Consider the following 66,587-nt stretch of genomic DNA (forward strand, 5'->3'; position numbering starts at 1 on the left):
TTGGCTTCTGCTGCTGGACTCAGCTCGAATTGGCTTAACTAATAGGGAAATTTTCAAGTTGGATACTGTAATATCCAAATATACAATATAGGTGGTCATTATACTATTTCTCCATATTTTTGTTGTCATTTTTGTAATGTTTTTTAAAAACTGTGGTAAAATACACAACATAAAATTTAACACCTTAACCATTTTAAGTGTACAGTTCACTATTAAGTATATTCACATTGTTGTGCAATCTCTGTTCCATATTTTTGATCATCTGAAATATTAGAAACAAAAAGAAAACGCTAACAAGAAGTCCAGAGATAGGGCAGACTTCAGGGTTGATTTAATTCAGTGGTTCTGGATTTCTTTACCCTGCAGTTCTCCCTGCCAAGCCTCCTCCAGGCTGCTTTGGAGGCAAAATGGCACACAACCACCTTCGTAGGAAGGCAGAGAATCTCACAGGAGAGAAAGAAGAGTTTTCCCAGAAATGCTGGCGAATCTTTTCTCAGTTCTTAACTGGCAAAGAAATTTTAAGCCTCATCAGATTATTGCCTTAGAAAGGTCACTTTGGTATCAGTATGGAGAACAGTTAGAGGGGACAAGACTGGAGACAGAGAGATCAGGAGGGAACCTGTTGCAATCATTTAGGTAAGAAATAACAGTAACCTGGAACAAGGTAGTGACTGGTGGTCCTGGAGATGGAGAGCCTGGAGAAGACTCCAAAGATGTTTATGTGGTAGATTAACGTGATTAAGATCTTAACTCATTTTCTTCTGTTGAAAGGATAAAAATACTTTTCCCTCCACCCTCCCTCAAGAGAGCAGTTAAAAGCTTTGTGTCCTGTATTTTCCTTGCCTCCCAGGAAATTAATAAGCCTTTGCTTTTAACAACCAAGAAATAATAAACCAACCAACCAACCAACCAGCCTACCACCACCACCAACAGCATAACTGACAAACAAACCTAGCTCACAGGGGCTGGGGAGCTCCGTTGAGGTATTGGGGGGTGAGGAATGGAAGTGTACCTTCAAAATCCCCTTTTGTTCTTCTTGGACCTGGACATTCAGCTCCTGCCCTGAACTGAATTGGCAGCCTTGGCCTCCTGCTCTGTGTATCCTGGCTTCCCTTTCGTTCCTTCAACACTTGCTAGCAGCTGGTAAGATCTTCACACGCTGATTCTTCAATTTTCTGCCTGGTGACACTCAGTAGTAGGGTGGACAGTCCGTACCAGGACACCCTGGAGTGTGCTCCCTCTTGGCTGCAGGCAGGCCCTAATTCACTGTCCCTTTGGAGTTGAGGTGTCTTTCTTTTTTCAGTTCTTATATTCTAAGCATTAGTACAAATAAACATTTTTACACAGGAAAAAAAAGTAAATTTCATGAGGTCAGAGACTATTTTGTATACAACATATCCCCAGGGTTTAAGACAGGAGGCTAGTAGTTTGATTCCTGAAGCCCGTGTTGATGGAGGGATTGCTCCGAGATGTAGGTCCAAGAAGCAGGGAACTTCAGCTCCCATGTAGCATTCCTAGATGGGGCAGGACCTCTGATGGGGATAGCACATGCCTATCGGGGACTGATCCCTGAGGCTACAGTCTTGGGGGGGCAAGTTGGTCATGAGGAAGATGGACGTCATGAGCAGAAAGCAGCTTGCTCTGCAGTGAGCTCAGGCCATGACCATGCCAGCAATGACCGCAGTGGACTGGAGGCCCCTTTCCAGGGCACAGGGACTCTTCCCTGAGTCTAAGGAGTGGGAAGGACGCTCAATAATGACTGACACTGAACATCTCATCAGCTTTGCTGAGTGGAAGCTTGGAGTTAGTTTTAATTTAGCAATATCTATTACTATAATTATTCACATAAATTATAATACAGTTGAGAATAAATATAACATACACCCATGCCCCAGGACCCTGCTTTGTAATGGCTGAATCCTCTGCCTGTGGTGCTCACTCTCCAGATCTCCACATGCCTTGTTTCCTCATCATCTTCAGGTGTTACTTAAATTTGGCCATCTCATTGAGTGTTTCCTGATTTCCCTTAAAAAAAATTCAAACTCTTCTCCTCCCAAAATTCTTATTATCCTTCCTTGTTTTATTTTTCTTCATGGAACTGACCACCAAATATTGTACCATGTTTTACTTTTTTATTTGTTTACTGTCTATCTATCTACATAGAATGTAAATTTCATGAGGTCAGAGAATGTTTAGTATATATCACATATCTGCGGGACTTACACAGTGGCCCCCACACAGAAGACCAGCAATAAATATTTGTTGAACTAAGTGACTTAATCAATAAATTGTGGAGCAAACTCATAACTACCATATCTTAGTAGGGTAGGGGCTCAGAAAGGATTGCTGAGAATCCTTACTCAAAATACTTTCTATGCCACTTAATTTCAACCCTAATAGCTGTAGCCAAATGATTCTTTTGAGGCAATAGAAAAACTTGGTTCATAATTATTGTGTAGATATAGATATAGACTTTCAAAAGGTCATTGCTGATTTGGGGAAAGTCAATGGACTTTAATGAGATTAAACTTGGAAGAATCTTGTAGTTGGCAGAAAGTGCTGGCATTAGAATTTATTGAAGAGATAAATTTCTTCTTATTTCCAGGAGAATACCAAGAAAGGGAGGAGCATGGAAGGTAAATTTTAAAGTCCCCGTGTTTCCAAAAATTGAAACCTCTTCTTGGAGGAGGAGGGACCATAGGAGCCAATGTCATCAGAGTCCTACCATTTAGAACACTCCTACTGCTCCAAGTCTTGAGGTGTCACTGAAGACCTGGGCTAACTTGTTGGGACACATTGTAGGGAAAATGGGGCTGCCCAAGATAAAAGCAATTAATTATCAAAAGCTGAGTATGTTTCTTGAGAAAAGGCATTTGAGATCTGGTTAGGACATACAAATCAACTGCTTCAGAGGCTGAGTTTCTGGGTACTGCTGACCTGTTTTATTCTCCTACTGATTCTGATAATGTTCGTGTGGTACTACCCATGTGGTCCCACCTGTTCTACCTATTGACATACTGCCTGGAAGGGACTGGGGAAAGGTTATGCTTATGCTCTTTGTGCCCTGAGTAAGCTGGCCTGTAAATAGCACTGTTATACAAGTATTTCCTGGGATCACCTCTCCAAAGGATACTTGCAGCAGATGCTCTTGGTGCCCTGCCCAGGTCCCCTTGATGGACTGCTGAGCATCTTGACTGTTAACAGCTCATAGGTGCACCCATCCCAGGATTGCCCTTGGCTAGCTAGCTAGCCCAGCGGTTTCTAAGAGGTTCCATTCTGTTTCTTCCAGGAAATAAAACAATTCCTCAAGGAGCCTGATCCCTTATAATGAAGGATGATATTTACAAACCACGTCCGGGTACTGGGAATGCTCATTTCTCCTGGAGAGTGACTGCTTCTGGACTCTCTCGGTGGACAGAGCTGGGAAATGTATGTAGGGATAGTACTCACGCATACATAGACATATACTTACATACCTCTATTCATGTCTGACTCTGTCTTTATACATATTTTAAAAAACACCCAGGAGTTTTATCATTAACTCCAACTCTGATCCAGCACCACAGGGTTCATTCCCACCTTTACCTCCCTTCCTTTTTGTAACTTCTTTCTCAGACAGTGAGAAACATTGCTCTTGTTCTCTACAGTATGATTACTTATTTCTTCAACCTTAGTATACATATAAAGTAGTTTCAGAATTGCTAATCCATACCCCTCTGAGAAATGAATTTACCAACCAGAGTACAGTGTTTGTGGACAGTTCTTTTTGTCTTTAGCTTTCAGTTTCTATCAAAACACTGCTTTCCAGAGTTATTTCTGTTGGCTCCTTACTTTCTCAATCCCTTCAGTGTGGTTATGTAAGTTATTTGTAACACAGTTAGATTCCTTTGTCATAGTCTGCATTCTGGTCTTGGTGCTCTGGCCGGGTGTCAAGCCTGAGCCTCTGAGGTGGGAGAGCTGAGTTCAGGACATTGGTCGACCAGAGGCCTCCCGGGCCCACGTAAGATCAAACGGTGAAAGCTCTCCCAGAGATCTCCATCTCAATGCTAAGACCCACCTCCACTCAACGACAGGCAAGCTACAGTGCTAGACACCCTATGCCAAACAATTAGCAAGACAGGAACACAACCCCACCCATTAGCAGAGAGGCTGCCTAAAATCATAATAAGTTCACAGACACCGCAAAACACACCATCGGACGTGGTCCTGCCCACCAGAAAGACAAGATCCAGCCTCATCCACCAGAACACAGGCACCAGTCCCCTCCACCAGGAAGCCTACACAACGCACTGAACAACCTTACCCACTGGGAGCAGACACCAAAAACAATGGGAACTACGAACCCACAGCCTGCAAAAAGGAGACCCCAAACACAGTAAGTTAAGCAAAATGAGAAGACAGAGAAATACACAGCAGATGAAGGAGCAAGGTAAAAACCCACCAGACCAAAGAAATGAAGAGGAAATAGGCAGTCTATCTGAAAAAGAATTCAGAGTAATGATAGGAAAGATGATCCAAAATCTTGGAAATAGAATGGAGAAAATACAAGAAACGTTTAACAGGGACATAAAAGAACTAAAGAGCAACCAAACAATGATGAACAACACGATAAATGAAATTAAAAATTCTCTAGAAGGAATCAATAGCAGAATAACTGAGGTGGAAGAACAGATAAGTGACCTGGAAGATAAAATAGTGGCAATAACTACCGCTGAGCAGAATAAAGAAAAAAGAATGAAAAGAGTTGAGGACAATCTCAGAGAGCTCTGGGACAACATTAAATGCACCAACATTCGAATTATAGGGGTCCCACAAGAAGAAGAGGGAAAAAAAGGGACTGAGAAAGTATTTGAAGATACTATGGCTGAAAACTTCCCTGATATGAGTAAGAAAATAGTCAGTCAAGTCCAGGAAGTGCAGAGAGTCCCATACAGGATAAATCCAAGGAGAAACACGCCAAGACACATACTTATCAAACTATCAAAAATTAAACACAAAGAAAAAATATTAAGAGCGGCAAGGGAAAAGCAACAAATAAAATACAAGGGAATCCCCATAAGATTAAGAGCTGACCTTTCAGCAGAAACTCTGCAACCTAGAAGGGAGTGGCAGGACATATTAAAAGTGATGAAAGGGAAAAACCTACAACCAAGATTACTCTGCCCAGCAAGGATCTCATTCAGATTTGAAGGGGAAATTAAAACCTTTACAGACAAGCAAAAGCCAAGAGAATTCAGCACCACCAAACCAGCTTTATGACAAATGCTAAAGGAACTTCTCTTGGCAGGAAACACAAGAGAAGGAAAATATTACAATAACAAACCCAAAACAATTAAGAAAATGGTAATAGGAACATACATATTGATAACTACCTTAAATGTAAATGGATTAAATGCTCCAACCAAAAGACATAGACGGGCTGAGTGGATACAAAAACAAACCCATATATATGCTGCCTACAAGAGACCCACTTCAGACCTAGGGACACATACAGACTGAAAGTAGGGGGGATGGAAAAACATATTCCATGCAAATGGAAATCAAAAGAAAGCTGTAATAGCAATTCTCATATCAGACAAAATAGACTTTAAAACAAAGACTATTACAAGAGACAAAGAAGGACACTAGATAATGATCAAGTGGTCAATCCAAGAAGAAGCTCTAACAATTGTAAATATTTATGCACCCAACATAGGAGCACCTCAATAAGGCAAATGCTAACAGCCATAAAAGGGGAAATCGACAGTAACACAATCATAGTAGGGGAATTTAACACCCCACTTTCACCAATGGACAGATCATCCAAAATGAAAATAAATAAGGAAACACAAGCTTTAAATGATACAGTCAACAAGATGGACTTAATTGATATTTATAGGACATTCCACCGAAAAACAGCAGATTACACATTCTTCTCAAGTGCTCATGGAACATTCTCCAGGATAGATCATATCTTGGGTCACAAGTCAAGCCTTGGTAAATTTAAGAAAATTGAAATTATATCAAGTATCTTTTCTGACCACAATGCTATGAGACTAGATATCAATGACAGGAAAAAATCTGTAAAAAATACAAATGCATGGAGGCTAAGCAATACACTAGTAAATAACCAAGAGATTGCTGAAGAAATCAGAAAAGAAATAAAAAAATACCTAGAAACAAATGACAATGAAAACACGACAACCCCAAACCTATGGGATGCAGCAAAAGCAGTTCTTAGAGGGAAGTTTATAGCAATATAATCCTACCTCAAGAAACAAGAAACATCTCAAATAAACAACCTAACCTTACACCTAAAGCAATTAGAGAAAGAAGAACAAAAAAACCCCAAAGTTAGTAGAAGGAAAGAAATCATAAAGATCAGATCAGAAATAAATGAAAAAGAAATGAAGGAATCGATAGAAAAGATCAATAAAACTAAAAGCTGGTTCTTTGAGAAGATAAACAAAATTGTTAAACCATTAGCCAGATTCATCAAGAAAAAAAGGGAGAAGACTCAGATCAATAGAATTAGAAATGAAAAAGGAGAAGTAACAACTGACACTGCAGAAATACAAAGGATCATGAGAGATTACTACAAGCAACTATATGCCAATAAATTGGACAACCTGGAAGAAATGGACAAATTCTTAGAAATGCACAACCTTCCGAGACTAAAATAGAAAATATGAACAGACCAATCACAAGCACTGAAATTGAAACTGTGATTAAAAATCTTCCAACAAACCAAAGCCCAGGACAGATGGCTTCACAGGCGAATTCTATCAAACTTTAGAGAAGAGCTAACACCTATCCTTCTCAAACTCTTCCAAAATATAGCAGAGGGAGGAACAGTCCCAAACTCATTCTACGAGGTCACCGTCACTGTGATACCAAAACCAGACAAAGATGTCACAGAGAAAGAAAACTACAGGCCAATATCACTGATGAACATAGATGCAAGAATCCTCAACAAAATACTAGCAAACAGAATCCAACAGCACGTTAAAAGGATGAAGGGGTTTATCCCAGGAATGCAAGGATTCTTCGATATACGCGAATCAATCAGTGTGATGCACCATATTAACAAACTGAAGGAGAAAAACCATATGATCATCTCAATAGATGCAGAGAAAGCTTTCGACAAAATTCAACACCGATTTATGATAAAAATCCTCCAGAAAGTAAGCATAGAGGGAACTTAGCTCAACATTAAAAAGGCCATACATGACAAACCCACAGCCAACATCATTCTCAATGGTGAAAAACTGAAACCATGTCCACTAAGATCAGGAACAAGACAAGGTTTCCCACTCTCACCACTATTATTCAACATAGGTTTGGAAGTTTTAGCCACAGCAATGAGAGACGAAAAAGAAATAAAAGGAATCCAAACCAGAAAAGAAGAAGGAAAACTGTCACTGTTTGCAGGTGACATGATAGTATACATAAAGAATCCTAAAGATGTTACCAGAAAACTACTAGAGCTAATCAATGAATTTGGTAAAGTAGCAGGATACAAAATTAATACACAGAAATCACTTGCAGTCCTATACACTAATGATGAAAAATCTGAAAGAGGAATTAAGAAAACACTCCCATTTACTACTGCAACAAAAAGAATAAAATACCTAGGAATAAACCTACCTAAGGAGACAAAAGACCTGTATGCAGAAAAGTATAAGACATTGATGAAAGAAATTAAAGATGATACAAACAAGTGGAGAGATATACCATGTTCTTGGATTGGAAGAACCAACATTGTGAAAATGACTATACTATCCAAAGCAATCTACAGATTCAATGCAATTCCTATCAAACTACCAATGGCATTTTTCACAGAACTAGAACCCCAAATTTCGCAATTTGTATGGAAACACAAAAGACCCCGAATAGCCAAAGCAATCTTGAGAAAGAAAAACGGAGCTGGAGAAATCAGACTCCCTGACTTCAGTCTATACTAGAAAGCTACAATAATCAAGACAGTATGGTACTGGCACAAAAACAGAAATATAGATCAATGGAATAGGATAGAAAGCCCAGAGATAAACCCATGCACATATGGTCACCTTATCTTTGATAAAGGAGGCAAGAATACACAATGGAGAAAAGACAGTCTCTTCAATAAGTGGTGCTGGGAAAACTGGCCAGTTACATGCCAAAAATGAAATTAGAACACTCCCTAACACCATACATAAAAATAAACTCAAAATGGATTAAAGACCTATATGTAAGGCCTGACACTATAAAACTCTTAGAGGAGAACATAGGCAGAACACTCTATGACATCAATCAAAGCAAGATCCTTTTTGACCCACCTCCTAGAGAAATGGAAATAAAAACAAAAATAAACAAATGGGACCTAATGGAACTTAAAAGCTTTTGCACAGCAAAGGAAACCATAAACAAGACGAAAAGACAACCCTCAGAATGGGAGAAAGTATTTGCAAATGAAGCAACTGACAAAGCATTAATCTCCAAAATTTATAAGCAGTTCAATATCAAAAAAACAAACAACCCAATCCAAAAATGGGCAGAAGACCTAAACAGACATTTCTCCAAAGAAGATATACAGACTGCCAACAAACACATGAAAGAATGCTCAACATCACTAATCATTAGAGAAATGCAAATCAAAACTACAATGAGGTATCATCTCACACAAGTCAGAATGGCCATCATCAAAAAATCTAGAAACAATAAATGCTGGAGAGGGTGTGGAGAAAAGGGAAACCTCTTGCACTGTTGGTGGGAATGTAAATTGATACAGCCACTGTGGAGAACAGTATGGAGGTTCCTTAAAAAACTACAAATAGAACTACCATATGACCCAGCAATCCCACTACTGGGCATTTACCCTGAGAAAACCATAATTCAAAAAGAGTCATGTACCATAATGTTCATTGCAACTCTGTTTACAATAGCCAGGACATGGAAGCAACCTAAGTGTCCATCGACAGATGAATGGATAAAGAAGATGTGACACATATATACAATGGAATATTACTCAGCCATAAAAAGAAACGAATTGAGTTACTTGTAGTGAGGTGGATGGACCTAGAGTCTGTCATACAGAGTGAAGTAAGTCAGAAAGAGAAAAACAAATATCATGTGCTAACACATATATATGGAATCTAAAAAAAAAGGTTCTGAAGAACCTAGGGGCAGGACAGGAATAAAGAAGCAGATGTAGAGAATGAACTTGAGGACACGGGGAGGGGGAAGTGTAAGCTGGGATAAAGTGAGGGAGTGGCATGCCCGTATATACACTACCAAATGTAAAATAGATAGCTAGTGGGAAGCAGCCGCATAGCACAGGGAGACCAGCTTGGTGCTCTGTGTCCACCTAAAGGGGTGGGATAGGGAGGGTAGGAGGGAGATGCAAGAGGAGATATGAGGATATATGTATATGTATAGCTGATTCACTTTGTTATACAGCAGAAACTAATACACCATTGTAAAGCAATTATACTCCAATAAAGATGTTAAAAAAAAAAGTAAGGTTGTTGGTCTGATGATTACTGAGTTGTAAAAATTCTTTGTTTTTCTGGATATAAGCCCTGTGTTTTGCAAATACTTTTATCAGATATGTGTTTTGCAAATACTTTTTTTTTCCAATCTGGTTCTTTGTGTGTGTGTGTGTGTGTGTGTGTAAATGTTTTGCTTTTATAAGTGTCCATTTTTCCAAAGCAGCTGTATCATTTTGTACTCCTACTAGTAATTTCATGAGTCCCAGTTTATCTATCTATCTATCTATCTATCTATATAACGTATTCTTTATCCATTAATCTGTTTTGGACATTTAGGCTGCTTCCATGTCTTGGCTATTGTAAATAGTGCTGCTGTGGACATTGGAGTGCATGTACCTTTTTGAATTAGAGTTTTCATTTTTTCTGGATATATACCCAGGAGTTGGAGTGCTGGATCATATGGTAACTCTATTTTTAACTTTTAAAGGAACTTCCATCCTCTTTTCCATATGGTTGCACCAATTTACGTTCCCACCAACAGTGTAGGAGGGTTGCCTTTTCCCCACACTCTCTCCAGCATTTGTTATTTGTGGATTTTTAAATAATGGCCATCCTGACTGGTGTGAGGTGATACTTCATTGTAGTTTTGATTTGCATTTCTCTAATAATTAGCGATGTTGAGCATCTTTTTAGGTACCTATTGGCCATCCATATGCCTTCTCTGGAGAAATGTCTATTTAGGTTTTCTGCCCATTTTTTTTATTGCGTTGTTTGCTTTTTTGATATTTAGTTATATGGGCTGTTTGTATATTTTGGAAATTAAGCCCTTGTCGGTCACATCATTTGCAAATATTTTCTCCCAGTCTGTAGGTTTTCTTTTCATTTTGTTTATGGTTTCATTTGCTGTGCAAAACTTATAAGTTTGATTAGGTTCAATTTGTTTAATTTTGCTTTTATTTCTAGATAAGGATAGTTTTACTTCTTCCTGTCAAATTATGCTTTTCATTTTTTTTTTTTTTTTTGCCTTATTTCACTGGACAGACCTTCAAGTATAAAGTCAAATAGAAGTTGTGATAACAAATATTCTTCTTGATTTCCAATCTTTGGGAAAGTGTTCAATATTTTATCACCAAGTATGAAGCTAGCTGTTTTTATGTGGATATATGTTTTCAATTCTCCATGTAAATACCGAAGAGTGGAAGTTCTGCATCATATGGTATCTTTATGTTTAACATGTTGAGGAAATTCCACTGCAGCTTTCCAAAGCAGCTGCACCATTTTATATTCCCACCAGCAGTGTATGAGGGTCCCAATTTCTTCATATTGTTGCCAACACCTTTTATTATCTGTCTTTTTATTATAACCATCTTAGTGGGGTGAAATTTGCACTTTGTGGTTTTGATTTGCACTTCTTTTATGATCAATGATGTTGAACATCTTTCCATGTGCTCATTGGCCATTTGTATATCTTCTATGGAGAAATGTATACTCAGATCTTTGCCCATTTGTTTACTTGAGTTGTGTATCTTTTAATACATATGATTTGTAGGAGTTATGTGTATATTCCAGATACAGGTCTCTTGTCAGATATATGGTTTGAAAATATGTTCTCTCATTTTGTAAGTTGTATTTTCACTTTCTTGATATTGTCCTTTGAAGTGCAGAAGTTTTGAATTTTGATGGCATCCAACTTACTTTTCCTTTAGTTGCTTGTATTTTTGGCGTTGTATTTAAGAAGGCTTTGTAGAAGTCATTCTAACAGGTATGAGGTGATATCTCATTGTGATTTTGATTTGCATTTCCCTGATAATAACTGACGTTGAGCATCATGTACCTGTTGGCCTCTGTATGTCTTCTCTAGAAATGTCTATTCAAATCTTCTGCCCATTTTTAAGTTGGATTGTGTGTTAGGGAAGAATTTTTTTATTAACAATTCAATCTGATATAGCTCTTCTTAGATTTTTTATTTATCCTTTAGTGAGATTTAGTTTTTGTTTTTCTAGGAATTTGTCCATTTCATTGAAACTGTTTAATTTACAGACATATAATTTTTCATAGCACTCCCTTATTATCCTTTTTATTTCTGTAAGGTCAGTAGTAATGTTCGTTACTTTATTCTTGAATTTAGGAATTGTTATGTCTGCTTGATGGAGTGACACTTTTTTTTTTTTTTTTGCGGTACACAGGTCTCTCACTGTTGTGGCCTCTCCCATTGCGGAGCACTGGCTCCGGGTGCACAGGCTCAGCGGCCATGGCTCACGGGCCTAGCCGCTCCACGGCATGTGGGATCTTCCAGGACCGGGGCACGAACCCGTGTCCCCAGTATCGGAAGGCAGACTCTCAACCACTGCGCCACCAGGGAAGCCCCGATGGAGTGACACTTTTATCATTGTAAAATGTCCTTTGTCTCTATAACAATGTTTGTCTTAAAGTTTACTTTGCCTAATATTATTAGTCGAACCATTCTAGCTCTCTTTTGGTTACTGCTTGCATGGTATATCTTCTCCTATCAACTTACTTTCAACCTATTTGCGTCTTTGAATCTGAAGTGTCTATTAGTGATAGCATACGATTGGATCATGTATTTCCAAATCATTATGCCAGTCTCTGCCCTTTGATCAGTGTTTTTAATCCATTCACATTTAATATAGCTACAGACAAGGTAGAATGTACATATGCCATTTTGCTATTTGTTTTCTATACGTATTCTGTCATTTTGTTTTCTGTTCCTCTATTACAGCCTTATTTTATGTTAGATATTTTCTAATGTACCCTTATCATTTCCCTTTCTTTCTTTCTCTCTCTCTCTCTCTCTTTCTTTTTTTCTTTCGAGTTATTTTCTTAGTGGTTGCCCTAAGGATTACAATTAACATATTAAAATCTTAACAATTAACAACTTAAATTAATCTAGTTCATATTAATTCCAGCTTAATTTCAAGAGACTGGCTCCTATATAGCTCTTTTCTCTGCCCCCTCTTTTATACTATTAGTCATATAAATTGCATCTTTAGTTATTATAAGATCATTAACACAGTTTTAAATTCTCACTTTTAACAATTGTCATTTAAATCATATATGAGAAAAAAAGACTTACAAAAAATTACGCTTTCTTATATTTGTCTATGTGGTTACCTTTACCAACTGAAGTCTGCTTAGTTGGTTAACTTGTTGGTCTTGTGTCCTTTTCTTTCAACATGAAGGTCTCCCTTTTAGGGAAGATCTGTTAGTGACATAGTCTCTCAGTTTTTGGGTTTTTTTGGAGTATGCCTTAATTTATGTTTTTTTTTTTTTTTTTTTGGTGGTACACGGACCTTTCACTGTTGTGGCCTCTCCCGTTATGGAGCACAGCCTCTGGACGTGCAGGCTCAGCGGCCATGGCTCACGGGTCCAGCTGCTTCACGGCATGTGGGATCTTCCTGGACCAGGGCACGAACCCGCGTCCCCTGCATTGGCAGGCCAACTCTCAACCACTGCGCCACCAGGGAAGCCCTATCTGTCATTTTTAAAGGATGGTTTTGCTGGTATAGAATTTTTGGTTGACAATCTTTTTCTTTCAGCACGTGAAATATGTCATACTACTGCCTTCTAGTCTCCATATTTTCTGATGAGAAATCAGCTGTTAATCTTATTGAGAATTCTTTGTACATGAAAATTGTTTCTCTTATGCTGCTTTCCAGATTCTCATTTGAGCTTATACTACTTGGAGTTCATTAAGCTCTTTGGGAATGTAGATTAATAGTTTTTACATCAAATTTGGGAAAATTTCAGCCATTATTTCTTCAAATATTTTTTCTAATCCTTTCTCTCTCTCCCCTCCTTTTGGGATTCCCCTTATTTAACTGTTGGTATAATTGATTGTGTCCTATAGGTCTGTGAGGCTCTGTTCATTTTTGTTCAATCTATTTTTCTCTCTGTTCCTCAGAATGAATTATTTAAATCAGACTGTCTTCAAGTTTACTGATTTTTTCTTCTGCCAGTGTTCATGTGCTGTTGAGCCTCTCTAGTGAATTTTTCATTTCATTTATTAATCTTTCCAACTCCAGAATTTATATTTGTTTCTTGTTCAAAAATGTTATATTTCTTTACTGATATTCTATACTTGGTGCAACATCATTCTCATATGATCTTTTAGTTCTTTAGATATGGTTTCTTTGAGTTCTTTGGACATATTTATATAAAAACTACTAGATGCACATAAATATTCCAACTATCTGTGCTCTTTCAGAGACTATTTCTATGGACTGCTTTTCTTCCTGTGTAGGGACAATACTTTCCTTGTCTTGTAAGTTTTAGTTGAAAACTGGACATTTAAAATAATATAAAGTGACAACTCCCTCCCTCCTTTCCAGGGCTTCTTGTTGCTCTTTGTTGGTGGTGATGCTGCTGCTTATTTGTTTAATGACTTTTCTGAACTAATTCTGTAAAGTCTGTATTCTTTGTCATGTGTGCCAACTGAAGTCTGCTTAGTTGGTTAACTTGTTGGTCAGCTAATGATTGGATAGAGATTTCCTTAAATCCCCTAAACCAATAAGTCTCTCAGCCTTTGTCTAAGGCTCTCTGAACATGTTGAGGTACACTGTCAATTTTTTGGCAGACACTTTATAACTCTGTCTTAGCCTTCACATCATGATTGTCAGAGCCTCAAGATCAGCCAGAGATGAGAGATTCAGTCATCTCGTATCTTTCCTGGGCATACACACCTCCCTGCACATGTGCATGACCTAGATTCACAAGAATATATTAGAACTTTTGAAAATTCCCATAAACTTATCATTCCCCAGTTTTTCAAGTCTTTTTTTGATAGTTTCTTGTTTATCTCAGGTATTATCATCACCTGAAGCAGCTGCAATATTAAACAATTGCCGCTCATTCCTTTTGACATTACCCTCAGGGGAAAAGGCTAGTCACAATGAGTTTATGCTGGGGAGAGGAGAGAAGGAATAGGACAGCTAAAATGCCACAAAGCTCACTGTTCTTACTGAAATTTGACTCTCTTTATTCGATAGATGTTCCTTGGATTGTTTCAAGGATTTGTAGAGTTTTGAAAAAGTTGGGTTTGATAATTTTTGCCAGGGTTCTCATTGCTTTATGGAAGAGTGAATTTTTAAAAGCCCTTCCTTCACCACTCCAGAAGTGGCTTTTTTAGAAATGTTTTTTTATGTTTTTGTCTTTGGGCTTTTTTGGCGGTGCCACATGGCATGCAGGATCCCAGTTCCCTAGCCAGGGATCGAACCTGTGCCCCCCTGCTGTGGAAGCACAGAGTCCTAACCACTGGACCACCAGGGAAGTCCTGGTTTTTATGTTTTTTAATTGTATTTCATAAATTTATGCTTTTATGTTTATTATTTTCCCCCTACTTCTTACTTAGTTTTGATTTTCTCCTCATAGTTTATTAAAATTGAAATTTAGATAACTGATTTGAGAGCTTTTTTTCTTACAGAAGCACTTCATGCTATAAATTTCCCTCCAAGCACTGCTTTAGCTGCATACCCAACATTTTGATATATCATGTTTTCTTTTTCACTCAACTCATTTTCTAATTTCCATTATGATTTCTCTCTTGAAAAATGGATTATTTAGAAGTATGTTGTTATAAACCAAATACTTGGGAATTTTCCAGACACCTTTCTGTTTTTGATTTCTAGTTTAATTCTGTTGTGTTCTGGGAATTTATTTCATATGATTTCAGTCCTTTTATATTTATTAGAATTTGTTTTATAGCCCAGAAATCATCTATCTTAGTATTCCTTGTGCACTTATAAAGAATATGCTTTCTGCTGTAGAGAATGTCTGTTGACATTCTACAAATGTCAATTTGGTCAAATTTGTTGATAATGTTGTTCAAGTCTATATACTTACTGATTTTCTGTCCATGTGTTTCATCATGTACTAAGAAAAAGTGTTGAGAAAGAGGGCTCAAGACGGCAGAGTAGGAAGAGCTGGAGCCCACCTCCTCCCACAGTCACACCAAAACTACAACTACATGTAGAACAACAAGCAAATTAACACTACATTATAGCAGTACCAAAAGGAGAGGAGCAAGAGAGAGAAGGGGGCAGGAAATGTATTTGATGAAATAATGGCTGTAAATTTCCTTAACTTGGAAACAGATAATTATTTCCAGTAATCATAGAGAGTCTCACACAAGATGAACCCAAAGAGATACACACCAAGACATATCATAATTACAATACCAAAAGTTAAAGATAAGAGAGAATTTTAAAGGCAGAAAGAGAAAAACAAAGAGTCACATTCAAGGGAACCCTCTTAGGGGTATCAACTGATTTTTCAGTGAAAAGTTTGCAGGTCAGAAGGGAGTGGCATGATATATTTAAAGTGCTGAAAGGAAAAAACCTACAACCAAGGGTACTCTACCCAGCAAGGTTATTATTCAGAATTGAAGGAGAGGTAGTTTCCCAGACAAGCAAAAACTAAAGAGTTCATCTACAAAACTGGCCTTAAAAGAAATGTTAAAGTGCCTTCTTTAAGTGAAAAAGAAAAGACAATAACAAGAAATAAGAAAATACACGAAGAAAAAAAAATCTCACTGGTAAAGGGAAATATATGTAAAGGAAGTGGATTAACCACCTAAAAACCTAGGATGAAGATTAAAACACAAAAGTCATAAAATCAACTATTACTACAATAAGTAGTTAAGGGATACAAAAAATGTAAAATATGACATCAAAACATAAAACGTAGAGGGTGGAATAAAAAATATAGATCTTTTAGAATGTGTTCAAATTTAAACAACTATCAACTAAAACAGATACATGTAGAAGTCAATATACATGAAACTCATGGTAACCAGAAACCAAAAACTTTCAATAAATGCCAAAGAAACTCCAACAACAACAAAGAGAAAGGAGCCCGAACATAACACTAAAAAAAAAAAAAATCATCAAATCACAAGAGAAGAGACTAAAAGAAGAAAAAAACAGAGAACTACAAAAACAACCAGAAAACAAGTAACAAAATAGCAATAAGTACATACCTATCACTAATCACTCTAAGCGTAAATGGACTAAATACCCCAATCAAAAGACAGAGTGGCTGAATGGGTTAAAAAAAAAATAAAAGCAAGACTCATCTATATGCTGCCTATAAGAGACTCACTTCAGAGCTAAAGACACACACAGACTGAAAGAGAAGGGATGGGAAAAAGACGTTCCATGCAAATAGAAATGAAAGAAAACCCCAAAAAACCTGGGGTAGCAATATTCATATCAGACAAAGTAAACTTTAAAACAAAGACTATAAGAAAATACAAAGAGGTGCATTACATACTGAATAAGGTGTCAATAGAAGAAGACGATATAACATTTGTAAACATATATACACATAGGGGCATCTAAATATATTAAGCAAATATTAACAGGTATAAAGGGAGACGTTGACAGTAATACAATAATAATAGAGAACTTTAATGCCCTATTTACATCAATGGATGTATCATGCAGACAGAAAATCAATAAAGAAACATTCGCCTTGGGACTTCCCTGGTGGCACAGTGGTTAAGAATCTGCCTGCCAATGCAGGAAACGTGAGTTGGATTTCTGGTCAGGGAAGATCCCACATGCCATGGAGCAACTAAGCCCGGGAGCCACAACTAGTGAGCCTGTGTGCCACAACTACTGAAGCCCGCAAGCCTAGAGCCTGTGCTCTGCAACAAGAGAAGCCACTGCAATGAGAAGCCTGCACACCGCAATGAAGAGTAGTCCCCACTCACCACAAGAAGAGAAAGCCTGCACACAGCAACAAAGACCCAACACAGCCATAAATAAATAAATAAATAAATAAAATTTAAAAGAAACATTGGCCTTAAACAATAAATTAAACCAGATGGACTTAATAGACATTGATAGAACATTCCATCCACAAAGAGCAGACTACACATTCTTTTCAAGTGCACATGAAACATTCTCCAGGATAGATCACGTGCTAGGTCACAAAACAAGTCTCAATATATTTAAGAAGATTGGAATCGTATCAGTCATATTTTCCAACCACAATGGTATGAAACTAGAAATCAATTACAGGAAGAAAACTGGAAAAAATACAGACACATGGAAACTAAACCATATGCTACTAAAAAGCCAATGGATCACTGAAGAAATTAAAGATGAAATTTTAAAAATTCTGTGAGATGAATGAAAATAGAAACAAAACTTTCCAAAATCTATGGGACACAGCAAAAGCAGTTCTAAGAAGGAAGTTCATTGCAATTCAGGCCTACCTCAAGAAACAAGAAAAATTTCAAATAAAGAACCCAACTTTATACCTAAAGGAATTAGAAAAAGAACAAACAAAGCCCAAAGTTAGTAGAATGAAAGAAATAATAGAGATCAGAGCAGAAATAAATGAAAGAGACTGAAAAAACAAAACAATAGAAAAATTCAGCAAATCTAAGAGCTCTGTTTTGAAAAGATAAACAAAATTGATAAACTTTAGCCAGACTCATTGAGAAAAATAGAGAGCCCAAGTAAAATCAGAAATGAAGAGAAAGAAGTTATAATCAATAACACAGAAAAACAATCATAAGACAATATTATGAACAACTATATGCCAACAAATTGGACAACCTAGAAGAAATGGATAAATTTCTGGAAACATATAATCTTCCAAGAAGAGGGAATGCTTTCAAATGCATTCTATGAAGCCAGCATTACACTGATATCAAAACCAAAGACACTACCAAAAAAAAAAATTATGGGCCAATATCCCTGATGACCACAGTCACAAAAATTCTCAACAAAGTATTAGCAAACCAAATTCAATGATACATTAAAAGAACCATACATCATGATCAAGTGAAATTTATTCCAGGGACAATAGGATGGTTCAATATCCACAAATCAATCAATGGGGAAAAGATAGTCTCTCCAATAAGTGGTGTTGGGAAAACTGAACAGCTACATGTAAAAGAATGAAACTAGACCATTTTCTCACACCATATACAAAAATAAGCTCAAAATGGATTAAAGACATAAATATAAGACCTGAAACCATAAAACTCCCATGAAAACATAGGCAGTACATTCTTTGACATTGGTCTCAACAATATTTTTTTGGATGTGATTCCTCAGGCCAGGGCAACAAAAGTAAAAATAAACAAATGAGACCACATCGAAATGAAAACCTTTTGCACAGTGAAAGAAATCATCAACAAAATGAAAAGACAGCATATTGAATGGGAGAATATATTTGCAAATGATATGTCTAAAAAGAGGTTAACAGTAAATATCCAAAATATATAAAGAATTCATACAACTCAATATATTAAAAAAAATCTGATTTAAAAGTGGGCAAAGGACCTGAATTGGCAGTTTTCCAAAGAAAACATGCAGATGGTCAACAGACACATGAAAAGATACTTAACAGGGCTTCCCTGGTGCCGCAGTGGTTGAGAGTCCGCCTGCCGATGCAGAGGACACGGGTTCGTGCTCCGGTCCGGGAAGATCCCACATGCTGTGGAGCGGCTGGGCCGTGAGCCATGGCCGCTGGGCCTGCGCATCCGGAGCCTGTGCTCCGCACCGAGAGAGGCCACAACAGTGAGAGGCCCGCGTACCACAAAAAAAAAAAAAAAAAAAAAGATACTTAACATTACTAATCATCAGGGAAATGCAAATCAAAACCACAATGAAACATCACCTCACACCTTTCAGACTGGCTATTATCAAAAAGAGAACAAATAACAAGTGTTGGTGAGGATGTGGTAAAAAGGGAACCCTAATGCACTTTTGGTGGGAATGTAAATTGGTATAGCTGGTGTGGAAAACAATATGGAGGGTCCTCAAAAACTTAAATATAGAACTACCATATGATTCAGCAATTCCACTCCTGAGTATTTATCTGAAGAAAATGAAAACACTAATTCAAAAAGGTATATGCACTGCAATGTTCATTGCAGCATTATTTACAATAGCCAAGGTATGGAAGCAACCTAAGAGTTCATTGATAGATGAATGGATAAAGAAGATGTGGAATATTATACACAATGGAATATTAGCCATAAAAAGAATGAAATCTTGCCATATGCAACAGCATGCATGGGCTTACAGGGTATTATGCTAAGTGACATAAGTTAGAGAAAGTCAAATACTGAACATTTTCACTTATATGTGAGACTTAAAAAAGAAAAAAGTATAATAAAACATAAAAAAACAGAAACAGACTCACAGATACAGAGAACGAACTTGTGGCTGCCAGAAGGGAGGAGCGTGCAGGGATGGGCAAAATAGGTGAAGGGGATTAAGAGGTACAAACTACCGCTTAAAAACTAAAAGTCACAGGGATAAATGTCCAGCACAAGTAGTATGGTCAATTATATTGTAATAACTTTGTATGGTGTATAATCTATAAAAATATTGAGTCACTATGCTGTACACCTGAAATTAATATAATATTGTAATATTTTTTAAAAAGAAAATAAATAAATGCTTGTATTACAAACAAAAAGAAAAAAGTGTTGATATCTCCAACTATAATTGTGGATTTCTTTCATTTCTACCAATTTTTGCTTCATGTATTTTGAAGCTCTGTTATTAACTGCATAAATATTTAGGTTTCTTATGTCCTCTTGATGAATCGATGCATTTATCATTACAAAATATACCTCTTTATTCTTGATCATATCCCTTGTTTTGAAGTCTATTTTGTCTGTTATTAATATAGCCACTCTAGCTTTCTTTTGATCAGTGTTTGTTTGGTATATCTTTTTCCATCCTTTAACTTTTAAAAACATTTTTTTCTTTTCCTACTTTTGTTTTCTCCCAGTTTTATTGAGATATAATTGACATACGGCACTGTGTAAATTTAAAGTGTATAGCATAATGATTTGACTTATATATGTCATGAAATGATTATCACAGTAAGTTTAGTAGACATCCATAATCTCATACAAAATTACAGAATACAAAAATACACATACGAAATTAAAGAAATAGAAAAAAATATTTTTCCTTGCAATGAGGATGCTTAGGATTTACCTTCTTAACAACTTTCACGTGTAACATACAGCAGTGTTAATTATATTTATCATGTTGTACCTTACATACCTAGTACTTATTTTGATTATAACTGGAAATTTGCACCTTTTGACTGTCTTCATCCAATTCCCTCTCCCTCCACCCCCCACATCTGGTAACCACAAATCTGATCTTTCTTCTATGAGTTTGTTTGTTTTTGGAGTATAACTGACCTACAACATTATGTTATACAACATAGTGATGTGATATTTCTATACATTTCAAAATGATCACCATGGTAAGTCTAGTTTTGATCTGTCACCATACAAGGATATTACAAAATTATTTTCTATATTCTCCACAAAGTACATTTCATACCCATGACATTTATTTTGCAACTAGAAGTTTGTACTTCTTAATCTCCCTCATCTATTTCTTTCCTCTCCCCACCTCCCTCCCCTCTGGCAACCTCCTATTTGTTCTCTGTATCTATATCTCTGTTTCATTGTTTGTTCACTTGTTTTAGTTTTTAGATTCCACATATAAATGAAATCATGAAGTAATTTTCTGTCTCTGCCTTTTTTCACTTAGCAAAATACCCTCTGTGTCCATCCTGTTGTCACAAATGGCAAGATTTCATTCATTTTTTTAACTTTTAAAGTATCAATGTCTTTATATTTAAAGTGAGCTTCTTGTGGACAGCATATAGTTGGATCTTGCTTTTTATCCAATCTGACAATTTCTGCTTTATGGTGTGTTTATGGCCCCGTCCTCCATCTTCAAAGTCAGGGAGAAAGAGAGAAAAGCAAGAGTCAAGTCTGTTACTCCTCATAAGATTGTTCCATTTCAGTAGGATCTCTTCTCCGGACCAAGGTGAGTTCAAGGGATAGTAATTAGGCATAAAGCATGGACACTGTGGGACCCAGAAGAATTTTTGAAGAACTGCTTTCCTAAAGTCTTGTAGTGGGGAGAGCCCAAGTAAGTTATAAAGTACCAACTGGAGAGGGGAAAGAGAGAGCAATTGGGCTGTTATGATATAGCTCAGATGTGGCTGGTTTAAGAAAGAAAAAATGGGGGTTGGGGGTGGGAGTAGATGTAAGGAGGCAGCACAGTTCAAAGGAGAGTCTATAGGTTTGAGTCAAAACATCCTGAACATAAGTCCAGGCTCTATACTTCTTGGTCATAAGACTGAGTAGTACAATTAATGTCTTGGTTTATAAATATGTGAAATGGAGGCAATATCTACCCTTTGTGATGGTTTGTGTAAGTGTTTTCTAGCCAAAAAAACAAAAAACAAAAAACCTCCAAATAATGGTTCCATTTTAGGGAGAACACATTAAATGTCAACTCTGAACCTTCCTGACTGGGGATGGGGGAGGAAGGGTTGCTGGGGGTGGTACAAGGGATTTTGGCCTTTATGCTATATAATCCAAACTTTTGATGTTTAAGAAGATGTCAGTATATAAATGTAGTGGGGATCAGGCTACTCTTGATATCAGGGTACAAACTCCTTCCAGAATCTGATAAAAGCCATGGACTCTTTCCAGAAAATGGCCCCCACAAAAATCTAGGGAGGTTTTTTTTAATTGACATAGAGTTGAGTTAGAACATATTAGTTCAGGTGTACAACATAGGGATTCAATATTTTTTATAGATACTCCAGTTAAAGTTATTACAAAATAATGCTATATTTCCCTGTGCTGTAAAGTATATCTCTGCTGCTTATTTATTTTATACATAGTACTTTGTATCTCTTAATCTCATACTGGTACCCCCTACTGGTAAGGGAAAGAGTCAATAGACCCCTTGAACTCTCCTCATGGATCCCAATTTTAAGAATCCTGATTTATACCAGTAAATAAGGAGAATAAAAATCTAGTTTACCTGTATAAAAATAATTCAACTATGGTTAGACAAATAACTTATATTTCCATACCATGTGGTACAGTACCTATTTTGTCTATGTCAGATTGACTTTGCTATAAGTTTGATTTGGTATAAAACTAAACTGTTGGTCCTGGCTCCACCTTTATCATTTGCTGTTCATGTGGCACAGTGTTGCCTATGCACAACTTTAAAAGAAAAAATTAGAGTGGCTTTTCTCTTAAAAGCTAATATTCTGCCTCCATGGTTTCACCTGTCGAAATAATTATTTCCCAGATTGGCAACTGTGTGCTCTTATAGAATAAATTGGTAGGTGAGAGGTCGTGAAGCAGAGTGGAAGGTGTTCAGGCTTCAAAAGACAGACCTGGCCTGGAATCTCAGCTCCTTCACCACTTACTAGAGTTCAGCCTTCAAGCGCTGGCCTTCAATAACTTCATTGATTAAATGAGAATAACAAATACCTACTTAAGGGGTTTCTAGGAGGATTGGGGACAATACAAACAAAGCACCCAGGCTGTATCAGATCTTAAATAAATAGGGCTATTGTTACGGTGAGTCCTTAGTGTTACACAACAGCACCTTTGTTGCTTAGGGCTCCCAATGCCATATAATGAAACTGGCATGAGATTCTTGAGTTCAGGGGACAATTGCCTACTCTGTTGAGGAAGCAGCAAATGTCAAAGGCTGAAAATTGTTGACATCCCCAAGGTGTCAGGGAGCTAGACTGAAGGTTATGGTGTGTCCTGCCTTTGGCAGTCCAGTGAAGCACGTCTTCATAATGGCATTTTGTTGACTTTTCCCAAGGCCAGTGAGGTATCTAACTAAGGTGGCTTAAAAATCCGGAAATAACACACGCAGGGGAAAACCCAGTGCAATAATGACATCTTTTCCTTCCTTACTGTTAGCTTCCTTGTTTCTTCTTTCTCTGGTTCAGTGAATGCCAACACAAGGATTAATAAATCTTGACACTTTTTTGCCTTCTTCCAAGAATATATTTTCATGTCTGGGTAACCGTCATCACCTCCCCTGACTCCTTTGGGAAGAATGGGTGCATTCTGTGAGTCACCTCCACCGATTAGGAGGCCAAAGTTTCCCAGGATTCAGTGGAAGGCTGTGTCGTGTGGTGGAAAAAGTAGTAGTTGAGAACTCAGGACGCTTGGGTTTGGTGTCCATCACCATTTCTGTCTGAATCTGTATAAAAGCGGCCTCCAGCGCTGCTTTAGTTTCCTCATTTGTAAAGTGCATCAAGTCTGGCCTTGGGTATGAGCGAGCTTCGTTCCCACTCAGGATCAGCGGCAAGCCCGCACGAGCCCCAGCCGAAGCGTGCGCTGGCACCAACTGGCCTGCGCCTGCAACGGGCGGGGCTCTGCCGCGCCGCGTAGGGAACCGGGCTCCCGCCTCCCTAACCCAGCGTTTCCGTTGCCAGGGGAACTGGGGCGGCGCGCTTTCCGGCGCAGTCGCGCGCAGCGCAGCTGTCATGGCGGAGACCGTCTGGAGCACTGACACCGGAGAGGCCGTGTATCGCTCTTGGGACCCCGTGCGCAACCTCCGCCTCCGGTAGTCGCATCACCCCAGAGCCCCGTGCTTTTATGCTGTCAGATAATTAGAGCCTGAACTTCGCTTCTTGTTTGCTGGGACCCTCACTTGGGTTTGCAGTCCTGACCGCGGTCACCTCGTCTCCCCGCGTCTCCCTCACTACCCGGCACCCTCTTCACTCACAACTTCCAGACCCACCCTTTAAGGACCCTGCCCCTCCCAAGTTTCTCGAGGCCCTGTGTCTCCAGTACACTCTCCCATCGTCTTCTCCTTAGGTCCCCGTGCCCCACTCACATCCCCTCTGTCGCCTACACCCCGCCACATTCTTGGTAGCCGTACCCTCTTCTGAGTTTTGTTTCTCCATCTTTGCTCTGCGCTCATCTCCTGGTTGAGTGTTTTGTAACGAGAATTTTGGGCTTCTCTTTTCCTGGCAGAGTCCACCTGCAAAGAATCACATCAAGCAGCTACCTCCATTGCCAGCCTGCTGCCCAGCCTGGGAAGGACCTCATAGACTTGGCCACTTTTAGGCCTCACCCATCCACCAGTGGGTGAATGGTGGTGATGTGGCCGCGTGGGGATCTGGGGAAGGGCCTAGGGTGGAGGTTACCTCTTAAGACAGAGTAGACCCAGGTCTATAGTCTGAGAAAAGGTATAGAGAGGATGGGTTTATTGTCCAAGGTCACAGGGCTGGTAAATGTTGAAGCCAGGATTTGATCCCAGGCAATTTTAACTACTACATTACGTTGTGTAAAATTGAATAAGGCTTGATTCCTGCCGTCAAGATGCTGATCCGAATTGTGGTCAAATGTAGGGAAATAGCAAATACCATACTTTAGATACGTTATAAATTTGCCTGTCAACGTAAATACCATTTGTGGCATTTTTTTCCTAAGAGAAAATATCACTCCAAGCTTGAAACATACAACTAAACACTTTTTAAAACAGCTTAAAAATTGGGGTCTGCTTGGAAAATGTACATATTAACACCGTCTGTGTTCTAGCAGTTTTCCTTATCTGGGAAGCCAGAAAAGTGAGGAAGAGAGGACAGTGTGTTTGCGTTAGGTCACTGGTCTCTCTGCTTTTGTTGTTTCTGTTCAAAAATATTCCTGGGCAAGAGTGTGAGCTGGCAGGTTGTGAAGCATGTGTCTTTGGAAAAGGCACACTCAGCTAGGAGCGTGTGTATTAGATTTGGTTCTTTAAAAAAAAAAATCAGTTGTATGTCTTTCCTTTTCTCTCCTGATACTTGGTCTCTTAAGGTTATAGTGTTAGTGATTCTAGATATACGGCTTCAGGAATAGTGAAGATAAAAATGCCACAGTTCCTGTCTAGCAAATGTAGGCAGTTGGGATTGAGGAAGAGCTATTTAGCCTGTATCTAATAAATGTCAGCTCTTGATACTGAATTAGATCAAATAATTCCTGGAAGGCATGACTTCCTTTTTTTCAAATCAGAGTAGTGATTAAGACTTCTTGGGTCCTAATCTTGGCTTCTACACATATCCACAGCCTCTATAGAGTAAGTCTAGAGTGAGTACTTCATAGATCAGTGAACTCCAACTGATTTTGTGGCAAATATAAGAGCAGGGACTTTGGTTATAACCAACCACAGAGTGAGAAGTGGTGCTAGTTTGGCTCAAACATTTGACTCACTCTGTTGTCTTTGGAGGTGGACACCGCCCGGAGGTAGATGAAGAGGAGGAGGTCGTGATTGGGTGGCAAGAGAAGCTCTTCAGCCAGGTGAGCCAGTGTCCCTTGTCTGCTCAGTCTGCCTCCCCCTGGTCCACCTCCACCTGACTAGTCACAGGGAAGGATTCTTGATACATATGGCTAAACTGATTTCCAGAAAGCTTGTAACAGTTTATACTTTCCACTGTTGTGCTTATGGGGTCAATGGAATATAGTGCCTGCCACTACCCAGTTTTATAATCCTGGGTAAGACACTTTTCATCTCTGGGCCACATACCAAAACAGCAGAATTACTGTTTTGGTATGTCAATTCTGTAATAGCAGAATTGAATTAGACTATCACTGTGGTTCCTTTTAGCTCTAACATTCGTTGGCTCTCCTGTCCTCCATTAGTTTAGATAAATGACAGTTGGCTATGAGAACATGTCAAGTTGCATCAGCTCTATAGAACTAATTTGACCAAACTGTTACAGGAGCAAAATTTGACATATTCTCAGTAGAACTTTGTTTCTTTGTGACCTCAGTTCGAAGTAGATCTGTACCAAAATGAAGCAGCCTGTCAGAGCCCTTTGGATCATCAGTACCGCCAAGAGATTCTGAAGCTGGAGGATCTGGATGGCAGGAAGAACCGACGAATCTTTACCTACACTGACTCTGATAGATACACCAATTTGGAGGAGGTAGCATTCTTCCCCAAGCACCGTAGCTCCCTTCACCTTTGTCTGCCCTAGCTTTCCGGCCTCTCTGTATGTTAACTCGGAAGCCTGTTAAGGGGATACAGACCTTCTGGCAGCCAAGCTGGAGTAGGTGGGCACAGTCTGCGGGTGGTGAGGCTGCTGCTCCCGGCTCCATCTGCTGGAGGGCCTGGGGGAGCCGGCAGTGTCTCTAATCACAGGCTTGCAGCCTACAGACTGGGAGAAGCAACCACTGGGTTTGGCTTCCTCTGTGCATCATGAGATCAGACAGGTGGTTGGAGTCTAGAGCCATTTAGATAAAATTCATCACGGATTCAGCCGAAACTGAATATATGGGTTTGAAGAAGGATTCAGTACTGCGTGGGGAATGGCTTATATCCTCAGTTTGCCTATGACAGCTATACCCTCATGGACTTGTTTTACATTTTCTTCTGGATATTCTAACCATCACTAACCATCACTCTCCTGAGGGAGGGGAGTGCCTATATTATCTGATTTTTGTCTGTGACCTTGTAGATCTCTGCAAGGAGCCAGGTGTTAAGTGAATGTTTTTGAAAGATTGATGCTTATATCAGGAAAGCTGTGGGTTGGTAGCATATAAAATTTGGGTTGTCTGTTTTGGTAAACAAAAGAAAATTACAGATAGTCTTCAGTTACCCATGGGAGGGTTTTCCACAGGATACCAGGCAGACTCACCAAACCTTTTGTTGGTATGTGTTTAGAGATTGCAGGCTCATTTTAAGATGAGCATAAATAAACTCATTTCTCAAGGGTAATGTGCTGCTCTAACCTTCGGGCAAACCAAGGCTTGGTTGGGCTCTTCCTTGGGCTGTTTGTGCCACTGTGCCCGCCGTCAGTGTGATTGTGAGGTGGCCGTGCGCTGAGGTTCAGGTTCTGTGTGAAGTTTCAGAAGGAAGACTTCCCTCCAGGTCCTTGGTCCCACACGGCCCTGAGCAGGCTTACACTGGGCTGCTCTGTTTTCCCAGCACTGTCAGAAAATGACCACCGCAGCCAGCGAAATGCCGTCATTCTTGGTCGAGCGAATGGCAAATGTCAGGCGGCGACGGCAGGACAGGCGAGGGATGTGAGTGCAAGTGTGTACAGGGCCGTGGCGGCCTCTGTGGTCCGTCCATGCCTGTGTTCCCCGTATGCCCACCAACTCGAGCGTCCCATCCTGCAGCGGGCCTCCACCTTCGTGTGCTCCCCAGAGCTACTCCTTCAGGCTGTTCGGGGGGTGCCAGGGAAGTGACCCTTCCTGTGGTGTCTCCCAGGGAGGGTGGCATCCTTAAGTCACGAATCGTCACCTGGGAACCCTCAGAAGAGTTCATCCGGAACAGCCATGTCATCAACACCCCTCTTCAGACAATGTACATCATGGCAGACCTGGGTCCCTATGGAAAGTGAGTGAAGCTTCTTACTGCCCAGCTCAGACCTTCATTCTCTTCTCCTGTCACTAACCATCACTCTCCTGTTATAGTCATCCCAGGTATATGGGAGGGAGGGATGTTTTCCTTCTACTTTTTCTTTGGAAGAGAGTATTTTACCATGACAATTCTCACTCCAGCCTCTGTCCTCTCCCCTGATATGTCCTGAACACCTCTTCCTCTTTCCCTGGAGGTGGGGCAGCAGTCTTGAACCCTGGTGTTAATTCCCTGGTTTCTAGGCTTGGCTATAAGAAGTATGAACATGTCCTCTGTACTCTGAAGGTGGACAGTAATGGTGTGATCACAGTAAAACCTGACTTCACTGGCTCCAGAGGACCCTACAGGTGAGAAGAGGAAGAAAGGGATGGCGGAGACTGGCATTGCTTTCCTTGGCTTCACTTCTTGCCCCAAGTTGAGGAGATTCTCTGAAAGCCCTTCATGTGTTCTAACTTTTAAATTCCGAGCCAGTGGTTCATATTCTGTTCCAGGTCATAGACCCTTAGGACACTGGGCAACCTTTTCTCAGAAAATATGCACCTACCCGGATTTGAAAGTGATACCTTCATCAGTGTCGTCAAGTGAAAATAATTCTCTGTGCTGCTGCGTGTAGGGACTAATCAAAACTGAGAGAGATGAACTAGCCAGGTCTTCTCCTCTGGCCTGACTGTTCCTCATCTTACGTCTTAGAATAACAGAACTGTAAATCGGCTCCTCCCTGGGCTGGGTCTGGAGGGCCCCACCTCCTGTTTGCTGAGTTAGTCCCTTTGTGGCTTTGACCTTACAGAATCGAGACAGACGGGGAGAAGCAGGAGCTGTGGAAGTATACGATTGACAGCGTGTCCTCCCTTGCACAGCCTGAGGAGGAAGAGCGGGAGCAGCGTGCGCTCGGGGACGTAAGTGCTGGTTCAGTCTGGGAACCAGAGAGCTGGGAGCCGAGGCCGCGGCCGAGGTTGGGTCAGCAGCTGCAAGGCCTTGCTCTTAGAGGCCTTGCCTGACTTGGGAAGCGCTGCTGACATGTCAGATGTAAGGTTTCGATCCTATTATAAGATCATCACAATAATGACCATTTATTTGAGCATTTGCCATGCTCTGTGCTAGGCCCTTCACATACTTTATTTCATTTAGGCTGTACCACAAGCCTTTAGGTGAATATTTTTATTATTACCACTTTATAAATGAGGAAATGGAGATCAAGAAGCTAAGCAGTCTGCCCGAGGTCACGTAAGTGCGAGAGCCAGGTTGGTCCCAGACCGGTGGACTCCAGAGCCTCTGTGCTTCACGGTCAGATGTCAGTGTCTGGGATGCTTAGGCCCAGCTTTCTGTGGCACGTCCCACTCCTGCTGCTTTTCTCCCTCCCATGCAGATCTGGACCCTGGCCTGGCTGGGGTCGCACCTTGAGTTTCAGTGTGGTTTGTTTCCTCAGCTCTATGGCCGGCACAAGGAGTATCTCAACAGCCTCGTGGGCACTGACTTTGAGACGGTGAGTAGCTGGGTTTCCTGCAGCTCCGCCAGCTGGGTTTCTGTAGCCAGAGCGTTCTGACTGCGGCTCAGTGACAGTTCTCTCTTCAGGGTCCCAAAGACATACTCCTCAGTGGAAAAAAGTAAAAAACAACATTTAGAGTATAGTCCTTGTTATGTTTTAGAAGCATTGCATATTGATATAGAACTGTTAATGCATAGGAAAAGGTCTCAAAGGGCACACACCCTATGGGTGGCTTTCTCTGGGGAGGGGGTGGGATTGGGAAATGGTAGATGGCTATTGGGTGGTGAGAGGGACATGTCAGGAATGTTTACTTTTTATTCTCTAAACTTAGGTGGTTTTGAATTTTTATCAGTGGGAGTGCATTCATGTATTACTTTGTAATTCATTTTATAAATAAATATAAAGATGAAAAGTGTCTTCCTTGCTCTTCATGTAGATATTTTTCCTAATGCCCCATAGAGAGGGAGGGGTGTCATTTCTGTTTGTCAAATAGTTTGGCTCTTAAAACAAAACAAAAGAGTTTAAGTCCGTAATCCTGTGGTCCTATTCTTTGTCTTCTCTTATTCCAGGAGTTCCATTTCTAGATCTGGAAACAAGGAGAGAGTTACCTGGTGGTCTCCCTCTCTCTCTCTAAAAAATTAACTTTCACTATTTTTGTGTTGTATTAGCAACAGATTTTCGGTGTTAAAAAGTGAGATAAGATAGATACACAAATAATTTAACAAGGAAACTTCCTGGTCTCTTGACCTCCCTCTAGAGGGAGCCGGGGTCTCTAGCCTTTCGCCGTACGGCGGCAGGCAGCTGTGTCTGCTTCTCTTGGCCGTTCTTGTAAATACCCCACACTTTGTTGCCTTCCCCACCATGTAAATTAGGTGCTTTTTCCATTACATTACATTAGAAATGAAGGAAACAGATTTATGGAGAAGTGGCAGGTGGGGAGGAAGCGGGATTAGTCACACAGCTGGATCTGGCGTCCAGCGTCAGGCCCTCTGGGGATTTACGGGCAGGCTGGAGGAGAGGTGTCGCTTCCCTCAGACCTCCTGATCTGTCCCCACTTCTCTCTACCTCAGACGGTACCAGGTGCCCTCCGGCTCTTTGTAAATGGAGAAGTAGGTAAGTGTCTCACCAGACAGAAGCCCCTTGATGCTGGCAAGTGTCAGATTTAGCTGTGGAGTAATCCTCCCCGCCCCAGTAGAGCCCTTGGGTTGTCCGCAGCACTCGGGAGACTCAGGCATGTGTCTTTCCTGGAAGCACAGGGAGTTCCTGGCCCTTGAGGGACTCGCTTCCACCCACGGTAGGCCCTTTAGGACTGGGGCGGGTGTTAAGGGTGATAGGAGGATAATCTGAAACAGTTTCCTGTTTTCTTAGTTTCAGCCCAAGGCTATGAGTTTGACAATCTTTACGTCCACTTCTTCGTGGAATTGCCAACTACTAGTAAGTAATATTCATAAGTCTCTCTTTTTACCCATTCTGACAGTTTTCCGGAGGCATTCGGTCAGACTTCCTTCCCCACTCCTCCACTGAAATTGTTACTGTTCCTTTCAAGGTCATAGGTCACTTCCAAGATGTGAAACCCTGTGGTGACATCTCTGCCTTGACCCTACTTGGCCTGTCAGCAGCATTCACCACAGCTCACTTTCCTCGCTGAGACTGTCCTCTTGGCTTCTGGCTCTGTGCTCCTCTCGTCTCTCTCATTGGGGGCTCAGCGGCCTTCTTGGCTGTTCCCTCATCTTCTGTTGACCTAAAACTATTAGAGTATCCAAGGCTGGGCCTGGCCTTCTGTTACTCTCTCTCCACGGTCTTTCTAGGTGGCCTCATACATCCTGTGGCTTCAGTACTGTTTGTATGTCTCAGACTCCCGGATGTCCCTCTCTAGCCTTAGCCTCTCCCCTGAACTCCAGAGTCATGTCCACTTACCTCTTGTCGTTCCTGTTTAACGTGACCAAAAGCTTCTTGATTCCCCCTCTTGCCTCACACCTGCCCTCATGGTCTTGCCCATCTTAGCAGAATGGCAATGTCATCTACTTAGTTTCTGATACCAGAAACCTAAGAGACATCCTTGACTCCTCACTTTCTCTAGCTCCCTACCGCCATTCATTCTATCAGCAGTTCTTGGCAGTTCTGTCTCCAGAAGATGTCTTGAATCCTCTGTTCTCTCGAGGACCCTGGGCCAAGCCACCATCATCCCTTGCTTAGGCCGAAGCATTAGGTTTCTAATTTATCCTCTCACTTCCTGTCTTGCTCCCTCTTACGTTTCGTTTGCCACGTGCACCACAGCCTAACTGAGCCTTTAAAATGTAAACCAGTTGTGTATCTTTTGAACTTAAAGCCCCAACAGCTTCCCTTCCCACTTAGAGCCAAATCCAGACTCCATTCTCTGAACGAGCTGGCCCCTGCCTATCCCTCCCTTACAGCATTGCAGTTGTAATTTCTGTTCTTGAGCAGGCCAAGTTCATTCCCACCTGAGGGCCTTTTCAGGGCCATTTCTTGTCTGAAAGCTTTTGTGTCCAATCTTTGCACGACTGGTTCTGCTTTAGTTTAGGTTTCAGCCTAAGTGTCGCCTCTGAGTGGTGTTCCCTCACCACCCCGTCTAAATGAGCCTCAAGCCACTCAGTCCCTTCACCCTGTTTTATTTTTACTTTAGCATTTGTTACTACTTGATAGTCTATTTGTTGGTTGGTTTGTTGTCTGTTCCCCCCTCCCACCCCCAACTGGAATGGTAGCCCCATGAGAGACAGGAAGCTTTTTTATCTGGTCACCAAGATGTCCCCAGTGATCGGTCATAGCACATAGCAGACACACAGTGAATGTGAAATGAACGAGTGAGTGAATGGAGACAGGAACTTTGTCTTTTTCTCAACTGCTTGCCTTCCTCCCCGTTGGCTTACTATATGTGGTCTTTGGTTTTCAGGCTGGTCAAGCCCAGCATTCCAGCAGCTCTCAGGAATAACACAGACCTGTGCCACCAAGTCCCTGGGAACGGTAGGGCAGCGAGAGGGGGCACCTAGGAGGGGGAAGGCATCTGAAGATTATCACGCTCACGGCCTGGGGAAGATTCCAGGGCTGGGTCCGGCCCTTCGCTGTGGGCTCTGCAGGGATGCCTGGTCCAAGGGTTCTCTCTGCCTTTTTGAGAGTGGTAGCAGCTCGGGTTTGGGTGTCCCTTCACCTGTCAGCCTTTTATTTCCTACCTGGGGTGATAGTTTTTCTTTTTCCCTTGGGATGGTGACCTTGTCATTGGCTACAGGGAAAACAAATTCCAAGTGAGCCCTCGTCCACCCCATGACACTGAGTATAAAATAACATTCCTCTTTTTTAGGATAATGTGGCTTACTTCTCCTACCCGTTCACGTTTGAGGCCTCCTTCCTCCACGAGGATGAATCTGCCGGTGAGTGGCCCGGCAGGTGCTCGGCCTTGGGGCCCCTCAGACAGGCCCTCTCCTGGTGAAGGCCTCCCATGACCTGGCCGCTTCTCCCCCTTGCTGCAGGTGCTCTCCCGGCATGGCCTGTGCTCTACTGCGAGGTCCTTTCGCTGGACTTCTGGCAGAGGTATCGCGTGGAAGGCTACGGGGCTGTGGTGCTGCCTGCCACCCCAGGTGACCGCTCATCCCTGCCCTTCATGTGGCCCATGTGCCCTAGCTCCTAGAAATAAGGCTAACACTTCAGAAGATTCGACCACTTCCTGTGAGGAGTAGGGATGACTGGGAATTAGAAGCACTTAACTTGCAAGATTTCCTTGCTCCTCTTGAGGAAATTTTCCCCCTCTGTTAGAGACAACTGGGTGAAATGACAGCTAACTGGGAAGCTGAGCAGCTCTGGGCTCTGCCTCCGGCTCCTCTGATCTGACTCGTGGCCTCGAGGGAGCAGCCGCGTGGCAAGATGGGCTCTCGGCGGACGTGTATTGAGTGGGTCAGCTCCTTTTGAAATAATAGCCGCTGTCTTCTGTTGTGCGCCAGGCAGTGTGCTAAGTGCTTCTCATTTAATTCTCCCCACCACTCTGTGAGGCATAGGTGTTGTTATTAGGTGAGGAGAATGGGGTTCAGAGAGGTTGAGAAACTTGTCCTGGTGCCCGGGTAATAACTGGCAGAGCTGAGATCTGAATTTCCATCTGATTGATTTTCAAGTGGGTACCCTAAACCACTCTGATGACCTTCACCAGAGGTCAGGCCATTACCAGACCAGGTGTTTTGGTGGTGGCGAGGCCCGTGTCATTGCTGGGAAGGCAGCAAGGGAGCACGTGCCATTTCCGGCCCCGTTCTCCGCTTCCTGCACAGGCTCGCACACCCTGACGGTCCCTACGTGGAGGCCGCTGGAGCTGGGCCCGGCGGCCGAGCTCAGGAGGTTTTTCATTGGCGGCTCTCTGGAGCTGGAGGACCTCTCCTACGTGCGGATACCAGGAACCTTCAAGGTGACTTTTGTCTTTGGGGAGACTTCATGCTGGGAACTTATGTCCCTATCTCTTCTGGAGTAAGGTGGAATCTGGGTTAAGGACTCTTAATTGTTCATTGCTTCATTATTGCTTAGTCCCTTCCCTCCTGTCTCGGCCACATCTTGCACCAGGTACAAAGATCACTGCTATCCTAGGAGAGCTCTGGAAAATAGTACACTTAGAGGTTTCCCCTGGTCCCTGTCGGAATAACTGGCCCCTCCTTCCAGCCCATCCCTGAGTCCTCAGGAACCAGAGGATTGGCAGGCAGCTTATAAGACTGCTGATTCTCGAACGAGGTCGGAATGTTCCTTGATTTACAGTTGGGAGGTGGTGGAATCTGGGTGTTGGGATGAAGTTTCCCCAACAGAACTGTTCTCCCCAAGAAGGGGAATAAGAATGGGAGTGAGGCCACTGTGGTGCCTGGGGTCTAGGAACCAACAGAAACCTGACGTTAACCGGGTGCCGCAGGGGGAGCGTCTGAGCCGCTTTGGACTCCGCACAGAGACCACAGGCAGTGTCACCTTCCGCCTGCACTGTCTGCAGCAGTCCAGGTGAGTGGCCATCGCCCTCCGCCTTGGGGCTTCTGACCCTGAGGGCTGCAAGAGCAGCCATGGCCACGTGGCGGGCTCCCCTGCAGGGCCTTCATGGAGTCAAGTTCTCTCCGGAAGAGGATGAGGAGCGTGTTGGACCGTCTGGAGGGATTCAGCCAGCAAAGTTCCATTCACAACGTGCTAGGTAGGCTTCCCCCCACCCAATTCCAGCTACACCCCCCTCCAGCATCCCCGTGGGCCCCATTTCCCCCACACCATGGCAGCTGACTCCTGTGTCTGCTTCCCTCACAGAAGCCTTCCGTCGAGCCCGGCGCCGCATGCAGGAGGCCCGAGAAAGCCTTCCCCAGGACCTCGTGAGCCCCTCGGGAACCATGGTCTCCTAGCTCACTGCAGTCCTGGCCCACCGTGCACGAGGACAAGACGGGTGATATCCAAGGCCTGGGCCCTCTTCGTCTTTCTGATTAGAGACCCCGCTGACCTGCTGAGAACCGGAAGAGCTGAGAATCCTGGGCTGGACCCCTGCCTGGTCTTCAGCTGCTGGGTGGCAACAAAGCCAAACACCCTGTGGCCCCCATATGCTCCCTGTCTTCATATGTCAGCCACTGCAAGTGACCATCGCAACAAGACAGGCTTTTTGGTTTGAGACCAGTTTTGGGGGGAAGCCCAAAGTTAGTTCTGTCCTCGACACAGCCTCCTTTCCGGCCTGTCTCATGGTCTCAGTGGCAGAGGGCAGCAGTACCACCTGCTCCACACCTGCTTTACACATGGAGGCCCGAGAAAGAAGGCGAGAGAGATCTTACACTCCTGGCCTGGGAACCCAGCCTCCTCTTCCCAGGGTAGCCTCCCTTTCCTGCTGGGGGCTTGTTTCTATAGTAAATGAAGGCTGAAGGCAGTGCCCAGTCCTTTCTGCTAGCTAGCTGTCATCTTTTATTGTGCTTTTTGTACATAAAAACTTTCTATACTGACTGACGTTCTGTCGGCTGGTTTTCTGCTTGGGTCGCTTTCACGGCCAAGCTATTCTCCTTGATGTCGGGGCCCCTAACGCTGCTGCCCTTCCCTGCCTTTTCCTACTCCACAGTGTTTCTTTTGATGCTCTAAACTCAGCCTCCAGGGGAGGCTTTAAGGTTAGTGCCAGCTGTGTCTTAGCAGCACTCCTCTTAAACATCTGGAGCAAATCATGGGACTGAGGTCCAGCCCGCGCCCCCCCTGAGCCCAATGCAGAAACCAGCTTCTGCCCTCAGGGGTGCTTTATTGGTAGAAGCAGAGGGTGCTGTGCAGCCTGCAGGCTCCAGAGAAAGACCATGGGGTGGCTGGAGGCTGGGACTCTGTGGCCTCCCAGTCATAGGCAGGGGTCAGGGACAGGGTGGGAAATAGATGAAAGTGGCTGGAGATGAAGATGACTCCTCTTGCCTGGGCCTCAGGACCCCCTTGCTTGGCTCACAAGCCCTTGCACCTGGAGCTGACATGTGACCTATTACATAAGAGGCTCGCATGGCAGGAGGGTTCATTGCTGCTGGGAACCCTGGCCGTCACTCCCAGCCAGAGAACCAGCTCTGAGCTATAGCCAGCAAAAGCATCAGCAGGAAGCAGTTGCTCCAGGGGAGGAGGTAGCCTTGTGGTCTTCCCCAGGTTTCCTTGTCTCCAAGCTCTCCAAGGTCGGAGGCTTGGGATGGACTCCTGTGGAAGCAGCACAAGTGGCCAAGTGAGGAGCTTGCTGGATGTCCAGAGATTGAGCTGTTCTTAGGGTGTTGGTGACCAAGCTGAGGCTACTTGGATACTTCCTAATTGCGCCTCAAAGTCCTGGGCCCTGGGGTTACCTATCAACCCAGAGGCTAGCACACTGGGAAGCCACTGTGCAAGCGTGATCTGTTGCTAGAGACAAGTTCTGTTGTTTCTGCTTAGGGGCCTGAGAGGACTCAGCTGTCCTGTCCAGGGAAGGATGTGAGGGCCTGACCCAGCCCAGGGCTGTTGGAGGAGGTCCCCCTTACCTGCAGAAGCCTCATCTGCGTCTCCAAGCTGACAGATTCAGGCTGGGGATGCGGGTGCAGGGCACAAAGCCCCGGGGGTCGGTGTTGGCCCTGAAGATGTCCCTCGGAACGGTGGTGATACCAGTGTTGTCACACACAATTCGAGACAAGGAAATGTGCCTCAGGGCCCTGCGCTGTCTCTTGGTGAAAACACCCCGTTTCTGCCACCAGAACCTACCAAGACAGCGGAGAGATGTGGGTGAAGTTTGGCAGGGATGAACAGGAATGAGGACCTGCTGTGTGTGAAGTACTTTACATACATTATTTCATTCGATTCTCCAAAATCCCTGCAAAATAGGTATGATCCCCATTTTATAAAGGAAGAAACAAGTTCAGCAGTCTAGTAAATTGCCCAGTATTAATTGCACAGTAATTTAAGTAGCCAGGACTGGACTTGAACCCAGGTAAATGCCAAATCCAAATAAGAAGTCAAGTCTTAAACCACAAGCTTATTGGAGGGAAACCAGATTTAGCTTTTGTGCCCATGTTTTCTGGGATCCTTAAGCCTGGAACAGTGAGGCTGAGAAGTCTCTCTCCTGAGTTAAAGGTGCCTCCAACTCAGGCAGGTGCTCTCTCTGCCTCTTACCAAGCTCTCCAGGGAGGAGCTCCTGGTCTCAGATCCTGTGTACTTGGAAGAGATGAAGCTAAAAAGAGTGCTTTCTCTCATTGCTGAGTCTTGAAATTCTAGTGCTTTTCTGCCCTGCCTCTGGGGCTGGTCCCTTTAGGGTAGGGGCACTTACCTGTCTCCATTTCGGGCTCTTCTGAACTGGTTCTCAAAAAGACAAGCCAGGAGAGGCCCCACTCGGGCCCCTGGCAAAAGAGGCTCTGCGATGGCCCCGATCCAGATGTCAATGTTGTCAGGTGTTCCATAGAGATCCAGGAACTTCCTTGCCAAACCCTGGTTTTTCAGAACCTGGCTGAGCTGTGCCAGATTCCGGGGCTGGGAGAGCCGGCAGAAGCGCCTCCAAGCATTGTACCCTGTAGGGAGAGAGGACAGGAGCAGTTCGGTCTTACCCCTGCGGATTCCCATTAGCTTCTGCTCGCCGCGATTTCTCCCGGGGGAGCTCTGTGGTCAGGCAATATTGGGCAGAAGAAAACCCCTGCTGGCAGAAGAGGCCTTGAACCTTCCAAAGACCAAACCACTGCCCTCTTAATTTGCAGTGCGAGCAGACAACCATGCTTTGCGCACACGCTGAGGAGTGTGTCCTAATGTAAGAAGCTGTCGTAACCCAACACTCACAATCACAATGATACTATCGTGGCATTAATCAGGCACAAGTAAGACATTATCTAGAACAGGAAAGACTCTCAGATTTGTAGAATGCCCGAATGAATAAATGAGTGAATGAACCAAGAAATGAAGAACATGGAAAAAATTTATCTACTCAGAAGAGGACCACATGCTATATGATTCCATTTATATGAAAGGTCTAGAATAGGCAAATATGTAGAGATAGAAGATTGGTAATGGTCAGGGGCTGGAGTGGGGGTGGGGAGTGACTATTATTACTAGGTTTCTTTTGTGAGTAATGAAAATGTTCTGATATTAGATATGATGCACAACTCTAAATATACTAAAATCATTGAATTATATGCTTTACATTGGTAAATTTTGTGATATGTTAATTATGTCTCAATATAATTTAAAATTAAAAATTTTAACTAAAATTAAAATTTTTTTTTCACCTACTCAGAAACTAACAAAGACCATACTGATTTCTCAGCCATCAGGATCCCACACCATGACAAGTCACATGATATGATGGGGACCATTAAGATAGGAGGAAGATAGCTTTGCCGTGACTCAAAGAAACACCAGCCCAACGTTGTCCATTGAACTACAACTCCCAAACCCCAGCCCCCAAGCTGAACAAAGGAAAACCACATAAGGTTTCACCATTACCGAGCACTGCTGTGCGGCTATCTCTCAGGATCCTCACATTTTTGTGAGGTACTTTGTAATCCCGGTGTTATCAATGGATATTCGCTGAGCTTGAGCAACTGTGACTTTTCCAAGGTCACCCCACCATTAAGTGGAGTTCAGACCAGGCCTTCCAATTCCAAATTTGGGAAGGGATTGGAGGAGACTGCAAGAGCTGCGATCAGTACACTATTTGTGGGACAGTTTAGAGGGTACAGAAACCGTGTGGCAGCTTGGGCAGCTAGCAATATCAGACCTCCAGCAGGGGGCGCCCACAACACTAGCTGTCAGGAGCACCCAAGCGTAGGGAAGGAAAGAAACTCAGGTTCTTGAGCGCCTGCTGTGTGCTAGCCAGGGGCTGTGTTAGGTGCAGTAGAAACTGCCCACCCTTTATTATTCACGGCCAAAAATTAGCAGAGGCAGATGGGGCTTCGGGTTGTGTTTAGACAGGGAAGTAGGAGATGGGGAGAGGGAGAGATGAGTGAGGCTGTGGCCAAAGCCTTCCCCTAACATCGTGGATTGAACAGGGGGATGGAAGGAGAAATTTTGAAACTGATTCGAATTTTACTACTTCCTAGTTATGTGGGCTTGGGCCAATTACTAGATGTCTCTGAGTTTATTTTCTCATTTATAAAAATGTCTGTCACAGCTGCTTTTCAAGGTCATTGGGAGGACTAAAAGAGTTAATATCCATTAAAGATCCTAGCAAAGTGCCTAATTTTTCTTATTTCCTGAGATGAAGTCTTTCTGTGGCCTCACCAAACAACCAAGGCCGTTACTTTTACTCCACCTGTTCCCTGCCTCTCAGGCTCTTTGCCCAATTAGAGCCAAGAGCCAGTTTCTATATCCCTGGAACTGCCTCCCTGGATCTTGCCAGGGTGGTGGGGCATGGAGCAGCTCTTCCCTGCCTTTTTTTTTTTTTGCGGTACGCGGGCCTCTCACTCCTGTGGCCTCTCCCGTTGCGGAGCACAGGCTCCGACGCACAGGCTCAGCGGCCATGGCTCACGGGCCCAGCCGCTCCGCGGCACGTGGGATCTTCCCGGACCGGGGCACGAACCCGTGTCCCCTGCATCGGCAGGCGGACTCTCAACCACTGCGCCACCAGGGAAGCCCTTCCCTGCTTTTTAAAGCCACTGTTTTTCTCTACGTGGAAAGTCCTGATCTCCTTTGTTCAGCTCCTGCGTCCAAGTCCTGGTCCTGTTGTGACCCTAAAGCTAGAGACCCTATGGAGGATGGAGAAGATGTGGCAGAACAGCAACAAGGAGGCCTCAGGGATGCTTTGTGGCATCAGCCTCAGCGCATCCTGTAGACAGTCCCAGTCAGAAAGGAGGCGCCAAGGGTCTTCTCTGAACCCTCCCCCCAACCAACCATCACCAGCAACCCTGCTCTGGGGAAGCCTGGGAAGGGGCGGGCAGCCCCCTCACCTGGGAGGCCATGGTCCCGGCTGCGTTGCATGTTGAGAGCTGCCAGGTCCAGCCCGATCCTTCTCACTTGCCGAAACAGCCGGTCTCGGAGCTCATCCACTAACATGGAATTTTGACAGTTCAGCTTGGCAGGGGTGGCCATGAGGCCTCGGAGGATGGGGTCGATGCCACCTGGTGGCGGGGAATATGAGCAACACAGATTAGACCAGCCTTTTGGAAGCCCCGAGGGTCATCACATGATGCCAAGCTAGCTCAGAGCTGGACAAGCCAGTCACTTACATTCTATAATGTTTGTATCCAGAAACGGTGGCCTGGGTGGACGTGAAGGGAGCTGGAGCCGGCAAGAAAAGCAATCACCCCCACTTCTCCGAGAAGGCAAGCTCCTTTCAGGACCACAACCACCAGTCTCCTCCCCTTTTAGAAATCCCCTAATCCCGGAGGGGACGGGAGGCCCGTGACTGAGGGTCTTGGTGGCGCCTGCCTTGTTTTCACTCACTTGGGGAGATGCTTAGCAGTAGCCTGGCCTCCGACACTAAGCTGGGCCCCACTCCCTCGCCCTGCCTGCCTCTGGAAAACCTGGTCACCTTCGTGCACGATTCGCCAGCTGGCGAAGAAGGTGGAGCTGAGTGGGACCCGCGAGTTGGGTGCTGAGGCCTGGTACTGGCTGTCCAGGCGGAACATGAAGGGCTGGATCATGGTGTGGCCGAAGCGGAAGGCCAGCGTGAAGACGTTGGCCACGCGGGGGTCTACCTTGCGGTAGTACCCCCGGTAGGACCCCAGGGTTTTCCTGGCCCTGGCCTTGCCCAGAACCAAGGGCAGAAAGTCCCGGTAGGTGATGATCTGGAAGAAAAGATGGAGGAGGAACGTTACCTCAGTGGCCACCCACCCCACTCCCCTGCCTTTGGACAGACCTTTTGCTTTTCGAAGCGCTGCTCAGACATATTGATTCTTTATTGGCAGTATGTCAAATGTGGTGATGTTAATCTCCCATTGTCTGATGGAGATACTGAGGCCCAGAGAGGCTGGGTGACATGAACGGGGCCACAGAGAGAGCTAGCGGCAGTATTGGGGATACAGGTCAGATCTCAGGAACACTCTCAATCACCCAGACCTAGCTGACTTGAGGCACATCCCCCAGGATGGCTTCTCACGCCAGATTGCCTTCTAAGGGATGCTGAGACCCAGGGCCCCCTACCTGGACCATGGCCCCCACGATCTTCCGAGCCTCCTGGTACAGCTTGTCACTGGTCCACCGAGGATTCAGGTTTCTCAGCTCAGTTGCCAGCCGGTTGTGCTCTCGCATAAAGAGGGTGTGCATGGCTGCCAGTTTCGGGGTTTCAGTTGACCGGCTGTCACCTTGAAAACCCCAAGTTCAGAGTCACCATAGTCCTTCCCAGAGCAATGTCTTTCTGCTAAGGCAGACAGAGCTCTGGGGACTAGAAAGAGGTGGTGGGATTTTGTGACCTGGGCCAAATTCCTGGCCCTCACTGGACCTCCATCTCCTCAGCTGTGCTGTGAGGCTCCACTGACAAACACAATGGGCCACGAGTGGGAGGACAGTGGAGTCTCGGGTCCCTAAGTTACGGGAATGAGTCTGCGCGAGGTGGCACAGGGCAGCTGCTGGTCTTGGGCAGGAACCCTTTTGCCTAATGATTCTGCTCTGCAGGATTACCAGATCCACAGCTGGTGGAGGGTCCTGGGCGACTCTAGGAACCTGTCCTGTGGGTTGTATCCTTCTGCACGTTCTCTCCCGGGGGCTGGACCTCTCCCCAGCTTGGGCTTGGTGTCATGCTGCTCTCCCCAGGGAGCCCCATGGAAGGAGGAAGAAGGAAGGTTGGGCAGAGCCTGTTCCCGTAGCCAGACCTTCTCCTAGAGGCCGGGAAGGAAAGTACGTTCCTAAAGGTTGGCCTTACACACAGTCATTTGCTGGCTTTGAACTAAGCCCTTGTAATGTGGTCTTATTCAATCTACTCTTAAGTAAACCTCTGGTGAAGGCGCATGCCGCTCTTGCCAGGAGCAAAGAAACATACAGTCCTTAGAAAAGGGGCTGGAGCTGACTCCCTGCAAAGGAGGTGGTGGAGCAGAGTGGAAAGAGCCCAGACCTGGCCACTACCCTGACTTGAGTCCTCACTGTGGACTCTGCCATCTGACACTCTGCTCTGGAGCACGTTAGTTATCTTCCCTGATGAGTGTCTCATCTGCAGAACGAGGGTGCTCATAGTGCTCTCCTTTCAGGGCTGCTGTAAGGATCAGAGACGGCACATTTAAATATAGTAAGTAACCAGAAGCGATGACCATCATTATGATAACCAGCAAGGCGGGCAGGGGCAAAGACCCCCAGGAGAGTTCAGATTATGCCTCCAGAAGAAGGGACCAGGTGACAGTGTCTAGCAAGAGCAGGGGGGAAACTGAAGATTCTAAGGGAATTTAGCCCAGAGGAGAAAAAAAAGGTAGGCGAAAGTGAAAGCTACTTTCAGGTTATTAAAGAGGCTATTACTGTGTGAAAGATAGAGCTTTTTCTCCGAGGTTCTAGAAGCATGATGAAGAGCAACAGATGGGCATTGGATCAAAATGGGGGGGGGGGAGGGGCTGTCTGCAGTCAGCACCGCACCAGATGAACAGCAGAGGGGGTGAGCCCCTTGTCACCGAAGAGAGTCAAGTGGCGATCTCCGGCCACACACCGGGTTCACAAAGGGACTCCTTCCAACTTACTGATTCTGGGATGACTATGCACAGATCTGTGTGCCTAATATTGAGGTCTGAAGCCACGCGCCCCCATCGAGTCCCACGAGGCTTTCCCAACCCGGAGCCCAGGGACTGGCTGTTTCGTCCTTCCGTCCCCCCAGTCTGACCTGCCAGGAAGCAGGGGATGTTCGCGGTGCGGTTGGTGAGCAGGCACGGGTCTTCGTGCTGGTTGTCAAAGGGCAGCAGGGCCCGGCCGTTGTCATGGAAGCGGGTGTTGACGGCCAGCAGCCCCAGCTGGTTGGTCAGGTTGCGCAGCCTCATGGCCAAGGGGTCCTCGCTGCCGTACACCATGCTGGCGTCCACGAAGGAGGTGAGCGCGTTGATCTGGTTGCGGACTTCGTTCTTGTTTTGGGGGCACGAGGGTGCCGAGCGGAAGAAGGGGATGCAGTCACGCTGGTTCATGATGCGGGGGTCATCGGGTGGGATCTGAGGTGGAAGAGGAGCCAGTGACACTGGGGCCCCTCCCGAGCAAGCTCACTCCTCCTGGTCATCCCCCACCTGCTTCAAAACCTTGCTCAAAACTCCCTTTTTCCAGGAAGCCCTCCTTGACTCATCCAGACTCACGCTGCTCACCAGGTCATCCGAGCACCCTTAGCACGTTGTGTCATAGAGGCATGAAAGGTTAGAAATGGACGAGGCCTGGGGCTTCCCTGGTGGCGCAGTGGTTGAGAGTCTGCCTGCCGATGCAGGGGACACGGGTTCGTGCCCCGGTCCGGGAGGATCCCACATGCCGCGGAGCGGCTGGGCCCGTGAGCCATGGCCGCTAAGCCTGCGCGTCCGGAGCCTGTTCTCCACAACGGGAGAGGCCACAGCAGTGAGAGGCCCGGGTACCGCAAAAAAAAAAAAAAAAAAAAAAAAAAATGGACGAGGCCTTAGATCCTCATTTTATAGGTGGGGAAACTGAGGCTCAGAGAGGGGAAGTGACAACTCGTTAGCGGGAGAGGAGGGATTAGAACCTAGTTCTCCTGACATGAGGCTTGTGCTCCTTTCATTCCATTCAATTCAACAGACATTTCCTAAGCCCCTTTCTGTGCCGGGTGCCTCGGAGACGGTGAAGGTCGAGGAAACCCAGGACAGGTTGCAGGAAGCTGGCAATTCCGTGAAAACAGACCTGCACATCGAGTAATGTAACTCTAAATTGAGGTGGCATTTGCTATGCTTGGCTTAAAAGTCAAGAGCTAGGGAGACCTTCAAGATGGTGGAGGAGTAAGACATGGAGATCACCTTCCCACAAATACATCAGAAATACATCTACGCGTGGAACAACTCCTATAGAACACCTACTGAACGCTAGCAGAAGACCTCAGACCTCCCAAAAGGCAAGAAACTCCCCACGTACCTGGGTAGGGCAAAAGAAAAAACAGACAAAAGAATAGGGATGGGGCCCGCACCAGTGGGAGGGAGCCGTGAAGGAGGAAAGGTTTCCACACACTAGGAAGCCCCTTTGAGGGCGGAGACTGCGGGTGGCGGAGGGGGGAAGCTTCGGAGCCACGGAGGAGAGCGCAGCAACAGGGGTGCGGGGGGCAAAGCGGAGAGATTCCCGCACAGAGGATCAGTGCCGACCAGCACTCACCAGCCCGAGAGACTTGTCGGCTCACCCGCCGGGGCGGGCGGGGCTGGGAGCTGAGGCTCGGGCTTCGGTCGGAGCGCCGGGAGAGGACTGGGGTTGGCGGCGAGAACACAGCCTGCAGGGGGCTAGTGCACCACGGCTAGCCGGGAGGGAGTCCAGGAAAAAGTCTGGACCTGCCGAAGAGGCAAGAGACTTTTTCTTGCCTCGGTTTCCTGGTGCGCGAGGAGAGGGGATTAAGAGCGCTGCTTAAAGGAGCTCCAGAGACGGGCGCGAGCCGTGGCTATCGGCGAGGACCTCAGAAACGGGCATGAGACGCTAAGGCTGCTGCTGCCGCCACCAAGCAGCCTGTGTGCAGCACAGGTCACTATCCACACCTACTCTCCTGGGAGCCTGTGCAGCCCGCCACTGCCAGGGTCCCGGGATCCAGGGACAACTTCCCCGGGAGAACGGGCAGCGCGCCTCAGGCTGGTGCAACGTCACACTGGCCTCTGCCGCCGCAGGCTCGCCCCGCACTTCGTGCCCCTCCCTCCCCCTGTCCTGAGTGAGCCAGAGCCCCCGAATCAGCGGCTCCTTTAACCCCGTCCTGTCTGAGCGGGAACAGATGCCCTCAGGAGACGTACACGCAGAGGTGGGGCCAAATCCAAACCTGAACCTCGGGAGCTGTTCGACCAAAGAAGAGAAAGGGAAACCTCTCCCAGCAGCCTCGGGAGCAGCGGATTAAATCTCCACAATCAACTTGATGTACCTGCATCTGTGGAACACCTGAATAGACAACGAATCATCCCAAATTGAGGAGGTGGGCTTTGGGAGCAACTGTAGACTTGGGGTTTGCTATTTGCATCTAATTTATTTCTGGTTTTATGTTTATCTTACTTTAGTATTTAGAGTTTATTATCATTGGTAGATTTGTTTATTGATTTAGTTGCTCTCTTCCATTTTTTTATATATATTTTTTTCCTTTTTCTCTATTTGTGAGTGTGTATGTGCATGCTTCTTTGTGTGAGTTTGTCTGTATAGCTTTGCTTTTACCATTTGTCCTAGGGTTCTGTTTTTGTTGTTGCTGTTGTTGTTTTGTGGTACGCGGGCCTCTCACTGCTGTGGCCTCTCCCATTGCGGAGCACAGGCTCCGGATGCGCAGGCTCAGTGGCCATGGCTCACGGGCCCAGCCGCTCCACGGCATGTGGGATCTTCGCGGACTGGGGCACGAACCCACGTCCCCTGCATCGGCAGGCGGACTCTCAACCACTGCAGCACCAGGGAAGCCCTGTTGTTGTTTTTACTATAGTTTTAAGTGCTTGTTATCATTGGTGGATTTGTTTTTTTGGTTTGTTGTTCTCTTATTTCTTTCTTTTTTTCTATTGCTTAAGAATCTTTTTAATTTTTAATAAATTTTTTATTTTAATAACTTTATTTTCTTTCTCTTTCTTTCTTTCTTTTTCTTTCTTTCTTTTTTTCTCCCTTTAGCTCTGAGCCGTGTGGCTGACAGGGTCTTGGTGCTCTGGCCGGGTGTCAGGCCTGTGTCTCTGAGCTGGGAGAGCCGAGTTCAGGACACTGGTCCACCAGAGACCTCCCAGCTCCATGTAATATCAAACGGCGAAACCTCTCCCAGAGATCTCATCTCAACGCTAAGACCCAGCTCCACTCAACGACAGGCAAGCTACAGTGCTGGACACCCTATGCCAAACAACTAGCAAGACAGGAACACAACCCCACCCATTAGCAGAGAGGCTGCCTAAAATCTTAATAAGGTCACAGACACTCCAAAACACACCACTGGATGTGGTCCTGCCCACCAGAAAGACAAGATCCAGCCTCATCTACCAGAACACAGGCACTAGTCCCCTCCACCAGGAAGCCTACACAACCCACTGAACCAACCTTAGCCACTGGGGACAGACACCATAAACAACGGGAACTACGGACCCACAGCCTGAAAAAAGAAGGCCCCAAACACTGTAAGTTAAGCAAAATGAGAAGACAGAAAAACACACAGCACATGAAGGAGCAAGGTAAAACCCACCAGACCTAACAAATGAAGAGGAAATAGGCAGTCTACCTGAAAAAGAATTCAGAGTAATGATAGTAAAGATGATGCAAAATCTTGGAAATAGAATGGAGAAAATACAAGAAACGTTTAACAAGGACCTAGAAGAACTAAAGCGCAACCAAACAATGATGAACAACACGATAAATGAAATTAAAAATTCTCTAGAAGGGATCAATAGCAGAATAACTGAGGGAGAAGAACGGATAAGTGACCTGGAAGATAAGATAGTGGAAATAACTACCACAGAGCAGAATAAAGAAAAAAGAATGAAAAGAACTGAGGATAATCTCAGAGACCTCTGGGACAACATTAAACACGCCAACATTCAAATTATGGGGGTCCCAGAAGAAGAAGAGGAAAAAAAAGGGACTGAGAAAGTATTTGAAGAGATTATAGTTGAAAACTTCCCTAATATGGGTAAGGAAATAGTAAAAATGGCCATCATCAAAAAAAATCTACAAACAATAAATGCTGGAGAGGGTGTGGAGAAAAGGGAGCCCTCTTGCACTGTTGGTGGGAATGTAAATTGATACAGCCACTATGGAGAACGGTATGGAGGTTCCTTAAAAACTAAAAACAGTACTACCATATAACCCAGCAATCCCACTACGGGGCATATACCCTGAGAAAACCATAATTCAAAAGGAGTCATGTACCACAATGTTCATTGCAGCTCTATTTACAATAGCCTGGACATGGAAGCAACCTAAGTGTCCATCAACAGATGAATGGATAAAGAAGATGTGACACATATATACAATGGAATATTACTCAGCCATAAAAAGAAACGAAATTGAGTTATTTGTAGTGAGGTGGATGGACCTAGAGTCTGTCATACAGAGTGAAGTAAGTCAGAAAGAGAAAAACAAATACCGTGTGCTAACACATATATATGGAATCTAAAAAAAAAAAAAAAAAAAAAAAAGGCTCTGAGGAACCTAACAGCAGGGCAGGAATAAAGAAGCAGATGTAGAGAATGAACTTGAGGACACAGGGAGGGGGAAGGATAAGCTGGGATGAAGTGACAGAGTGGCATGGATATATATACACTACCAAATGTCAAATAGATAGCTAGTGGGAAGCAGCCACATAGCACAGGGAGATCAGCTCGGTGCTTTGTGACCACGTAGAGGAGTGGGATAGGGAGGGTGGGAAGGAGAGCCAAGAGGGAGGAGATATGGGGATATATGTATACGTATAGCTGGTTCACTTTGTTATACAGCAGAAGCTAACACACCATTGTAAAGCAATTATACACCAATAAAGATGTTAAAAATTAAATAAATAAAAAAAAGTCAAGAGCTAAAGGTATAATAGGAAGATGAGGGACAGTTCCCCAGAGGAGCTTGAGGAAGGAGCCAGCCAGGGGCCCTCACATGTCATGTCGCGAGAACACTGCCCTACCCAGTAGGGGCGAGTGAGTGTGTGTGTGTGTGTGTGTGTGTGTGTGTGTGCGTGTGTGTGTGCGCGCGCGCACAGAGGGTCCCCTCTGTCCCCAGAAGAGGCTGTGCTCCCTGGAGCCCGTCTTTTCTTCCCTAGTGTCCCTCACCATCCTTGCCTCTCAGCTGAAGGATAGCACCGTGCTCACAGCCCGATCCCAGGAAATGGTGAGAACTGCAGGGCCCTCAGACCACCCCAGGAGGGAGAGAAGGGCAAGAGCTAAGAGACCCTAAAGTCTTCCCCTGTTGGAAAGGGACCCAGGGGTCAAGGCTAGTCTCAACTTCTTCCCCTTCTGTGAGGCCAGCACCGGGACTTCCTGGCAGGTTGCCCCCCGCCCCCGCCCCAAACACACACAGAACCAGGCGTCTGTGCCAGACTGTGCATCTCTGTCTGATACTCCAGAGTCACAGGCAGCTCCTTAAGGCAGGTGCACTAGGTACCAGATGCCCAGCCCCAGCTCTCTGCCAGAGGTGGAGGCCACATCAGGAGCCTGGGAGTCAGGGTTAAGTACCTTGATGGGGAAGCAGGGGGGCAGCTGGTCACAGGTCCTCTCACAGTCGACGCCCACAGTGAAGGCCACTCTGGCTGGGGACTCAGGGACGAAGTCCAAGTCGTGGTCAATGAACTGGCCCCACTGCATGAACATGAGGGACCGGCCCCGGTCGGTGGTTAGCCTCTCACTGGGGAAGCGCACGATCTGGTTGGAGACGGCTCGGACCTGGTGGGGAGATAGATCAGCGTGGGGCGCTGACTCTGCAAGGTGTCAGAGCCAACCCAGGACTCAGGGGGTGGCAGGCTGCCCCTGCTGGAGTTAACACAGTCCCTCCTCCTCCCCTGCCCTCCCCTCCCCTCTCCTGCTTTGTCCCACTTCCTATGTGGCTGTCATTCCTACAAGGATGCTCTCCAGCCCAGCTCCTGAGGACTCCAGGAGTAATTCCAGGAAGGGGACGGGCCAGGTTGGCTGGCTCAGACCCCACCAGCTTCTCCAGAGACATAAATAGATGAAACTGATAGATCAATTTATAGACTAATGGATAATTAGATGGTAGAACTGATTGACAGATGCAAGGATTGGTTGCTAGGCGATGGATAATAAACAGAGAATTGGATAGATGGAAAGATCAACGGAAGAAAAATTGATAAATAGATGTTGATAGATGGGTAGATGACAGATTGTTATTTTGGCATATGAATAGAAGATTGATAAATTGTTAAATGTGAAATAGTTTAGGTCAATAGATAGAACTACATTAAGATGTATTGCTTCTTATATTTAGCAAGGTACTTTGACATGAATTCTTTCAGAAAAAAACAATATTGTAATGGCTAGCATTAATATATCACATCCTACATGGGTGTTTATATCAAGGACTTTATTTAGTAGTCACAACAGCAATATTAAGTGGGTTTTACGGCCGTTTTACAGCTGAGGAAACTGATTCAGCTGGAGTCCTTGCCCAGAGTCATCAGCCAGCCTGTGGGACAGCCTGGTTCGAGCCCTGTCTGACTCCGGGCTGTGCTTTTACTCCCCACGTTTAGAAGAGATGGAACATCCTCCAGCCCCTCAGCCCTGACTCACAAGGGGGAGGAGGAAGCCATTGCGCTTCTTGTCGGGGGTCCAGCCGAAGGGGAGCGACAGCCTGTCCTCATACTCGGCTGGCAGCCAGCGCGCCAGGGGCTGGTTGGAGGCCCCCAGCTGTGGTCTCCTCCTGCAGTGGTGGGTGGGCTGGGGTTAGCAGGGTTGGGGAGGAGAGGAGGGAACTGGGCCCCACCAGGTGAGGTGCTGCCCCAGCACCCACTTGTTGTTGCATCTCCCAGTGATGGTTCGGTACTTGTTACTGCACTTCTCGGCTTCATCCCGGGGTGCACAGCCACTGGCCTGGGACAGCAGCCGCATTTGGGATTTCGTTAGCACATCTGCGGGTGGGACAGTGGGCAGGGTTCTAGCTTCTTCTAGAGCTGGTCTGTTCTGTACCTCCCATCCCCTTCCCCTCTCCCCTCCCAACACCCCGAGGCGTGCACCCTGCAACCCCCTCCTGGCTTCCTTCCACTCCGCAGTACCAGTGACATTGAAGGATCCGGGCCCCTGGAGTTGTAACTTCTCTTCCAGCAGTCCCAAGGCCACATGCATATAATCGGCAGCCTGAACGACTCTCCTGGTGGCCGCTGCTTGTTGTTTGAAGTAGGACAGGAGGTCCATGGGGCTGGCCAAGCCACTGTGAAGCCGCTGCTTGATGCTGCCCAGAAGAGGAGAAGGGAGGGCTGGAGAGAGGAAGCAGACACACCCAGCAGAGCCCTAGCCTGGGCAGTGGACAGTCAGCACGGTGTAAACAGACAGAAGGATGGATAGAAGGGAGACTCTCTACCGACATGGCACTGTCCCAAGGTGCCCAGGGGCAGGTGATGGGTGAGATGACCTTGGCTAGAGTCCATCCATCCCCCATCATCAACCCTTCCAGGCCCATGCAGTCCCCAGACCCAGGCCCGGGCCCACCTCCTCTCAGTCTGATTGTAGGCGGCATCCACTAGCAACTTGGCCTCTGTTATGCAGCTCTGGAGGACTGAGGTCTCCACTACCCTAGGGGAGGCTGTTCAGAGGGAAGGAGGCTTAGGGTCCAGGGCAGCCACAGGTCCCTCAGACCCAAGTGCTTCCCCCTCCATTGCCCTCCTCCCTGGCTGTCCAAGGGGCTATTACCTGGGGTGGTGCCCTCAGAGAGCCGGGCCAGGGTGAGGGTGTCTAGGAGCCCAACCAGGGCCAGGAGCAACTTCATCTCTGCAGCGAGACCCCAGCCACAGGGTGGTAAGCGAGCACACCTCTCACCTCCTCCTGCTCTTCTGTGGAAGTAGCTGGGAAGGGACTTTTATAGCCTGTCCTGGGGGAGGGAGGGGAGCTCTGGGCCTCAGAAGCCCAGCCTCTTGAGGTGGAGCTCTGGGACTTCCCTCTCATTTGGGGGCAGTTGTGACACTGAAACACCCCACTTTACCCCTCACCAACATGGAGATGTTCTTTCATCTGCTCACTCCATCCCCCGCCTCTTTGTTATCGAGTTCACTGATAGATTTCTCCCAGGGCCCAGAGCAGTGCCTAGAACACAGGTGTCGCTCAGTGAATATTTGCTGGGTGTGCCTCAGAAGAGCGCTGCGCCTGGTCCTGCCCCTAACTATGTGTATGGTCTTGGGCAAGTCACTTCCCCTCTCTGAGCCTCAGTCTCCACATTCCTAAAATGGGACTTGGGCTGAATAATAGGAAAGGCCCCTCTCCTCCTCCAGCAGGGCAGAAGCCGGGTCTGTCTTACTGCCCTATCTCCCCAGCCCCCAGCACAAGGCCTAGTATTCAGTAGGTGCTCAGTAAGTTGATTGAGGGGATGAATGATGTGGGGTCAATGATTCGGTCCCTCCCCCTTGCTCCAGCTCTCTCCAAGATGCAGGGGAAGGTGAGGTGATGGCGGAAGCAGGGCCTAGCAGTGAAAATCAAGGTGCTGCCTCATGCGCCATCTGGGGGACACAGTGCGAAGTCACCGGGAAGCACCCCGCGGAGTGATGGCAGCAGGCTTCCGTGCAAGCTGAGGACCTGCCTGGGGCTTAGCGCTTCTCTGCGCGCTTCTTCAGTGCACGTCAGTAGCAGGTTTGCACCACACGCTCGGTGTAAATTCTGACTTTCTATGGGCTTGGTCAGTAGTGGTTTCCTTAGGGGAGGCGGTGGGCTCCGACCCACCTGGGTTTGGACCCCGCTCGGCCTGCACCACCTTGGCTGGGCCTCCATTTCTGCATCTGAAGGGTAGAACGCCCCCAGTCGGCGCTCCCTCCAGGGCCCAGGACTTCACACCCCTTGGCCTTTCCTCCTGGTTTATGCCACTGGATGAGCCAAGCTCATCCTTTGCTCCGACCCCATCCTGGTCTGCCTGGACAGCGCTCAGCCCCAGAGTCACCCTCGCTGCACCCTGCAGCCTGCCTGAGCTCGCCCCTTCTTCGGGTGGACGTGTCCATCCCTTCCTCGGAGCAGTCGCTGCGCCTGCTGGGTGTCCCCCCCTCCTGCCCTCCGAGCCCCGCCCCGCCTAACGCAGCCGCCGGGCCCTCCGCAGCCTCTTCCCACAGCAACAGCACCGGCCCGCCGGTTGCTCTCGAAACAGCCCCTTCAGCAACCCCTTTCACAAGCCCCAGCTGAGGGCCTGGGCCAGCTGATCTTATCTGCTTGTCTTCAGCGGGGGCCCCTCTCCTGCACAGGGTCAGGACGGACCGTCACCGTGCAGTTGCAGCGCGCCCGCCGAGTTCCTTGCTGCTGACCCGCCATGTGACCGGGGTAGACCGCACCGCTCCCCGGACCTCAGCTTCCAGGCCTGTGAGAGTGGGACAGTGACCCTCAAGAAGGAGAGAGATTGCAAAAGACGTGGAGTGCTCCCCAAATGTGCTCGCCTCCCCTGCCCTCAGGATCCCAGATGCGCCCAGGAGATTGGAAGCTGGGGCAGGGCGTATGGAACCGAGGTCGCTCTCCTCCCAGGGTCCCCCCCGGAGAGGACTCAGACTGAGCTCTGCTCTCCCCCCGAGAGGACTCTCATTCTTCAGCAGTAGCGAGGTGTGCACGGGTTTTGCCGCAGCTGCGGGCTGCCATGGTCCCTGAGACGAGCTTGAGATAGAACCCGGGCTCTAGGCCCATCCCTGCCATGTTGGCCCATCTCTGGGGGATTTTGGCGTGCTGACCGCTCCAGGTGGTGATGGAGGAAAGCAGAAAGGAAGGAGCCGCCAAGAAACCCTGCACAACCAGTCTATGGAAGGCGGGTTCCCGGGGCTGCAGGGCTGGACAGGCAGGCGGTGTCCAGGCAAGGGACCCTGCCCCTCTTCTGCAACCACCTTGACCCTCTTGTCTGCTCCCAGGCTTCTGCTGGTGCTGCAGGAAGGCTCCCTCTGGGAGCCACAGCACTTAGCACCCAGGAGCTTGTTGAGAGCAGTACAGAGAGGTGAGAGAGACCTGGCCTGGGTCCAGATCCCAGCACCGTCATTCACCTGGCTCAGCTGCTCAGCTTCAGAGCCTGCCTCCTCACTGTCTAACAGAAGGCCTTTCTCTGTCTACCTTGCAGAGCTGTTATGGAATAAAGGTGAAACGCTACCAGGGCCAGGCATGCAGCAGGTGCTGGACGGTGTTTGTCTGACAAGCCTTGTCGTTCTGCCCTATTGCTGCTTCCTTTGCTGAGCCTACTCCAGCAGTTACCATGAGGTGGAAGGGTGGGGGGCAGTGAGTGCAAGAGCTTTGCAGAGCATCCAGGCCCCGGTGCCTGGGAAGAAGGAGGGCAGGAAGAAAGGAAGGGAGACCTCCAAAGTCAGGGTTGTTCAGATCCTGGTCTCCGAGCACCCTCCCATCAGAGTGGGCGTGCCGGCTGCCCAAGCCAGGCCACTGGAAACGGAGTGGAGTGACAGCGATGGAGGGAGAAGCCCTCCTGGAGGGGTCCGCCCCCTCTCCCGCTTTGACCTTCCCTGGGAGGCAGGCCTGGACATGCGTGGCCCTCGCCAGGCCTCACAGTGGTCAGCTGTGTCATCCGCTTTTTTTCTGGGGTCAGGGTCAACCACACAGAGACAACAGGAGAGGAGTGTGGGCAAGGGCCACAGGTCCCTCAGAAGCCCCCATGGGCTTTTCATAATGCCCACTGGGACCTCACTGGAGAGATTTTCCTCGGGGCTAAGTGTTGCCCAGTGGCGACCTGGAGTATCTGATATGGGAGCAGATTCGTTTTTGATACCTCCTCCTCTCCACCACAAAATTATTTTCAGTAACACTCATTAAATGAAAAAAAGCAATAATAATGGCTAGAAAGGAAATGTGTGGAAATTCTCACTTACTAAATTTGGACATAATCATCCCAGTAATGAAATAAAAATAAAATACTACAATATAAAAAGGAAAAGAGTAGTGGATTAATACTTTTTAATGACATGAATGTGTTTAAATAAAGGGAAAAAACTACATATTGGTAGTTTTAATACTTAATGTATCATTACAGTTTCTGTTTTCTTGATGCGTTTTTTTAGTTTTAAAATAAAAAAATTTTAAAGAACAAATCTCAATGTTAACGATATTCAAATTCAGTAAAATAGTCACATAATAATTTAAATTTTCACTTTAAAAATATTATACTTCACAATTTGCACTCTGTTTCACTGTTTTAAATCTTAAACACAAATTCTCATTCCAAATGGTCACAAAGAGTGACAGAATGGAAGAAAGTCAAGTTCTGTCTCATCATTCTTTGCAATCACAGTAGTTAACACTGCTTATGTTAAGCCAACCGTTTAAAAGCAAGAATATGTGATGCTACAGGGGATGAGGGGCACCAAGCACAGCGAGAGCCAGCTCGGATGATTCTGAACCCTTAGAACTTACCCTCGAAGCCAATGCAGGTAACTGAGGGAGCCACCGTATAACTGGGAATTCTGCAAATTGACTTCCACGTGGAACACAGTACATATTAAAGGATAAGCAATAGGGCTTCCCTGGTGGCGCAGTGGTTGGGAGTCCGCCTGCCGATGCAGAGGACGCAGGTTCGTGCCCCGGTCTGGGAAGATCCCACATGCCGTGGAACGGCTGGGCCCGTGAGCCATGGCCGCTCCGCAACGGGAGAGGCCACAACAGTGAGAGGCCCACGTACAGCAGAAAAAAAAAAAAAAAGGATAAGCAATAAAAATGCATTCATTTGAAGCTTACACATAGAATTGTTAAAGCAACGGTAATTGCAGCAATTGTTTAGAATCTAGACCAACGAAAGATGTCTTTGGGGAGAAGCGTTTCGTCACTGACATTGTTCAGAATTGCTGACACGTGACGAGCACAGGAAGCAGTCCAACACTTCATCCGTGCTCTTGGTACTTTTAAATTCCCTACAGACAATGCCCGCCATCTCCTGCTCGTCCTCTGCCCTGGCCTTGGTACTGGCATTTTGCCCCTTCCTCTTGCCCTCACTAAATGACAAGTCAGGAAGCTTTCAAATCCTTCCACACACATCCCAAGTTTGCGTCCCTGGGGAGGGGGTCGAGGGGGAAGCACCGGGCTCTGAGTGCCTGGGGGTGGGTGAGGGGCTGCTCATGTGCTGAACCGGGGATGAGCCCGGGCCCTTCCAGGATCCTAGTGTGCACAGCCATGGTCCGCAGGGCCTATGCACAATGTCCCTTCAGCAGGAGCCCAGGGACCCCCCAATCCTTCCACTCTCCCAGGCCCCATAGGACCTCTCCAGCCTCCACTCACCCCTCCCCACTGCCCACCACACTCCAGCCTTGACTTCCCAGAAGCTTTCTGAATGCACCATGTTCTCCCTCGCCTCTGGGTCCTCCTACACTTTCCCTTTGCCTGACTCACCTCTACTCATCTTCACAGCCCAGCTGAGACACCACTTCGTCCAGGAAGCCTTCCCTCATCCCTTTCCCGTTCACCCCTCAACATGGTCTGTGTTCTGTTTGCAGAGCAACCTATGCTGATGCTCTGTCAGCACAAAATGGGCTGTACTGAAGGCATGCTGTCACCATGTCCCCCTCCCGGACTGACCACGGGGACCCCAGACCCGATCTTGTTTGCACCTGTGGACCCAACACACGGGGCCTGGCCAGTGCTCAGAAATGTTTGTGGAGCATGAGTGAACCGTGTCATGTCCTGATTTAGCTCCATGAGTCCACGCGCCCTCTTTCACCCCGCAAAGGAGGACATGTCCCTTCCCCCATCAGATGCGATTTCCTCTTCCTTTCCCAGATGAGAGTTTGGAGCTCCCAGGGTCCTGACCCCGATAGGGCAGGTAGGTGGAGTGGGGCAGGGGGTTGAGCGCCACCATGGTGGAGACCTGGAGCCTTCGGGTGGGCACTAGGTGGGCCCCATGACTATTCCCGGTGCAAGGCCAAGAGGCCAGGAGCTGGAGCTGCAGGCGGTTGAAGTGGGAGCTGCAGGAAGGGTGTGAGAACGGGCAGCCCACTGAGCATGGAGGCCAGGGTGGGATGCCCCCCTGGGTTGGGTGTCTGAGAAGCTCAGCTCCCTGCAAGGCCTGCGTGAGCTCCTGCCTCTATAGGCAGAGTCAAGAACCCGCTGCTGGGGATGAACCAGGCTCCTTACAGGCCGGGGGCCTGGCTGGACCTCAGCGGCTGGGGAGCTGTGGGAGAGCTCTTCCTCTGAAAGAGAAATGGGCAAAATAAGAGTCCAAGATGGGGCCCCACAGGAGGAAAAGCTTTGTAGTGAGACCCATGAAAAAGACAACTTGGAAAAAAAAAAAAGACCATTTGGGGTGACAGGAGATGAGGCTACTAGGAATAAGGGGGCCATAAGAAGGGTTGGGAACACCTGGGGACTGGGGCCCTGACCAGCCAGCTCCTCAACTGTGTTCCACCAGCTCCCTCCCTGGTGACCATGGGAGTATGAGGCCCTGGGGGACTTGGCACACTGGTCCCAGCATGCTGTCCCCTCTGGGACTCATCTTGGCCCTCCAAGCAGCGTCTCCTAAGGAGCCAGACTGGGTGAGCCACCCCCTTTCTCCAGAGTTCCGTCTCCTCTCTCTGTTCCTCTGCCCTCTAACCCCGCTGGCTTCGACTCCTGAGACAGGCCTCCCGCCACGTGCGATGGGTCTCAACCAAAAAGGCCCCTCTCCTTTGTGCCTGGTGACTCCTGCTGACCCTCCAGGCCCCATCCACACAGAGCTGTTATTGTCCCGGTCCCATTGGCCATGACTCGGGTGGCCAGGTCTTCCTGTTCCTTACTCTTGCAGCTGCGTTCCTAGAGCTTAGCAGAGCTGTGATTATACATGTATTTCTGTGCTTGAATTTTATTAAGCCCCAGCTCCCTGCAGGTCTGTGAGAGCCACACAGAGAAGATACGTACCTGCTCTGTTGCTCACTGTAGCCTCAGCCTCTAACCCACCGCCTGGCAGGGCTTTAATACATATGTGTGGAATGGACACATCTACGGCCTCGCCTGTCACAGCTCTTGGGTCAGGGGGTGGATTTGTGCCTGTACATCTATTAGGACCTGTGCCTCTGGTCAGGGCCAGGCAAGCCCTGGGTCAGTGGATACTGTTGCAGGCCTGGCCCTACCAGGCTGACGCCCAGACCCTGGACCACGAGGGAGCCTTCCAACCCTGGCATCTTTCGGCTGCCAATACCAAAGAAACTTCCTTCCTGCCCTCCTCTGGCCATCTTGAAACCTCAAGATTCTGCAACTGCTTTCACAAGAACCGTCTGCCAGCCACGGTGGAGCTGCTGGCCACAGGCCTGATTGGATCTCTTTATCTGCTCAGCTCCAACGGCCCCCGTGGGGACAGCTGCAGTGGAGCGGGACCCAGGGCCTGCTCCTGTTCCCGGGGGTGCCTGGGAATGGGGCGCTTGGCTCTGTTCTCATAACAAGAACACTGAGGTCTGCAGGGAGACTAAGGGGCTTGGCTCAAACGACAGCGGCTGCACCCCGGGCCAGAGGCTGGGGCAGGCCAAGGGTGTGTGAACGTGTAGTCCTGTGTGTATGAGTATGCACCGGAGCTGAGGGCTCCCAGAGGGAGGCAGCTCAGAGTGTTCTGTTTTTTGGGAAGCCAGGAAAAACACCATGGGGCTTTGGCCAGCTGGCCTGGGAGCCCAGTGCCACCCCGGCTGCTTGACCTCTCTGATCAGCTGGTAAAATCAGCGAAGGGCAGGGATGTTCAGGAGGCAGGGGTGGTCCCTGGTGAGCACTTGAGATGTGCAGGTCCAGGCTGGGGGTGGGGGCAGCTGAGGGCCATCCCTTCCCCTCCCGCCTGCCTTGGCCTTACCTGAGAGCTGTACCTCACCTCCTCCATCAGACTGGGGACTCCCAGGGGCAGGCACGGGGCGAGGGGAGGAGGACCGTGGGCTTGCACAACCGGCAGACCGTGTTTTGCCTGAGCGACGTCATGAGTGAGAGGACTCAGCGGGACATATGAGCCGCCGGGCACTGCTGCTTGTAGGGTAACAGGCCGGGAGGTGCAGGTTCCAGCAGGGGCGGGGGGCACTGCGGCTGGCTCGGGGTGGTCCATAGCCCTTGCTGCTCGCCAGCCTGTGCTCTGTGCTTTACTGCACTCATCTGAGTGCTCACGACACCCCTACGAGGCAGCTGCTACCGCCCGGGACCTCAGTTTTATTGTTGGGGTACAGAGGAAAGAAGGTGTCACCATCTTGGAGCCAGGAAGGGATCTCAGCCTGGGTCTGACTCTACAAGCTGCTTCCTTCTCCCCCAGGCTCCCAAGGGCATGGGTGTGACCTGATGAGAGAAGCCTCCACACACAGGCTGGAAGGTGCCTCAGGCCTGAGAAAGTTGTCCCACGGGTGGGACTGGAGGAGAGGCTGACAGGCCGCCCTGGCTGCTCCGATTGTCTCTCCTCAGCTCCCCACCTCTAGGGTGGCCACTGCAGCACGGGGATGGGAGCCAGTCTGGAGCAAGGGGGGTGGGCGGGGTCCCAGAGCCTGAGAGGGACTGCCGCGTAGTTTCTCCACCAGAAAGAGCCCACACGCATCCATTTTTGCCTCCTGGCATCTCAATGCATCCAGAAGGAATGAATGCCTGAAAGCGGTAGGAATTTAGACACCCTGTTGAATGCAATAGTCTCTTGCGTGGGGCGCTTACAATTTAGAAGGTTCAAAAATGCAAACAATGACTTGAACGATCGTGTGGGTTTTATCCCCGTCCCGCCAGCCACAGCCTCTTCAGCTTCTCACTGGTGAGGCGATGAGTCTGCGGGTCTGTGGTCCCAGCCCCTTGGCAGCCCTGGAGGTGGCTGGAGCCAGCGTCCAGTGTCAAGGACAGAAAGTCCACTAGCCAGAGCCCTTTGTGCTAAGCGAGGGTTCCCCTCTCTCGCCCCCCTTGCTGTCCTACGCCCCCAATACAGTCTTCTGAGATGCTCACGGGAGGGAATAAGGCTCTGCCCTGCTCCTCCCCCCTCGTCCCTGGAAGGCACGTCGTCCCATGAATGCACCACGACTGGATGCCAGAGTGGGCTGTCCTGGGTCTGCCACTTGTGCTGGGCTCCTGGCTCTCTTTGTGTCTATCTAGGCAGTGATAATGGTTCGGAATGGAATCAGGCCTCACATCCAGAATAGGTACAGGATTATCCCAGAAGAGACGGAGTCAGGTGCTCCCCCAATACTTCTCCCAGTTACTAAAGGCTTATTGGGTTGGTGGATACTGTCTTCAAGGACTAATGCGGGGTTTTACAATATTATTTGCTTGGTTATGCTTTCAACACAAGTTTATGGAGAGCCTTTACAATCCAGGGCCTGCCCTGGGTGCTAGGGCTACGGTGGTGAACAAAAACAGGCGTCTAACAGAGGCGAGTCATGAAACAAACACGCCCCTGTAGGTCTGAAGGAGGGAAAACCTCTCGTAAATCCATATAAATGTAGAAGCGTACTCCTGCCCTCCACCGTTAGGAGACTTGCCCAAGGTAACGGCTGATTAGTGCGAGAACTTGAAGTTGAATCCAAGTCGACTTCTTAACCCACTCCGCCAGGTTTGACCTCTGTAACCATTCTCTGCCTAGCAGCCAACACGACCTCTTTAAATTATAAGTTATATCATGCCACTACTCCCTTCTACACCCAAACCCTCCAAAGACTTTCATTGCAGTTAGAATAAAATTCAAACGCTTTCATGATCTGGTTCCTATCAACATCGGTGGTAATTTAAAGGTATGCCCACAAATTCTTTGAGTCTCCTCATCTAAAAGATGGAGTCTAATTCCCCTCCCTTGAATGCTCACTTCTGTCTAATAGAATGTGGTAGAAGTGATGCTATGGGACTTCTGAGGCTAGATGTAGAAAGAATTCAGCTCCCACCTCCTTCTCTCTCTTAGGACACTTGTCCTTGGAAACTACCATGTTGTGAGGAACCCCAGGACACACGGAGAAACTAGTCAATAGCCTCACCTAGGCATCCAGTTGACACCAACATCAACAGCCAGACGTAAGTGAATGAAAGTGCAAACGATTCCATCCCTGGCCTTTGAGTTCCAGCTGAGGCTCCAGACATCTGGAAGCAGGGATGAGCTGTCTCCCCCATGCCCTGCTGGAATTCCTGGCCCACAGAACCTGTGACAGATAATACATGATCGCTTTGTTTTAAGCTGTTAGGTTTGAGGTTGACTTGTTAGGCAGTAGTAGATAACTAACATAACACCTCAGACCTCACCTCCTACCAAGATCATTTTTGTTCATAACACTCCAGTGACACTGTCCCCTTTTCTTTTTCCTCTGGGCAAAAAGTTCATTCTAACCTCCAGGACCTCTGCACGTGCTGTTTCTTCTTTCTGGAATGCTTGCCCGTCACCTGGATCTTTGTCTGACTGTCTCCTTCTCATTGCCCAGGTCTTTGCTGAATTAGCCCCTCCTCAGAGATTGCTTCACCAGCCACATTTTACAATGCTGCCCATCCTATCAGTCACACTACCCCCTGCATTTCCTTCATAGCTTTTATTCTATGAAATTATTTATTTATTTGTCCATTTGTTACTTGTGTATCTCCTCACACTTCTTCCTTCCTCTTTCCAGCCCCTCCCGTCTGGTATTGAGGTGGGGAGGATGAGAAGCGGAGACAATATGTCCTTTCCCCATGAGAGTTCCCAGTGCAAAGCAGCACACCTCCTGGCCATCGTGGCTTCTCTGTCTGTTCGCACTGCGGGGTTAGCCCAAGGCCCATGGCCCCGTGTCCAGGTTCTTGGGAGAGCTATACAGGGACTCCTGGGGCACATTCTCTGTCATGGAAGACAGGCTGCAGCTTACCCTCCTCCCTCCCCCAAGCCTTCACCTCAGCGGCCACCCCACAGCCTTGCTGCTTTATTGACACCTGTGCAGAATCTAAGGGAGCACGTGATTCCCTCTTTCAACCGCTCACACTCCTCCCTCATAAGGCCTCTGCTCTTCCCTCTCTAATTCTAATTCTCCCACTTTCTCGGAATCCTGTCTGTCTGTCTGTCTCTGTCTCTCACACACACACACATACCAGGTTTATGAAGAGTAGGGAGCAACCCACCTGGCAGGGAGGAGTATTTTAGCACTGACATTATTTAGTGAGCATAGCAATTATAAAAGCACCTCCTGTTGTTTTAAAACTCAACAGAGAAAAAGAAAACCCTTATGGCCTGTACAGGCACCCTCTGCCCTGTCCTTGGTATGTCCCTGTGTCAATGCAGTGTAGGAGACACGGCCATAGGTGGAGATCCAGGCAGGCATCATTGCCCTTGGGTGCCCCCAGCTGCCTCTTCTCCTGCTTTTAGCTCTCCCTCTATCCCAGCTCCCTCAGAAACAGCTGATGGCTCCTCCTGGGTCAGCCACTGCCACAGCCACCTGCGTCCTCTCAGAATGCCCTGCTTCCTCAGGCTCCTGTCCTTTCTTTCTTTGGTTCAGACAAAACAAACTCAGGAACTTTTCCAAGAACCTAGGGGTAAAAAGAACAAAGTAGGACAGAAGGAGTAAATTGTAGACACAATAAATACTTAATGAATGAATAAAAACACGAATGTCTAGACATAACTAGTGACAAGTTTCCTGGATAGTGGCAATTAAGAGGTGTGTTACTTGTTCCTTTCATGCCAGACATGTTTGGGGGGAGTCTGTCCACCCACACGCTCCTTCTCTGGGGACAACCCTCACCCACAATCCCTGCTGAAGGGGTGGGCTTGGATGGCCACACTTATGTCACACGACCTGCACATCCCTCAGCCACATGGGATATGTGGTCCAACCTCAGCCAATCAGATTATTCTCATAGAACTTTGGAATTTGAATCCAGAGACACTGACCTAGCTGACTGCTGAAGGAGCATGAAAAGGTCAGGTTTTGGGGCAGAGGCTCCCATGTGAGCCATGTACAAGGCGACTGCATAGGCAGGGACTGATGAATGGAGGGGGGGAGAAGGAGGGACCAGCTGCTGTGTCAGACCTGACAGTTGCTTATTCCCATAATACCCAACTTCACTTTATTTCAAGAAGAGCTTTATATCCTTAAAATAAACACCCTCTTTTTATTTACACTTGTTGGGTTTGCAGCCCCTTGCAACTCTAACCATAACCTATTTCTTCTCTTCAACCCTGCTTAACCCCAAAGCCCCAGTGTGATAGTGGAGGAGAGAAATGATGGGTGTGTGGCATGGAGGTCCAGGCAAAGAGCAAGCAAGGCACACCAGTGAATTGGGGGGGAAATTCCCAGATGGATGTAAGGAAGACTAAACTGGCAGAAATCAATGTCGGGAGGGAGAGAGGGAAAGAGGAAGGGGAATGGGGGGTATATATAGAGATAGATAATCAACAAACCATTATAGAGCACTTTCTATGGATAAGTAATGCATTAAGCCCCAAATGAATGCTGGAATATTTACAAATATGAATAAATGAATGAGGAAATGAGTGGATATTCCCATTCCTGTTTGCAAGAAGTGTTGAGTCTGAAAACGGGGGCGGGGGGGGATAAGCAGTAAGTAGTCAGAGTCTTGCAGACATGGCCCTGAATTTTTTTTTAACGTCTTTATTGGAGTATAATTGGTTACAATGGTGTTTTAGTTTCTGCTTTATAACAAAGTGAATCAGCTCTACATATACATATATCCCCATATCTCTTCCCTCTTACGTCTCCCTCCCTGCCACCCTCCCTATCTCACCCCTCTAGGTGGTCACAAAGCACCGAGCTAATCTCCCTGTGCTGTACAGCTGCTTCCCACTAGCTATTTTACATTTATAAAATAAATGTATATAGTGTATATATGTAGTGTAGTGTATATATGTCCATGACACTCTCTCACTTTGTCTCAGCTTACCCTTCCCCCTCCCTGTGTCCTCAAGTCCATTCTCTAGTAGGTCTGTGTCTTTATTCCCGTCTTCCCCTAGGTTCTTCATGACCATTTTTTTTTTTAGATTCCATATATATGTGTTAGCACATGATATTTGTTTTTCTCTTTCTGACTTACTTCACTCTGTATGACAGAATCTAGGTCCATCCACCTCACTACAAATAACTCAGTTTCGTTTATTTTCATGGCTGAGTAATATTCCATTGTATATATGTGTCACATCTTCTTTATCCATTCATCTGTCGATGGACACTTAGGTTGCTTCCCTGTCCTGGCTATTGTAAATAGAGCTGCAATGAACATTGTGGTACGTGACTCTTTTTGAATTATGGTTTTCTCAGGGTATATGCCTCATAGTGGGATTGCTGGGTCATACGGTAGTTCTATTTTTAGTTTTATAAGGAACCTCCATACTGTTCTCCACAGTGGCTGTATCAATTTACATTCCCACCAACAGTGCAAGAGGGTTCCCTTTTCTCCACACCCTCTCCAGCATTTATTGTTTCTAGATTTTTTGATGATGGCCATTCTGACTGGTGTGAGATGTTATCTCATTGTAGTTTTGATTTGCTTTTCTCTAATGATTAATGATGTTGAGCATTCTTTCATTTGTTTATGGGCAATCTGTATGTCTTCTTTGGAGAAATGTCTATTTAGGTCTTCTGCCTATTTTTGGATTGGGTTGTTTGTGTTTTTGATATTGACTTGCATGAGTTGGTTGTATGTTTTGGAGATTAATCCTTTGTCCGTTGCTTCATTTTCAAATATTTTCTTCCATTCTGAGGGTTGTCTTTTTGTCTTTTTTATGGTTTCCTTTGTTGTGCAAAAGCTTTTAAGTTTCATTAGGTCCCATTTGTTTATTTTTGTTTTTATTTCCATTTCTCTAGGAGGTGGGTCAAAAAGGATCTCGCTGTGATTTATGTCATAGAGTGTTCTGCCTATGTTTTCCTCTAAGAGTTTGATGGTGTCTGGCCTTACATATAGGTCTTTAATCCATTTTGAGTTTATTTTTGTGTATGGTGTTAGGGAGTGTTTTAATTTCATTCTTTTACATGTAGCTGGCCAGTTTTCCAAGCACCACTTATTGAAGAGGTTGTCTTTTCTCCACTGTATATTCTTGCCTCCTTTATCAAAGATAAGGTGACCATATTGCGTGGGTTTATCTCTGGGCTTTCTATCCTGTTCCACTGATCTATACTTCTGTTTTTGTGCCAGTACCATACTGTCTTGATTACTGTAGCTTTGTAGTATAGCCTGAAGTCAGGGAGCCTGATTCCTCCAGCTCCATTTTTCTTTCTCAAGATTGCTTTGGCTATTCGGGTCTTTTGTGTTTCCATACAAATTGTGAGATTTTTTGTTCTAGTTTTGTGAAAAATGCCATTGGTAGTTTGATAGGGGTTGCACTGAATCTGTAGATTGCTTTGGGTAGTATAGTCATTTTCACAATGTTCATTCTTCAAATCCAAGAACATGGTATATCTCTCCATCTATTTGTATCATCTTTGATTTCTTTCATCAGTGTCTTATAATTTTCTGCATATAGGTCTTTTGTCTCCTTTGGTAGGTTTATTCCTAGATATTTTATTTTTTTTGTTGCAGTGGTAAATGGGAGTGTTTTCTTAATTTCACTTTCAGATTTTTCATCATTAATGTATAGGAATGCCAGAGATTTCTGTGCATTAATTTTGTATCCTGCTACTTTACCAAATTCATTGATTAGCTCTAGTAGTTTTCTGGTACCATCTTTAGGATTCTCTATGCATAGTATCATGTCATCTGCAAACAGTGACAGCCTTACTTCTTTTCTAATTTGGATTCCTTTTCTTTCTTTCTTTATTTTTTTCACTATATAAAACGTTTTTAATGTGTAAAATGTTTACAGACTTAAAGTGGTATTGAAAGATACAGGAAGACCAACATAATTTCAGAAAATATTAGATTTGCAAAATAACAAATATGATCTATTCAATTAAAAATATGATTAAAAATTAAACAGGTGGATTAGACATTAGATGAAGAGAATTAATGAACTACAATGTATGCATATGCATGTGATAACATATCTATATAAAACAGAAAATATATGTAACAAAAATAATAAGTTGTTAAGTATATAAACATAATGTCTATGTGTATATATTTGTATATTTATATATTTCAGAAAAATGACTGATATATTTCAGAAAATATTTCTGAAAAATTATCCAAAAAGGGTAATAGGTGATAGAGACCAGAATGAGAAGGGATAAGTAAATTTAATCTGAGATACAGAAAGAGAAGCCAGAAATAATAAGGTGGTCTTTTATTTCTTTTTCTTCTCTGATTGCTGTGACTAAAACTTCCAAAACTATGTTGAATAATAGTGGTGAGAGTGGGCAACCTTGCCTTGTTCCTGATCTTAGTGGAAATGGTTTCAGTTTTTCACCACTGAGGATGATGTTGGCTGTGGATTTGTCATGTATGGCCTTTATTATGTTGAGGAAAGTTCCCTCTATGCCTACTTTCTGCAGTTTTATCATAAATGGGTGTTGAATTTTGTCAAAAGCTTTCTCTGCATCTATTGAGATGATCATATGGTTTTTCTCCTTCAACTTGTTAATATGTGTATCACGTTGATTGATTTGTGTATATTGAAGAATCCTTGCATTCCTGGGATAAACCCCAGTTGATCATAATGTATGATCCTTTTAATGTGCTGTTGGATTCCGTTTGCTAGTATTTTGTTGAGGATTTTTGCATCTATGTTCATCAGTGATATTGGCCTGTAGTTTTCCTTCTTTGTAACAACTTTGTCTGGTTTTGATATCAGAGTGGTGGCGGCCTCGTAGAATGAGTTTGGGAGTGTTCCTCCCTCTGCTATATTTGGAAGAGTTTGAGAAGTATAGGTGTTAGCTCTTCTTTAAATGTTTGATAGAATTCTCCTGTGAAGCCATTTGGTCCTGGGTTTTTGTTTGTTGGAAGATTTTTAATCACAGTTTCAATTTCAGTGCTTGTGATTGGTCTGTTCATATTTTCTATTTCTTCCTGGTTCAGTCTCAGAAGGTTGTGCATTTCTAAGAATTTGTCCATTTTTTCCAGGTTGTCCCTTTTATTTGCATATAGTTGCTTGTAGTAATCTCTCATGATCCTTTGTATTTCTGCAGTGTCAGTTGTTACTTCTCCTTTTTCATTTCTAATTTTATTGATTTGAGTCTTCTCCCTTTTTTTCTTGATGAGTCTGGCTAATGGTTTATCAATTTTGTTTATCTTCTCAAAGAACCAGCTTTTAGTTTTATTGATCTTTTCTATCGATTCCTTCATTTCTTTTTCATTTATTTCTGATCTGATCTTTATGATTTCTTTCCTTCTGCTAACTTTGGGGTTTTTTTGTTCTTCTTTCTCTAATTGCTTTAGGTGTAGGGTTAGGTTGTTTATTTGAGATGTTTCTTGTTTCTTAAGGTAGGATTGTATTGCTGTAAACTTCCCTCTTAGAACTGCTTTTCCTGCATCCCATAGGTTTGGGGTCATTGTGTTTTCATTGTCATTTGTTTCTAGATATTTTTTTATTACCTCTTTGATTTCTTCAGTGATTTCTTGGTTATTAAGTAGTGTGTTGTTTAGCCTCCATGTGTTTGTATTTCTTACAGATTTTTTCCTGTAATTGATATCTAGTCTCATAGCGTTGTGGTCAGAAAAGATACTTGATACGATTTCAATTTTCTTAAATAACCAAGGCTTGATTTGTGACCCAACATATGATCTATCCTGGAGAATGTTCCATGAGCACTTGAGAAGAATGTGTATTGTGTTGTTTTTGAATGGAATGTCCTATAAATATCAATTAAGTCCATCTTGTTGAATGTATCATTTAAAGCTTGTGTTTCCTTATTTATTTTCATTTTGGATGATCTGTCCATTGGTGAAAGTGGGGTGTTAGATTCCCCTACTATGATTGTGTTACTGTTGGTTTCCCCTTTTATGGCTGTTAGTGTTTGCCTTATGTATTGAGGTGCTTCTTTGTTAGGGGCATAAATATTTACAATTGTTATATCTTCTTCTTGGATTGATCCTTTGATCATTAGTAGTGTCCTTCTTTGTCTCTTGTAATAGTCTTTGTTTTAAAGTCTATTTTGTCTGATATGAGAATTGCTATGATTTCCATTTGCATGGAATATCTTTTTCCATCCCCTCACTTTCAGTCTATATGTGTCCCTAGGCCTGAAGTGGGTTTCTTGTAGACAGCATATATATGGGTCTTGTTTTTGTATCCATTCAGCCAGTCTGTGTCTTTTGGTTGGAGCATTTAATCCATTTACGTTTAAGGTAATTATCAATATGTATGTTCCTATTACCATTTTCTTAATTGTTTTGGGTTTATTATTGTAGGTCTTTTCCTTCTCTTGTGTTTCCTGCCTAGAGAAGTTCCTTTAGTATTTGTTGTAAAGCTGGTTTGGTGGTGCTGAATTCTCTTAGCTTTTGCTTGTCTGTAAAGCTTTTAATTTCTCTGTCAAATCTGAATGAGATCCTTGTTGGG

At 45.7% G+C, this 66,587-nt stretch overlaps 2 protein-coding genes and 1 non-coding gene across 6 annotated transcripts; 1 reads left to right on the top strand and 2 right to left on the bottom strand.

Moving 5' to 3' along the window:
- Positions 1 to 14,661: 14,661 nt before the first annotated feature.
- TRNAW-CCA (transfer RNA tryptophan (anticodon CCA)) lies at positions 14,662 to 14,735 on the bottom strand. The gene has a single exon. It is a non-coding gene; the product is annotated as a tRNA-Trp (tRNA).
- Positions 14,736 to 23,777: 9,042 nt separating this feature from the next.
- MKS1 (MKS transition zone complex subunit 1) lies at positions 23,778 to 35,060 on the top strand. Of its 4 annotated transcripts, XM_059998554.1 has the most exons (18): positions 23,778 to 23,857; positions 24,271 to 24,380; positions 25,502 to 25,572; positions 26,046 to 26,201; positions 27,203 to 27,300; positions 27,488 to 27,616; positions 27,880 to 27,984; positions 28,425 to 28,533; positions 29,064 to 29,120; positions 30,194 to 30,236; positions 30,492 to 30,557; positions 32,035 to 32,105; positions 32,440 to 32,509; positions 32,609 to 32,716; positions 33,395 to 33,528; positions 34,018 to 34,100; positions 34,187 to 34,284; positions 34,392 to 34,535. In XM_059998554.1, exons 1-18 carry the CDS (start codon positions 23,778 to 23,780, stop codon positions 34,481 to 34,483), a joined length of 1,680 nt encoding a protein of 559 aa, XP_059854537.1. In that variant the 3' UTR covers positions 34,484 to 34,535. The 4 variants fall into 4 exon arrangements, with proteins under 4 accessions (XP_059854537.1, XP_059854541.1, XP_059854538.1 ...); XM_059998558.1 differs by lacking the exon at positions 34,018 to 34,100 and having other exon boundaries at positions 34,392 to 35,060; XM_059998555.1 differs by lacking the exon at positions 24,271 to 24,380 and having other exon boundaries at positions 23,788 to 23,857.
- On the bottom strand, positions 29,113 to 50,045 carry EPX (eosinophil peroxidase). Its single transcript, XM_059998553.1, has 13 exons — positions 49,970 to 50,045; positions 49,769 to 49,862; positions 49,336 to 49,511; positions 49,074 to 49,191; positions 48,854 to 48,983; positions 47,786 to 47,992; positions 42,325 to 42,643; positions 40,668 to 40,828; positions 40,057 to 40,312; positions 39,473 to 39,643; positions 36,868 to 37,105; positions 36,089 to 36,301; positions 29,113 to 29,227 (listed from the first exon to the last, which is right to left on the bottom strand). Exons 1-12 carry the CDS (start codon positions 50,043 to 50,045, stop codon positions 36,100 to 36,102), a joined length of 2,148 nt encoding a protein of 715 aa, XP_059854536.1. The 3' UTR covers positions 29,113 to 29,227; positions 36,089 to 36,099.
- Between the last annotated feature and the right edge of the window lie 16,542 nt (positions 50,046 to 66,587).

Source organism: Delphinus delphis, chromosome 19 (genome assembly GCF_949987515.2).
Source record: "Delphinus delphis chromosome 19, mDelDel1.2, whole genome shotgun sequence".
Taxonomy (NCBI): domain Eukaryota; kingdom Metazoa; phylum Chordata; class Mammalia; order Artiodactyla; family Delphinidae; genus Delphinus; species Delphinus delphis.

Excerpts from the sequence above, each read along its gene's own strand:
- MKS1 (XM_059998558.1), top strand. The coding sequence starts at position 23,778 with ATGGCGGAGACCGTCTGGAGCACTGACACCGGAGAGGCCGTGTATCGC. Across the intron at positions 27,985-28,424 it reads GGCTCCAGAGGACCCTACAG|AATCGAGACAGACGGGGAGA; the intron begins GTGAGAAGAGGA and ends TTGACCTTACAG. Across the intron at positions 30,237-30,491 it reads CTTTGTAAATGGAGAAGTAG|TTTCAGCCCAAGGCTATGAG; the intron begins GTAAGTGTCTCA and ends CTGTTTTCTTAG.
- EPX (XM_059998553.1), bottom strand. The coding sequence starts at position 50,045 with ATGAAGTTGCTCCTGGCCCTGGTTGGGCTCCTAGACACCCTCACCCTG. Across the intron at positions 49,863-49,969 it reads CTCTGAGGGCACCACCCCAG|CCTCCCCTAGGGTAGTGGAG; the intron begins GTAATAGCCCCT and ends CCCTCTGAACAG. Across the intron at positions 49,512-49,768 it reads TACAATCAGACTGAGAGGAG|CATCAAGCAGCGGCTTCACA; the intron begins GTGGGCCCGGGC and ends TCTTCTGGGCAG.